We start from the raw sequence: 72,089 nt of genomic DNA, 5'->3' as shown, positions 1-72,089 counted from the left end.
ATTTTGTCCTATTCAATGTTACACATGAGCGTACAAAACATTTGACTTATAAAAAAAGGATTGCAAAACGCTGTTTCGGCAAATGTAACTTGAAAATGATAAGTAACTTGAAAATGATTAGGAACATAAATAGGTCTATGTAATGCATTGTATTATTTGTTATTAACAATTTGCCATCAAAACAAGTTTTGTATTGCGATCACTGATTACAAATATGTGCCGTGGTAACAAATTTATAAGGGTGGTCGCATCTATGTCGAGTTGCATGGGTTAAGGTTCACGTGGACCTAAACGGTAGGGCATAGCTACTAGACACAGTATGCACACCTGATATAAACTACGCAGTAAGAGTGTGTGTGTTTTTCTTAAAATTAGTCTTCATACACCAGTTTGATTCATTATTGATGATGGGGAAATGTAAAAAAAATCAAAATAATTTCAATTGAAATATCGTGTAGAATGTTTCACTCAACCCCATAATCACCATTAATGAAAAAAAAAACGTCAACGCAATTCAATATAGCAAACGGACACATTCTAGAACTTTTTTCAGGAGAGACATATCTGTCCCTATCTACTCCTTTATATCAGGAAAGTAACTAAAAACATATAAATATTAAAACTGTGATCACCGCCTTGGAATGGTCAATTCATAAATAATAAAATAGGTTACTGCAAAGTGGTTTTGGTATTATAATGTGGAGTAGAAGCTTTTTACTGTAGCTTCTATATGGTCTGCATTCGCCCTTGTGCTTCACAGGTACGCCCCTGAAACATTATGATATTTGCTAATAACAGACGTCAATTGTTACAGTTATAAACACGGTGGGAGTTCACATATTTGAAACGCTTTAGAAATTACTTATTGTGAGATGCTCAATCAAGTAAAAACTCGTTTTACGGTCCAAAACCTTTCCTATAGAAATACGGGATATGAAACAATTTATCCCTTGACATTCTTAACCTAAATAAAGGAAGCGCCAGGCTTTATGCTCTTAAAATGAAATACAATTACAACATGTATCTACATGTATACAGTGACCATTATTCACCTAACAATATTCTTTTCGAATCTCCTTAATATTTTTTAATATATCAATATTGTAATGTAACGAGCGTTACTATTCGTTAACTGGATCGAATCCGGGATATTATACATAAACGACATTATAACAAACAATGGAAATATCTCAGAAACTGTTATATTACAAAAACTAAAATCAAAACGAAACTGGTTAGCAGACACGAACCTCATTAAATTAGCTATACCTACACCATGGAAGAAATACTCAAATCAGATGAATCGATTAACTCAAACGTAAACATTAAAACTACATACCCTTACGGCAAAAACCTTGACTTGAAGACTTCACAATCTACAAAGCGCATATGAAACGTGAAAGACGAACACGTCAAGTTAATATGTCCAAACCAAAATTGATGTCATGCAACGAGCAAATCGATTGAAGGGCACAAACATTTAGGTCAATGACGACCTAACAAAAGCAAACGCAGAGATGCTTGCGTCCCTACGTCTCAAAGACCCGGTCCGTGTTAAAAGGGCTTGGTCGCATGAAGGCAAACTATTTGTGAAATAAAGGGGCAGTGAACGCAGTGAAAAAGTGCTTTTTGCCCAATATCAAAACTGGCTGAGCAAACCATGGCCAAAGTAAGAATCCACCACATATGCGAAGAAAGCCTTCTCTGGTGCAAACCTCCGATCGCCAGTCAAGAATTCATAATACCGATGTGTAACGTGTGACAACTTTGTATGTGGTTTCAAGTCATACCAGGTTTGCATGAACTCATAGATAAAAATACATATCTGTTAATTATTAACTACATTTTAATCTTGCATGTTGTTGTGTTAACGGAGACATATATGAAATATTTCCCACTACATGTACTCATAACTAAATTTAAAACACGCAAATCGGAGTTATTTGGCTCAACTTTTTATTTTAACGATCATTATCATTTAGTGTAGAATGCTAACTTTCTTGTACGTTTTCGGATGTGCCTATGTTATTTGCGCAAGCACCTAAATTACTGTGTAATTTTATGTTCCTATCTGTCAATGTACTTACGCACCCACCTTCCGGCTCCCCACCCCACCCCCCGGAGTACATCCATACCTACCTGCCAACATATCTTTAATTCATTATTTCATACGCACTTATGTAATCATCGACCTGGCAGGATATATAACCCCCCAATTTTGAGTACATCCATTCTACCTGCAAACTAAAACTAATACTGTGGCCTATTGCTCGCTAATATAAATCTGGTACTGATCTAATTGTATAAATATATTACCGTTAAGTAGATCAAATAAATTTGCGAACTAGAAGCAATTGTTATTAATTGATGCGTTTTCTCGCTAAGCGTACTGTTATTGTAACGTGAAACTCGTGCAAAACGTGCAAGAATAAACAGATTTTTAAATATAGGGATCAGTTATTGCGTGAAAAGCAAAATGCAAATGGAGTTCACGAATGCCAGATTAAGTTTTACGAGCTATACAAACGATTGTCATTATGCACTGTTAGTTTTCAGTGGTTTTTTATCTACAGTGTGTTCGTATGCTATATCGTTCGAAATATCATATTGTCAAATATATTACAACGGTGTCTATTTGTTTACTGATAAATATCATTCAATGGGCATGTGCAGGTATTTTAAACGTTTTTGGTGAGATATTCTGTCGCACTTTACAAATAGTTTATAGTACATGTATAATGTTATTTTATTGTTGCATTAAAGATGTGCATGCATTTTGAAATGTTTTTGGTGAGTTTTTCTGTCGCACTTTACAAATAGTTAATAGTACATGTATAATGTTATTTTATTGTTGCATTAAAGATAAATCTGCCACTGACCTTACTATATTAATATATAAAATGCCGTTACGAAGATTCAAATTTATTTACGAAGTGAACTAGAAACAATTTTAAATCATGCGTGGCTATCCTCACTTAGTATACTGTTATTGCCACACACAAAAACGCGTGCAAAACATGCACAAATAAAACAGACTGTGAATTAAGGGAGTAATTGTGTGTAAAATATTAAATACTAATCTAGTTCACGAGTACTGGGTCAATGTTATTGAGCTATACAAAACAGGTGTTTTTGTGTTTTGTTCGTCTTGATTTCAATTTTCATTCTTTTTTCAGCTATGTTTTTGTTTTTATATTTAGAATAATTATTCAACATGCATGTGCATGTATTATTGTTTTGGCAACTCTTTATGTCTCACTGTTTATATACCTTACAGTACATATCAACTGTTGTTATATTGCTCCATGGAATTTATAGTTTGACCCGAATGGGTCTTTGTTCAAATCTATCTCTCATAATTTATATGTTACTATTAATCCTTTTTGTACACATAATTTTTGTTGTTTTTTCTTTTTAATCTTTATATGGTTGCATAGAGAGAAAAATACGTTCTCACAAATGATATTGTCAAGCAAAATACAATGCATAGTTTATGAAACATTCATCACTGGAACTTGGATCATGAATTTTCGCATACAGTGTACTCATACGACCCATATCTCAATTACACTTAACATATTGTTTAGGATAAATAGCTCTTCTCTATTTTTTTAAAACGAAACCAACTAGACAAGCACACACAAATTATTACTCGCATCACCCTCCAACTTTTTAAAATGATTAAACTATGTACTTTGAATGTAAAAGGGCTAAACAATAAAGACAACCGAATAAAAATCTTCAAATGGTTAGACGAAAAAATATACTTTATGCCCACTACAAGAAAGTCACTCGACACATTCTTTAGCACAAACCTTAAAGAATGAATGGGACGGAGACATCTATCTTAGTGGACAACATACAAATAAACAAGGCATTGCTTTTTGATTAAAAACAATACAGGGATCACAGTCGATAACTTAAACGAAATAATAATTGGCAGACTAGCTAGTATAGATATCAAAATACACGAAACACAATAAACATTAATCAACGTCTACGGTCCTAACATATATGATTCCACATTTTACGAAACATTACAATCCTTCATAATTAATAACCGAGATAAAAGTTTTATAATCGGTGGTTATTTCAATACTGTCCTGAACCCATCAGTAGATAAAAAGAATGGAAACCTTTATACTCATCCTAAAAATAGAAACATTTTGAATAACATAATTGAAAACTACAATATGATAGACATCTGGCGTACAGTAAATCCAAACGAAAGCAAATTCACCTGGCACTCAAACACAAAACCAACAATATTTTGTATATTAGACTATTTTTTAATATCCAAGTCACTTTGCAACATTATTGACACATGTAGCATTAAACCAGGATTTATGACAGACCACTCTCTAGTTGAACTTAAACTGCACAAAATACAACCTGAAAGAGGCCCAGGATACTTTAAAATTAATAACAGCATCTTGTTAGACACACAATATCAAACACAAATATAACAGGAAATATTAAACACAGTTCAAAATAATAAAGATGCAAACCCAAACACCTTATGGGAAGTAATTAAAGGAAATATACGTAACACAACAATTAGATACACATCATGTTAACAAAAAGAAACACACAAACTTGAAACTGAACCCATCAAAACAATTGAAACACTTGAAAAACAATTAAATGAAACAAACACAAATGATACCACCGCCATTGAAAATAAAATCACATCAAACAAACAAGTATTAGAAGGAATCTATCATACACAGCTCAATGGAATAATACTACGAGCACGTGCACAACATGTTGAACACAATGAAAAAAATACAAAATACTTCGCAAACATTGAAAAACGTAGAAGTGAACAAAAAACTATACACTAATTAGTAGTTAATGGCAAAGATATAACAAACAGGACTCAAATACTAGAAGAACAACGTTTATTTTTCCAAACCCTCTATTAACGAAAACATGTTGAAAATAACAATCCTTTTAAAAATACACATCATGCTTTAAATCTAGATGAAAAATTATTATGTGACGGATTACTTAATAAATATGAATGTGGACTAGCACTAAAAGAAATGCAAAATAACAAAAGTCCAGGATCTGATGGCATCACAATTGAATTTTATAAAATATTCTGGGATGATATTAAAACACATTTAATTAATTCACTTTACCATTCATTTAACAACAAAAACTTAACTACGCTTCAAAAACAAGGTATAATATCACTTATTCCAAAACCTGGAAAAAAACTTAGAATCCTTATCAAACTGGCGCCCGATTAGTTTACTAAACAATGATTATAAAATTGCAACTAAAAGTATATCAAACAGAATAAAAAAATATTACCATCAATCATTTCAAAATCTCAATCTGGTTTCATAAAAGGACGTAACAATGGTGAAAACGTTCGTCTTATCCAAGAATGCATAAACTATTTCAACAATTCAAACAATCCTGGTCTTATATTCTTTGCAGACTTTGAAAAAGCATTCGATTCGATTGATCATTAATTTATGTTCTCTTGTTTAGAAAATATTAACTTTGGTGAAAGTCTCATTCAATGGGTCAAACTATTCTATACCGATATTAACAGTATAATCATTAACAATGGCTTCTTTTCAAACAGTTTTAACATCGAACGAGGGGTTTGACAAGGATGTCCACTCTCATCATCGCTATTTATTATTTGCATCGAGTATCTATCACATCACATCCAATCAAATAAACACATAAAAGGCATATCACTAGAACCTGATGAAGATACCAAACAGTCCCTATTTGCTGACGATACAACTTATTTCTTAAACGACAATTACGATTCTTTCCATAACCTAATAGAGTCACTAACCCTTTACGGAATGACATCGGGTCTAAAACTAAACAAAAGTAAATTTACTCTGCTACGAGTAGGTAAATTAAAACAAAGTAATGTCCTATATAAAAAAGAAATGAAATTTAATTGGACATCCGATGAAGCCACAACGTTAGGAATTACTTTCACAAATAATGAAAAGGATACAGTTCTTAAAATACTACCTAAATTACAGAATTTTAAAAACTGCTTAAATGGCATCATCGTAAACTTACACTGATCGGAAAACACACAGTATTGAAAACGTTTGCACTTCCTAAATTAATTTATGTATTAACAGTTCTCCCAAATCCACCAAATGATATTATTAACGATATAAAATCAGCAATATTTAATCTCATATGGGACGGTAAGCCTGATAAAATAAAACGAACTTAGTTAATTCAATCTGTAGAAAATGGAGGTATCCAATTAACGAACATTGACTCATTCTTGAATGCAATCAAATGCAGCTGGGTAAAAAGATACCTAGATAATACCAATACGAGTAAATAGAAATTATTCTACCAGAAAATTCTAAAAAAATAGGGTGACTCCTTACTCTTTGAATGTAACATCAGCAATACTATCTTATATGCAATTGCAAACGAAAACATATTTCTGTCTGATGTTCTATCAGCATGGAGTGATGTCACTCATAACCTAGAAACCAAAACCAACAGTAAAACAATTTTATGGAACAATAAACACATAACTTCAAACAATAAGACGTTTTTCTATAAAGATTGGTTTGAACGAAGCATTAAATATGTCGGCCAATTATATGACTACAGAATTAAGGATTTCTACTCTTTTGATGCTATATGCTACATATACGGAATACCTTTAAATAATGTTCTGAAGTACTACACACTTATCAAAAGCATACCCATACATATTAAATCTGATATCAATACAAATAATACACCATGTACTCAAACAACATTTGTAGAAAAAATACTTGGAAGAAAAATCAAAACAAATAAAATATTTTACACACTACAAATTAAAAACCCTACAGAAAACTCCAAAATCCAAAATAAATGGCAAGTCCTTTTCGGAGAACATGAGCTTAATTGGAAACACATATTTACCATGCCATATAAAGCAACTATTGAAAGCACACTGAGAAATTTTCAATATAAATACATCCATAGAATTATAGCTACAAATAAATATCTCTTTAAATGCAAATTATCTAACTCAAATCTGTGTGACTTCTGCGGTGAAAACATTGAAACTAACTATAGAACATCTTTTTTGGGAGTGCAAACACGTTCAGCCTATTTGGAATCAATTAGTATCTTTTCTTGAACAACAGCAACTAAACGTAAAGCTATCTTTCTTAAAATAAGTTTCGGAATTAACTCATTGAAATCAATAGACTGTAATAATCTTGTGAATTTTATTCTTATATTGATGAAATATTTTATCTTTAACATGAATTACAAAAAACAAGTACCAAATTTTAATTGTTTTGTCCATAGTCTTAAACTAAAAATCCAGATTGCGAAAGAAATAGCCCTCAGTAATTACACATTACAAATCTTTGAACAAAAATGGAATCTGATTAAATTCTCATAATGTTTTGTCCACTTATATACATTTCACTCTAACGTTAGTTTATCTTTCTAAAATATGTTTGTTTATTTTTTTATTTTATTTTTTCAATCTTACAAGATCATTTTGAATATACAGCAAAACACACAAGTCCAGTATGCTTTCTTCCGACTTTATACAACTCATCATTTTTCATAACTATTCTTCTGTTGTTCTTTTCTTTTCTCTCTAAAAAAATATATATATTAACATATCTTGTATAATATGTCTGAACTTTATTGCTTTGTACAATCACTATGTTGTATGATCATATACATGTTTACGTTGTATGTATTATGTTGAATAAAAAAAAGTTAATATGTCCAGCATCCTCCTGGACGGTCTACTAATATTGGAAATACATTACGTAAAAAAGTGATACTAAGCACCAGTTATTATCTAAGTTCATAGCCCTTCTAAAAGAACTGATGAATAATTAACGCATAATGCCTCATTAACCTATAGTGCTTATTTATATTTATCCCATTTTCACCGCGACATTGACGGTATAACACGTTGTGGAATATACTTACTTGTATTCAACACTGTGGAATATACCTGTCGCGTGCACGGACTACTTTTTAAATGACGTCATGCGATATGCGCTAAAATTTGGTCGATATTGTTTGGTTCATTGATCGAATTATAAGGTCACCCATTAGAAGAAAATGTGCATATTTTGCAGAAATATATATATATAACATATTCACCAAAAGAAATGTTGAAATAAAATATAAAATTACACGATTTTTGTTTTGTTATTTTTTTATTTAGCTCTATATTTACTTTACCGCTGAATGATTTTTCATAAGAAACACAGTCGACAAAACTTAAGCTTCAAAATTATACGACCTTCAACCTTTAAATCTAGTCATATGACATAATTTTTCGCCATCCGTATAATGAATCAGCTGATTGATGGCGTCATTAAATGACAAACTTATTGCGTCATTTTCCCCATTTTTTTGACGATTTATTATAAACGCGACTTACTTCACATGTTTTCTACATGTCGAGGGGTGAACGGAAGACTGTTGTAACTCATAATATATTAAGAAGGAGATACTGCAGTTTTCCGTTCAGCCCTCGATGTACTGTATGTCGACATATCTGAATTGTCAATTGATCACATTTTCCTTATTTCGTGTAATGTGCATTGTTTATAACCAAAGCATATACTTTTGACATTTAACTTAAATATTCAGAATGTACAACAAGCCATACACATATCGCACAGTTCATGAATAATCTGCTATGTTTGCTTTCCTATTTAATTCACGTTAGGCATAGAGCTGTGTAAAGTATAAGATGGTAAAAATAGCACCACACTGGAATTTGGAACGTCCCATTTTGTACACGGGTATTTTCTACTTATTTATCTGTTGTGTACTGGAATGTTTTCCATTCTTTGTGTATTTATATATTAAATTATTTTCTCGTACAATAAGGGCATTTACCATAGATATATAAAACATTGTGCAAGTTTAAACATAATTATGTTTGTATGCAGAAATCTGCAAATGCAACCGAGTTTACCAACGGCTATTATTAGATAAACTGCTCCGGTTCATTTGAACAGCAGTAATGTAGAGTACATGACGTAGCGTGTGACGAAGAAGAAAGTTTATCGCGTTCATAAACTCATTTGAATAAAGTGATAGAATGGCATAAGGGTCTTTATTTAACTATGCTAAAATAATTATTAAAGACCCTAGATGCAATATCGTCAATTATTTAGTTAAATGGATTATTAGATGGATTTTAAAGGATTATTAAAGGTAAGATACTAGTTCTTACGTGTTTTGATTTTTGTTTGTACTTTTGTCGTTCCCTGTTCTTGGGGAAATGATTTTAACATGGGCGCCATTGATGCATCGGATCACACACGGCATACCCATAACATTATATAAAAACACGTTATGCGCGTCCTTAAATTCGTCGTCCGAAGTCGGAAAACGTATTGCCCTGTATTTTGTCAAATAGTGTCAGTCGCTGCAATTGTCTGTTTACTCGTCAAAATTGTCAAGGTCTTCCATAGCTAAAGAAACTTCAGCGTACAGTTTATTTAGTATTGACAGACCTGTACAAAGTCGCGCCAGTCAAAAATCATAAAAAACGACATTTAAAGTTATGGTAGCCAGAACTAGGTCGTCGATGGTGTACATGTATGTTGACATCGACAGCATTTTGTCAGGAGCAATCGCCGCCATATTGGATTTTGATCATTTTCTTTCGAAAATAAAATGAATTAGATTCTATAGTAACGTTAAAGTAAAATCTTCTTTTCGCGGTCGTAAATGTGTTAAAATTCGCATACTGCGTAAAATTGAATGTAGGCATATGGTGATATTTTTACTTGTTTTACAGTTTGTGTGTGAATTTTTTAAAGACTATTTTGCGTACCAGAACAAATACATGTATATCACTACGCATGGTTACATTTGTCAGATTTTAAGCGCTTTTATGACTGAATTAAAATTATTGTTAAGGTTATTAGATCTATTTATGTTAAATGTCACGTTGAAAAAATCAAATGGGATAAATAGAATACTAGGATTAGCGTTGAATACAGAGAAGTTTATGTTGCTCGGCTCGAACACCGAAAGCGCTCGCCAAGGCTCGCGCTTCCGGCGTTCTAAGCCTCGCAACATAAACTTCTCTGTATTCAACGCTAACCTAGTATTCTCTATATATGTTTTTTAAATCCCAAAACAGGAACTTCGCCCTAACCGAAAGACACTATTCTTTTTCGCTTTTGCTTTGAATGCTGCCGTATTTCGGTTATATGATGTTTTGTCCAAATCTTTTAAATTGTAACATTGCATACATCGCTGTTCCCTATGCTACCACATAGGGCTTACGCAATGATGTAATGGTTTGATGTAACTGTACATTTTGACATATTTCTTACTTCTATATGCATCATTATTGCTTTACCATAGTGTTTTTTTCCTTGTCATTTTCACATACTTTCTGTTGCTTGTTTGTGTTTTTTGTTGCATTATTCCAAGACAATATGCGTTATAATGTGAAGCCACTTTAATACGATTATTTATATTGCTTTGCTATGTCAACGTGATCTTTAACCTTAAATACATAATCACTCTTCTCTGTTAATGTACTTATTTTAATAAGCATAATGTAAACCAACTGAAATTGATCTTGCAAAGAAAGTTATGTTTGTGTATGTAATGTGTATGAATATGTTCTTGTTTATTGTAAACCTTGTAAATAAAAGTGTAAAAAAAAGGTAACGAACGCTCCCCCCCCCCCCCCCCTAAATCGCCAAAGTAAAGTCAGTACATTTCATGTTTCACACTTAACTAGATCTGTATTAACCTATTTTAACTCATTTTCCTCTTTTTCGTACGCAACATTTCCCAATAATCACAGACAGTTGCTATATGTTTAAACTTTAGACTCTCTGTCGCCGGGTTTTTCAAGTCGAACTTTGCGATTCTGATGTATCCATCTTTTTGTTCATTGATTCAAACATGAGGCGTGACATGCTCGAGTTGTGGTTGTTTAAGCCTTGAAAATCACTAAAATCGTGGAGCTTACATTACAGAAGATAATTTATCATATATAAAAAATAAAGTATGTTTTGCAAATGTTTGTAATAATTTGGATTCCTAAATATCACTGTCTTCATCGTACAGAAAAAATAATAATTGTTTATATATTTATAGTATGCGTGTCGTTACGGTTTATATCTCTGTTGATATGTACTTGGATGAAATCATCTTTATTCAAATTACCGAATAAGTTCTGTATTTTGTTTCGATATGGGCTTACTGATCGGTAACTATATGTTAATCGCTTCTTCTTATTATGTTTCGTGTAAGGAATTATACGATTAGTATTGCTATTTAAGGGAGTTTTTGATTATTTATTTCTCATGCATAATGAGCCTCTCGGCTTTTGTCATCTTTTAAAAGTTTTGATCATGAACGTAAATGGATGTTTTGTTTACTTGTGTGTGTATGTGTGTGTGCGCGGCGGCGCGCGTGTGTGAATGCGTGCATGCGTTCCTGCTTAAGTGTGACACATTGGCACATATTTTCCTTTGCCAAATGTTATTTTTTTAAAGACCATATAATCTTAGTATCCAGATTTTATTTCGGTGTAAATTAAAATTGCGAACTAAAGTCTATCAAATGCGAGTCAAAGTACAAATCAAATCAATCCCTATGGTCAAAGTACAAATTTGGAATATCTCAGGAAAACTACCGGTAAGTCAAACCCAATGAAACTAGTTTTAATCAATTGCAAAATATCCTTAGTAAATATTACAAAACGATGAGGTTTATACATGCACACGCTATAATTCATACATGATGTTATGCAAATGAATATAGGAACATGCAAGTGCATTTTGTATAATTCCAGTGCATCTCCAGATTGTCGGACTCTGTATTTTGGGAATGTTTATGAGTATCTAAATTTATATGGAACGACCAAATATAATTTGAGTGTCCGAAAACTTAAGAGTAATTTCGGTTTTAAAAACAAGATGCGTTTGTGAAACACAATGTCCCCCTATATGACGTTTGACCTTGGAGAATGACCTTGACCTTGTGAAGGATGACCTTGACCTTGACCTTTCACCACTCAAATTGTGCAGCTCCACGAGATACACATGCATGCCACATATCAAGTTGCTATCTTCAATATTGCAAAAGTATTCACAAAATAAGCGATTTGGGCCACATATATTTGACCTATGACCTTGAAGGATGACCTTGACCTTGACCTTTCACCACTCAAAATGTGCAGCTCCATGAGATACACATGCATGCCAAATATCAAGTTTCTATCTTCAATATTGCAAAAGTATTTATAAAATAAGTGATTTGGGCCACATATATTTGACCTCTGACCTTGAAGGATGACCTTGACCTTGACCTTTCACCACTCAAAATGTGCAGCTCCATGAGATACACATGCATGCCAAATATCAAGTTGCTATCTTCAATATTGCAAAAGTATTCATAAAATGAGCGATTTTGGCCACATATATTTGACCTCTGACCTTGAAGGATGACCTTGACCTTTCACCACTCAAAATGTGCAGCTTCATGAGATACACATGCATGCCAAATATGAAGTTGCTATCTTCAATATAGCAAAAGTTATTGCAAAATGTTAAAGTTGGCCCAAACAGACCAACAGACCAACAGACAGACAGGGCAAAAACAATATGTCCCCCACTACTATAGTGGGGGACATAAAAACACAAAAAAAAAACATAAACGTTTCAAAATGGATTTGTACATTCCATAAATGAAATGTCTTGTTCAGACATCATTTAGAGTAATGCAGAAAACGAACCTCTAAGTAAGAAAACTCGTTTTGATGTGGATAATTGAGAATAGAATCGCGTTTATTTCGGATTACACAAAACTCGTTAATAGGATTACAACATCGCAACACAGTAAATAATTCGTTTCGCAAATGTCGACATAGTAGTTTTGCAGGTGGAAATGCTGATCAGTTATCAATACATGTGATAATTTTAATAGTTCGAAATGGACATGGTAGATTATAACGGGAAAATCCACTCAAATGACAAGACGGATAAAGCGTTTGGTCGGTAATTTGAAATGCTCCAGTGCATTAACAGCCCATGAGTATCTGGCTTACTATATAAGGAAGCTTAAAATTCACGTTCACTGTTCAATTTTGCTGAGTTTCACTTCTTTATATTGTTCATTACTGCATTGCTGAGTTTCACTTCTTTATATTGTTCTTCGTTCGTTCTACTGTTTCTTCTTGAGAAGGTAATATTTACTATTTGCAACATCAATTTTGTGCTATATTGCAACTATGTTGTGCTTAGGGTTCAATTTCAATGTTTGTATTAAAATGTTTAATATGAAAATCATGAATTTAAAGCAAAGTATTAAGATTCAATGTTTTGTATAAATGTCATTATAAAAAAACAACAACAACCAACTTGCAAATCGTTCCTCAACATATTTTGATTTGATGAACATTTACATGATTTACGGATGTCATGCTGCATAGCGCATGTACTCGTCCCTATGTGTATGTGGCTTTTCCATAGCATCGCTCGCTGCGCGATTTTATGCGGATACGAACAGCATACTGACGCCGTTTAGCAGCCGCCGATTTGCATGTTGTGGAATTATTAGTTCGATATAAATATATATTGACCTGCACGATGTTAACACATGTACTTGCAGATTTTTTAATAGAAACAAATTGAGTTATTTAGTTGAAAATCCACTGGTTTTAGTTTAATTGCTTACCAATTGCATTTACTTTGTTTGGTTTCTTGCTCAGGCACTGGCAGACAAGAACCACGGTATGCCACTAGCTAATTGGTTTATTGACCATTGTCCGAGCACTCATCTTAACATAAATACTTTGCAGTGTGGGTGCCGATCTTTAATATCTAATCTAATTATTTTAAAATATCTTTACATAAGACTAGACTGTTAGATAAACGCTAAAACCACAATATGCTCATCTTGTTTTGAGTTTTAAAGACAAAGATTCAACAAAGAGACGATTAAAAACACATTTATCGATTCACATAAAAACATTTGTTCGTCTCGATTTTTGCGGACACGGGCAGCTAAAACGCTGCAACGTCATCAGACCTGCTTTGTTTTCAAATGTCAGAGACTACAATACAATATAACACACTCTAAACAACTTAATTTATTAGTTTTATTTGTTATTTTATAAATCATATTTTTGTGAATTACGCATCGTATTTTATTTCACCCGTTATAACGGATACAAATAAAATAAAAATACGAATTCAACAGATAACTTCTAATTATCGAGAAACCGTAGTCTGGTCTAAAGAATCGCGGACCCTTTCGTATGCTGATTCAGTATGGCCGACTACTGATCAGGACTATATCAAGACAAACAGTTCTCAGGATGGTGAGCTTACACCTTGTAAAACCTCTACATTGACTGACTTGGAAGAACAGACTTCTGGAATCTAAGCAGTTTAGACCGAAAAAAACATTAAACACAAGCGATGCGGCAAAATTGGTTTTGAAGATTAGGCACCACGGGACTTCCGTGCTTAATCTGCCTGGAGAGAAGCCTGACTTATGTGTTATATTATGTATATACTTTTAGGATCAATCCAAACTGCACAGTTTTGCAGAATTGCAGCTTTTATGCCATGAATTATTGACATGAATATTACCCATTATTGTTATCCCCCGGCAAAGGCAGAGTGATATATAATAGGCGTTGTCCGTCTGTCACAAACAAAATGAACAAACACGTGAATTCCTGCAGCTGGTGTTGTTCAGCTCAGATGTGTGCTGACAACAATTGTTTCTATATTGAAGATTACACGATTTTGTTGTAAAACGTCAAGACATTACATGTCAAGTTAGAAATGTGTAGTTATGGTGATGAACTTGAAAATGCTATTTAATGTTCATAGATTAGACAACTAAAGATTGTGTGTTAATATATTTTTCTTCATGCACTGCTATATACATGATACATGTATACAATTGTAATATTATGACTAAATGTATAGGAAACAGCAATAAAATAATAAAGAAATAAAAAAATATGTGTTCATTGTTATGACTAGACACAATAGGATTGTAATAACCAGCGCAAGTACCAGAAAACAGAAGAAACTAAATAAAATGACACAATTTGTTAATTTAAAATTTCTGGAATAACTTGAACAAGAATTTTTGGACACATAAGCTTTTGGAAAATATTTTCTTAAATGCATACAGTTATAACAGCGATATAACAATTATAACAGTGATTTACTGTTTGTTCAGGATTTAACAATAGTAATAAGTTAACCCTTTGCATGCTGGGAAATTTGTTGTCTGCTAAAATGTTGTCTGCTGAATTTCTAAAATTAGCATTTTTTTAGATTTTTTTTCAAAGAATACTATCAGAATAGCAAACAGTTTGGATCCTGATGAGACGCCACATTCTGTTGTGTCTTATCTGGATCCAAACTGTTTGCGAGGCCTTCAAAATGTGGTTCCAGCACTGAAAGAGTTAAACAAGTTTATGACGCTCTTCATTTGAATGCTGACGAGAATCTCTGTTTGCCACTGTCTAAAAATGACATGGGTGATCGATTTAAACTTTTAATTGTCCTAAAAAACAAATATATACTTTACTTATTGTAATTTTTGGATGGCAAAACACGTTTTCGATTTCACTAATGCTATCATGCTCGATTTTTACTGCACCTTTTTCAATAGATTAAGGTAACATTTAACCCCATAAATTCTAGTTCTCTACTGAACATTCTCCCCACCTTTGATGGGTATAGCCTATTTCCATCAACTGACTAAATAGACAGTTCTAAAAAGTATCAATTAATAATGTACACTTCGAGAAGTATACTTAAATATTAAAGACTATTACATTTTGAATTCTCAATACCATTTAGTCTAAAATATGTCAATAACAATGCAAATTGTTACTGATTTGTGATACATGTTTAATTATTGCCAACAACAATTCAACAAATTTATACTTCAATTCCAAATAACCACAACATTATTGTTTTTAGAATTAAATTTAAAAATATCAATTACAAAGGAAATATAAATGGATGCATAATTACAATTCTTTTAATAACTTATCTCATCCATGGTTTTTATCATGAAACTGATAGTCATACTAATGACTTGCATACATATACCTGTTACTATACATATGAAACTGATAGTCATACTAATGACTTGCATACATATACCTGTTACTATACATATGAAACTGATAGTCATACTAATGACTTGCATACATATACCTGTTACCATACATATGAAACTGATAGTCATACTAATGACTTGCATACATATACCTGTTACCATACATATGAAACTGATAGTCATACTAATGACTTGCATACATATACCTGTTACTATACATATGAAACAGATAATCATACTAATGACTTGCATACATATACCTGTTACTATACATATGAAACTAAAATCATACTAATGACTTGCATACATATACCTGTTAATATACATATGAAACTGATAGTCATACTAATGACTTGCATACATATACCTGTTACTATACATATGAAACTGATAGTCATACTTATGACTTGCATACATATACCTGTTACCATACATATGAAACTGATAGTCATACTAATGACTTGCATACATATACCTGTTACTATACATATGAAACTGATAGTCATACTTATGACTTGCATACATATACCTGTTACCATACATATAAAACTGATAGTCATACTAATGACTTGCATACATATACCTGTTACTATACATATGAAACTGATAGTCATACTAATGACTTGCATACATATACCTGTTACTATACATATGAAACTGATAGTCATACTAATGACTTGCATACATATACCTGTTACTATACATATGAAACTGATAGTCATACTAATGACTTGCATACATATACCTGTTACTATACATATGAAACTGATAGTCATACTTATGACTTGCATACATATACCTGTTACCATACATATGAAACTGATAGTCATACTAATGACTTGCATACATATACCTGTTACCATACATATGAAACTGATAGTCATACTAATGACTTGCATACATATACCTGTTACCATACATATGAAACTGATAGTCATACTTATGACTTGCATACATATACCTGTTACTATACATATGAAACTGGTAGACATACTTATGACTTGCATACATATACCTGTTACCATACATATGAAACTGATAGTCATACTTATGACTTGCATATATATACCTGTTACTATACATATGAAACTGATAGTCATACTAATGACTTGCATACATATACCTGTTACTATACATATGAAACTGATAATCATACTAAATACTTGCATGCATATACCTGTTACTATACATATGAAACTGATAGTCATACTTATGACTTGCATACATATACCTGTTACCATACATATAAAACTGATAGTCATACTAAATACTTGCATGCATATACCTGTTACTATACATATGAAACTGATAGTCATACTTATGACTTGCATACATATACCTGTTACTATACATATGAAACTGATAGTCATACTAATGACTTGCATACATATACCTGTTACTATACATATGAAACTGATAGTCATACTAATGACTTGCATACATATACCTGTTACTATACATATGAAACTGATAGTCATACTTATGACTTGCATACATATACATGTTACTATACATATGAAACTGATAGTCATACTAATGACTTGCATACATATACCTGTTACTATACATATGAAACTGATAGTCATACTAATGACTTGCATACATATACCTGTTACCATACATATAAAACTGATAGTCATACTAAATACTTGCATGCATATACCTGTTACTATACATATGAAACTGATAGTCATACTTATGACTTGCATACATATACCTGTTACTATACATATGAAACTGATAGTCATACTTATGACTTGCATACATATACCTGTTACCATACATATGAAACTGATAGTCATACTAATGACTTGCATACATATACCTGTTACCATACATATAAAACTGATAGTCATACTAATGACTTGCATACATATACCTGTTACTATACATATGAAACTGATAGTCATACTAATGACTTGCATACATATACCTGTTACTATACATATGAAACTGATAGTCATACTAGTGACTTGCATACATATACCTGTTACCATACATATGAAACTGATAGTCATACTAATGACTTGCATACATATACCTGTTACTATACATATGAAACTGATAGTCATACTAATGACTTGCATACATATACCTGTTACTATACATATGAAACTGATAGTCATACTTATGACTTGCATACATATACCTGTTACCATACATATGAAACTGATAGTCATACTAATGACTTGCATACATATACCTGTTACTATACATATGAAACTGATAGTCATACTAGTGACTTGCATACATATACCTGTTACCATACATATGAAACTGATAGTCATACTAGTGACTTGCATACATATACCTGTTACTATACATATGAAACTGATAGTCATACTTATGACTTGCATACATATACCTGTTACCATACATATGAAACTGATAGTCATACTAATGACTTGCATACATATACCTGTTACTATACATATGAAACTGATAGTCATACTTATGACTTGCATACATATACCTGTTACCATACATATAAAACTGATAGTCATACTAAATACTTGCATGCATATACCTGTTACTATACATATGAAACTGATAGTCATACTAAATACTTGCATGCATATACCTGTTACTATACATATGAAACTGATAGTCATACTAATGACTTGCATACATATACCTGTTACCATACATATGAAACTGATAGTCATACTAATGACTTGCATACATATACCTGTTACTATACATATGAAACTGATAGTCATACTTATGACTTGCATACATATACCTGTTACTATACATATGAAACTGATAATCATACTAATGACTTGCATACATATACCTGTTACTATACATATGAAACTGAAAAGTCATACTAATGACTTGCATACATATTCCTGTTACTATACATATGAAACTGATAGTCATACTAATGACTTGCATACATATACCTGTTACTATACATATGAAACAGATAATCATACTAATGACTTGCATACATATACCTGTTACTATACATATGAAACTGATAAGTCATACTAATGACTTGCATACATATTCCTGTTACTATACATATGAAACTGATAGTCATACTTATGACTTGCATACATATACCTGTTACTATACATACCTTCTCAAATTTACTAGATAAGAGTACTCGATTCATTAAATCAATACATAGATATATACACAAACTTTACGTCCCTGTAAGTACATGGATATTTTGTATAATCAAGAATCTAATTTCAACTATTATTGTATATGACCATTTTACACTTTGACAACTGAATACAAATCAATTTTATCATCAATGATTTATAATATAAATAACAAGAAAAGAGGTCAAGTTACTTGAATTGCAAAGATATCAATTTACTTTTAATTGCAGACTACCTTCTCTATTAATCATTCTATAATCATTCAACTGTGTACAATTTTGAATATTGTTTTGCAACACAGACAACTTAAAAATGCATATCAATTACTCAATAAGTAATTATTCAAGAAAGATAACTCAACTATACAACATTGAAGTTGACATCCTATTTACCTTCCTTCATAAAAATGTTTAAACTAACTTAATTATATTTATTTACTTTGCATTATAATCATGGGCGTCCGCATATATGGGCACATGGGGTCAGCTAACCCCCCTGGAAAAATCTAAACTGTAAATTATGATTCCTGAATTGAACAATTTTGATCAGAATGACCCCTTGTTAGTTTCACACGAACAACAACTCCCATTTAACATTCAAACCAATCATGGATATGGTTATTGCAAAATTTACTTACTCTCAATAGATTGTAATAAACATGATTAATTTGTGCGAGGTGGAGGTGAAAATTTAAACAATTAACATTTATTCAGTTCCTGAATAGGAAGTGAAGGCGAAGTTGTCTCTGCTGAACATCATGATGGTTTTTTGTATGAACATATTCTTGTCTGTGTTCATGCGTTCCCTTTGAACGCTCATCATGAATAATCATGAGAGCCTGTCTGATCGGACATGGTGTATCTTAGCCATGTCTTGACTCTTGACTCAGCGCTAGTAATATGTTCATCGCCTCACGCACGGCTGGAAACATAACCATTTTTATTACCAAGTCAACACAAGCTGACTTATTCTGTTCAAGTGATTTCTTCTTGCTCATGACGTACGATGACATTGTGTCTTGTTCAAAATTATCGATTTGATAAAATTCGTTGATGGTTCGGACTGTATCTGTAATGTCTGATCGATCAAAATTTTTAATGTGGTTCCGATGCAGTTGATATAACATGAACGCAGGCATATAACATTCTGAAAATCGGTTTCCTAAAGACTGGATCAGTGAGTCCATGTACTGAATATAAATTGTGTCCATAATTTTCTCTTATTGAGCTGTCTAACGTGCTTGCGTAATGGGCTCTAAAATGGACGAAATTATTTGGCTATTAAGTATCACAAAATGACAAATGTCGCCGTTCTAGTTGCCGTCCATAGCTGATGTGCAGCCTGTCGTCCTTTCAAATTCTGTTTGTTTTGTGCTAAATATTCTTACTGACGGCGTATTTCGAAGCCTAGATTTGTATGCGTTTATACTTTGCAGTCTACCTTGTTTCGCTTAACAATGGCGTGTTCCGAACTAGCCATATTATCTTAGATCATTAACACCAAGATTTATACGGTGAGCCGAACAATGTACAAAAATGGCCAGAGGATAATGGGATTTAATACCGACTTGTACAACATGTTCCTTTTCCAGCAATAGTCAAGCATCGTATCCTTGGCCGAGTAGCTTGTTTACGTTAAGAACGTACTTTTTGCACTGTGATACGATTGTGCCTGCAATAGTTTCTGTGTCCACTACATCAAGTGCTGTTAATCCAGGCACTCTTCTCTTATGATGCTTTTCTCTTAATCGAAAAATCTCAGTCCAATAGACGGTTGCTCCGTTCCTGAGATATCTTTTTGAGTGAATTCTATATGAAAAGTCACTGGAATCAAAGTTGAGAGAAAATAGGTACATGTATAATCCATTCCAATACAGTTGATTCTTAACCCTTTGCATGCTGGGAAATTTGTAGTCTGCTAAAATGTTGTCTGCTGAATTTTTTAAATCATCATTTTCTTCACTTTTTTTCAAAGTCCACTATCACAATAGCAAACAGTTCGGATCCTGATGAGACGACACATTCTGTAGCGTCTCATCTGGATCCAAACTGTTTGCAAAAGCCTTCAAAATCCGGTTCCAGCACTGAAAGGGTTAATCCTGATTTGTAATCTTCCATATATACTTCATGATTCACCAATATCTGGCCTTATTCTCGGAATTTTCTACGCCTCTGGCGGCAAATGGGGCTGATCCCTCCTTGACCCCCCCTTGGAAAATTCATGCGGACGCCGATGATTATAATCCCTTTTTTTCTGAATTTTCACAACTACATCTTTTTTATAAATGGTTAAAAAAAACAAGTGCTTATTTTGAAATAAAGTCAAGTTATAGGTACATTATTGTGAAGTCAATTTTGTATTTGAACTATACAACAAGACGATTGCATATCTAGCTTCATGCAATATGGAAGGAACTAAAGATCTAGTTAAAATAGAGTTGTCTTATGCTATTTGTTTTACTTAAATACACAACCAATTTGAACACAACACATGTGCAGCGATCATGAATAATGAAAAGATAAATATATGTTCATACACATTAGAATAAAATGACATAAGCAACAAAGTACAGCAATTATTAACATACAAAATTTAATTTTATAGTTTTCTTGTTTCTTGTTACACACTGATCTTCAGAATGTTCCTGAGATGTTCTCATGAATTCTATACTGGCTTCATTAATGAAATTACTAAAAATTGTGATGGCATAATATAGGGAATTATTATGCCCTTAACACTACATATAATGCCAATCTTGAAAATGACAATTTTGAAAAAAAGAATTGTTAGAAAAAGAACCGCATTATCAACAGCACAGTGCACAAACGCTCTCAATGGCATTTTCAACCTGATATCTGGTAGTGATGCCATAATCTGAGTTGAGGGTGGGGTCTTTTGCCTTTTGAAGTAACTGCACTCATTTTCCCATTGTTGAATTATTTCTCATGCAACCTCGACCCAGTACCTTTTTGTTTTTCTCAAATGAAGACATTTGACTTGATATGACTTTGCTGCAAACAAAAATAAAAAAAATAATGTAGTTGTCGTAACACAACCTTTGCACACCCTTATGTGTTGTAATGAATGCCATTTTTTCTTATGAAATAAATCCATTATTTTCCGTAAAGCCTCCGGCTTTCACATGTATACTTAGCATATCGGGATGACGATATCGAGTGATCCGCATTTTAAATAACGCGCTTAAAAACACCACGTGACTCACCTACATACCCGGATATTCAACCAGATTTTACCATTCTTCGATTTGGCGTTCTGTCGAGTGGTTCGTTCTCTGGACAGGTAGGTAAATTCCTGTTGAAATTGATTGTATCTATCGTTTTTATTGTTTAATACTGCCTTACTAAGGACGTAGTCCTAGTATTTAATTTGTTTGGCAATAATTAGAGCAAAAATATCTGACGAGCTTTGCTCGCGGAAAACACTGTCCGAAATTTCGGATTTCGGATGTGATGATTTTTTATTGCCATTTGTTCCCAGAAGGACATTAAAGTATGTAGTAATTAATAAAACGAAAGGCAAGGCAGTTGTTTGCTCAAAGGTTTCTTATAATACATGTGTAATTTATTCAAAAAGTAAGTTAAAAGACTGACAGAAATATGTCGTCAGCTTCTATGAGCACGTGCATCGGAAAACACTGTCCGAAATTTCGGATTTTGGATGTGATGATTTTTTATTGTCATTTGTTCTCAGAAGGACATTATAGTTTATAGTTATTAATAAAACGAAAGGCAAGGCAGTTGTTTGCTAAAAGGTTGCTTATATATATGTGTAATTTATTCAAAAAGTAAGTTAAAAGACTGACAGAAATATGTCGTCAGCTTCTATGAGCACGTGCATCAATCCAATAATGAATTCCAATGTGTTTTCTTTTTCTAAATTGTCCAAGCAAGAAATTGACAATTTAAAATTGCTTTTGGGGTAAATTCCGATGACGTAGTCACGGAAAATGATGATATTACCCACTATTATGGGCATAATTTATACAATTGACCAAACATCCATTTGAAAATGGACCATTATGATAGTGACAATAATGTTCACTTATAGTAAAATAATATAATTATAATAAAAAGAATACTGGGCTGAGTTCTCAGCAGACGTGTTTGATGGTATTGACAATGATCCCTCCTCAGAGGTTTTTGGGGATTTGCCTAATTTTAAGGGCACTTGAAAAGGAAGTTGCCATTCCCCAATATTTGGCTAATTTGATTAACACCGTTTGTTCTGTTCAGTGTGACACTGATTCAATTGTTTTTTAAAATATAAATTACCAGATAATTGTTTGTATCTGGGTGCACCTTTGATTAACAATGAAATTTGGAAAGTCCTAGGAAAAAGGGCAAGGTCACAAAATCAGGACATGGTGGAGATTTAGAATTTAGCGCCGTGGCAACAGGGATTGTGCCTATTATTAAGTTGGCCAATATGGTAAGGACACAGATTGCTAATAGTCCTGAGGTTATTAATTTAGTCTCTTATATGACCATAATGTACTATATAATCTATCTCTTAGGCGCAGGTATATGATAAGACCAAATGTAAACAAAAAGTATTCAAATCTGTGTAATGTTAATACACCAGTTTCATCAATGCAGTTTGGTGATAATATTAGCAAAGAAATTCTAAACTGTGACAATTGTTTTGCTTTGTGAATGATATGAGAATGCGAGCGTTCTATGCAAGACCCTTAAGACGCTCTCTGGGTAGAAGTTTTTTCATCCTGCAACTTTCATTGGAAGTTTTGAACCTCCTAATGCCATTAGGTTCACCATACCCTCAAAGGGGTTCATACATAGGGGCAACTCGATCATGCGGTGCCTTTAGATAAGTAGACTATTCCCAATGCTACTGTTACTATGGCTGACCAGTCAATAAACTATTGGTATGCACTGAGGGAAAATTTAAGTATCACGTGCAAAAATGGGAGAAATTTTTACTAGACTCCTGGATTTTTCTGACTATTCCTGGCTAAACATTATTTCAAATGAAATTCCATTAAGTTTTGATCAAATATTATTTGTTAATGAGGAAGTAAATCTTTTACTTAAAAAAGGAGCGATTGTACAGTCAAGTGATGAAAACAATCAGTTTATTTCTAATATTTTTATAGTGCCTAAAGCAAATGAGAATTATAGACCAGTAATTAATTTGAAATATCTAATGAATTAATTGTTGATGAGCACTGTAAATAAGAAATGTTATAAATGTTTTTGGATCTCATTCAGAAGAATGATTATTTTAGAGTATAGATCTGCAGGATACATATACTTTAAGTACCTTGGAGTGAACATGATCAAAGAATTTATTTTCGGATTGAATGGAACTCTATAAGTTTGTTTGCCTGACGCCTAATTTAGCGCCAGCTCCAAAATTGTTAACATAAATTTACAGCCAATACATGCTTGGTTTAGATTTATGGAAATCATGTGTTTATATTATATTCTAGATGTTTCAATTAATATGCATCAAATTAAAGAGACCTGTTTACAAAATTCAAACCGGATTCTAGACATATTGAAATTTTTAGGATTAATTATAAATAATTAAATATCTGTATTACAGCCTTCGCAGATAATAGTGATTAGTAGTCATTTTGGTTTTGTCATTGATACCGTCTGGTTTATGGTGTTTTAACAGAGTGCATAGCACAGAAGATTGTGACTGATTATGAAACTGTATTGCATACAAGGCATGTGAGAGTACGAGAAATTGTTTCCTTCACAGGCAGATACCATGTAGTTAATGCATTTTTTGCTATTCTAGAGGCGCCTTTGTATTATAGAAGCTAAGAGCGCGATAAGTTTAGAGGTCATGGGGATATTAATGACTTTGATAAAGGTACATATTTGGAAATGGAAAGACTATAAGGCAAAAGGATATTTTGTTTCACTTAGCAACTGATGCCTCTATGGAAGGATGGGTTTGTTATGTTGCAGATATAGTGAACAATATGCATATGGTAGATGGAGTTAAGAATAGTGTATGTAACATTCTATTAATTATTTGGAGCTATTTCCATCTTTTATTCTTTGCAATCCTCATTTTCTTGTCACTGTGATATTCACATTAAGATACAAAGTGTTAATGTTACTTCTGTGTCTTATATTACAGATATGGGAGCAATGAATTAAGGTCCTATGGATTGCTTGGTATAAGGCATTTGGATTTGGTGTTTTAATATACACAAATATTTTTTATTTCAGCAATTCATATTCCAGGAAATACTAATATTTAAGCAGATTTTTATTCTAAAAAGTTTTCAAACTCCACATAGTGGATATTAAATCTGATATTTTTTCTAGAAGTTGAAGACACCTGTTTTAGTCAGATACAGACCTTTTTGCGTCTAGGCTTAATACATAGATACATTTGTTTAATGGTTCCCAGAACTAGGGTCTTATGGTGTTGATGTATTTTATATGTCTTGTAGTGGTATGTAGCCTTATATTTTCAACCATTTAATCTGATTGGCAAAATATGCAATATGATTATTTCTGATGAAGTATAACAGTCATTTTTAGTTTGTCCTGTTTGGAAAAGTTGATCACGGTATCAATTGGTATTGTCTAATATAATCATGGTATCCATTGGTATTGTCTAATATAATTTCTTTGCCAGTCAGGTTACTGAGACATCTGGACCTATTGTTTCATCCGCACAGCAGCATAGTGCATCCTCTCATTCATTCATTGAAGATGGTCGTGGTGACTATATCCTGCAATCATTGTCGAGTTGGGGAGTTTCACAAAGAACTGCAGAAATTGCCCTGTCAGCCTATATACCATGGACAAGGAATCAATATCGTTTGACCTGGAAAAAGTGGTATTTATGGTGTGGTTCAATGGCTTTACAGTCCCTTTCAAATGACTGAAGGTGTAGTGGTGTATGACCTCCATGAGGATTAGAAATCCTATTTAGTGTTAAATACTCATTATGCAATGCTATTACAATGGTTACATTTGGTGTTCCAATATATTTTTTATAACTAAATTTATGTAGGAATATTTAATATTTGGCCAGTTCTTCCTAGATATATATATTCACATGGAGTGTGAGTACTGTTCTCAAATTTTATGGTCTTTGTATCCATTAAATAAACTGACTATGAAAATGATGACACTTTAGGTGTCTGCTTTAATAGCATTATCCTGCGTCCCAGGGCTTAGACTTTAGTGTTACTTAACACACTTAGGCTATATGAAGACAAGTAATAATAATGTGTGTTTTGTGTTTCCTAATCATCTCATAATCACTAATAAGCATAATAATTATCTGTTAGTTTTAGAAAATTTCATTATGAGAAATTGTATGTTATGCATACCGTGTTGTTTTATGTAAAATGTACTGAAGCCTTTAGAAAGCCTTTAGAAATGTATATTTTTTGTTAGTGTTTTATGTAACCTATGAGACAGTTACCACTTGTACTGCGGATAGATGGCTAAGGAAAGTCTTACAACTTCTGGTATAGACATTATAATTTTTAAGGCTTGTGTGTTTACATCTGCAGCTACTTCTGCAGCATATAATAAAGGATGATCCTTCGTGGGCATTTTTCAAAACTCCAGACTGGAAATTTGATAAGAATTTTTATAACTGGAGTAGATAAATCAGTGTCAATTAATGACGCTGTGTTAGGTAGTTAATAATTATTATTTTAAACTAGTAATGAAATGTGTTGATGAAGATTGCATATCCAAAATGTTGTGTTGATTTGTTTTAACAGGGTTGAATCTCCTGTGAAAATGTCTGTAGTGTTACATCCATAAATGATTGATAATGATAGTTATGATGGAAGTCTTTAGTAAAAGATACTCACCGTTGTTATTGTTTGTGTTCGGTTTTGTTGCTAGATTTAAAGATGCTAAGTATACATGTGAAAGCCGGAGGCTTTACGGAAAATAATGATCCATCATCCAAGCTTTAGTGAAGGATGATGGGCATTATTTGAGTAAAGCCGGAGGCTGAGCATGTATACTCCCACCCTTCTTTATGAAATTATATTATGTATTCTGAGAATATAATTTAATATATGGCTTTTCGGTTGATTGAATTTTGATCAACCTTTTTCCCTTCCCTTTGTGCTTGTGTACGATTTTAAAGCAACAAAACAGTTTTAAAGAATGGTAAAATCTGGTTGAATATCCGGGTATGTAGGTGAGTCACGTGGTGTTTTTAAGCGCGTTATTTAAAATGCGGATCACTCGATATCGTCATCCCGATATGCTAAGTATACATGCTCAGCCTCCGGCTTTACTCAAATAATGCCCATCATCCTTCACTAAAGCTTGGATGATGGATCATTTTCTTTTATGAACAATTATTTTCTTTCAAAGTTTGTTGTTTTCGGAGAAAAATATAAAATAAGAAAATTCTTTAATTAGATGTGATAATCTTCAATATATAAAAATTGTTTACAGGTGTATGGCAAGCGGTTCGACGCATAATCCCAAGAAACTAGGTTTCTCATGAGAACCTAGGTTCTCAGAATGAGAACTAGGTTCTCAGAATGAGAACCTAAGTTCTCAGAATGAAAACCTAGGTTCTCATGAGAACTATGGTTCCCAAATGAAATCTTGGGCTCTCATGAAAACCTAGGTTATCAAAGAGAACGACGCGAAAAGCTGTCGAGAAACTAGGTTCTTCTGAAAACATTGGATATCAAACGAGAACTTAAGTTCTCAGAATGAAAACCTAAGTTCTCATGAAAACCTAGTTTCTCATGAGAACCTAAGTTCTATGTGTCTATGAGAACCTAGGTTCTCATGAGAAACCTAGTTTCTTGGGATTATACGTCAAACTGCTTGCCATACAGGTGTTATCAAACCAATAAGCAGATACGCTTTAAATCAGTCCAGACTTAAATTAGTTTGATAACACAACAGTTTGTTGTCAGGATTTATTAATCATCTCTTTTACCAAACTATAAGCGGATTAAACTTGATAAGCTTTATCAATTGCCTTTAATTGGTGCTGATTGTCTTGGTGGACGAATAAATGCAGGGAGCAAAATGTCTGGATGCCGTTTGTCCGGATACCAATATTAAAGTATACAATTCCAAAAATAATAACAAGAATTGTGACTAGAAAAGGTTTATTTTTAAGGCATTTGAATTCATTTTGTTTTAAATTTAAGCTTCAAATTTTAATTAATTAAATGTATTTATAAGCTGGACATATGTCTGTTCAAACATAAAACTGATGTTTGTTGCTACCATTCCTGTAGTATCATAAAATGATAGGACAGTAGGACAAACGACACCAGGACAATTGGCTTTGTGCGTCTTTTTGCATTCATGGAAAATTGGCACCTTGTTTATTTGTCTGGAAAATCAACACCCAATTAAATATTCAACCTGGACAATCAGCACCTGATTAATTTTTCAAATTATTTTTGTGTAGAAATATATAGGGGCAAGCAAAGTGCATGCCAGCTTTTATTTCGGTTTTTAAATTTATTTTGTATGCACCCATTTAAGAACCAAATATTTTTTTCTGACGACACATTAACCTATTAAAATTTAAAGCCTGAGGTAGCCCATGCAGAAATACCAGTAACTCTGTTTGACAAAATCAGAAATGAATTCCATTCAATTTTCATTACAAATAAAGCACATGTATGAATCCAGAAAATGTTCATGTACACAAAAATGACCTTCCAATTTCTAACAGCATACCCGTATTCTAAATTTTCTTTAAAAAAGACCATAATGTCAGTTTGTCATATGCTGAAGTTACCATTTTAACTCTTTCAGTGCTAGAACCTTATTTTGAAGACCTTTGCAAACAGTTTGGATCCAGATGAGACGCCACAGAATGTAGCGTCTCATCAGGATCCAAACTATTTGCTATTCTATTAGTATTCTTTGAAAAAAAATCAAAGATGCTAATTTTGGAAATTCAGCAGACAACATTTCAGCAGACGACAAATTTCCCAGCATGCAAAGGTGAAAAAGAAAGTCAACTAAAGATGTCAGCAGCAGACTCTTTAAACCAGCACTTAACTGCGCTATTTTTCACAAAAACGTTATCAGTAATTATTGCAATTAAATTAAGCTAACCAAACACATGCATTTCTTGGCGAAAAACCCCCATTAAATTTCATATCCTTTAAAGGCAGTACAATTTTGTTTATACAGAAAATTATATAAAAGCAAAAATAAAAAATGTATTGTAATTGAATACATATGGTTGCGTACGTACGGCATGAATGAATTAAGTGATTGTCCGGGGCTGCAAATTATGGTATGTGGGCAGATGAAAAAATAGCAAAAATTAGGAAAAAAAGGTTGGTAGGCAATTGTCTGGGAAGACAAATCATCAGGTGCCAATTGTCTTTATGGACAATAGAATCAGGTTCCAATTGTCCCGGCAGACAAAGAGTTTACTAGTCAAATTAATTATCTTTAATTTTTGTTTTCTTAGTCTCCTATTGTGTAACATTAGAAATATTAGCTAGCACCATTAGTAAAAGGGGGGTTATCCCACAAAGGGTCTAATACAAATGTTTTTTATAACTGATGATTACACTCAAATCTTAATAAATAATTATAACAATGCACATCATACAACCTCATAAGAAATAGCTCTTCTAAGAAATAGATCAATACATAAAATGATTAAAATTAGTATAAGCATAATTCGTATTCCGTAACAAGATAATATATTAAAAAAAACATTTGTATACAAAAACAGCCGTAATCAAATCATACATAAAGTATTTAAACATTATTAAATAAAATAATATTTCTGCTTTGTGGTTAGCAAAACAAATATAATGTTGTTGTTGTTTGTTTTGTTTTTTTTATCCCCACGCTTTTTGAAAAAAAGGTGGGGATATTGTGGTGATCTCCGCCGTCCGTCTGTCCGTCTGTCCGTCCGTCTGTCCGTCCGTCCTGGCCACTATCTCCTCCTACACTAAAAGCACTAGAACCTTGAAATTTACACACATGGTAGCTATGAGCATATGTGCGACCCTGCACTGTTTGGAATTTTGATCTGACCCCTGGGTCAAAAGTTATAGGGGTTGGGGTGGGGCCGCGTCAGAAATTATCACTCATTTTTTTAGGTTATTTTACATTTACTTCTTTATTTCTACACCGATTCACTTCAAATTGATACTGGACCTCACCTATGACAATACGGTCAATCTCAACCATGCATGGCCCCATTCCCAACCCTGGGGCGCCCCGCCCACATAGGCCACACCCACCAAAAATTTCCATTTACTATAATTTTTTCATTTCTACACGGATTCACTTCAAATTGATACTGAACTTTTGTTATGACATTAGGGTCAATCTCAACTATGCATGGCCCCAATCCCAACCCTGGGGCGCCCGCCCACATAGGCCACACCCACCAAAAAAATCCATTTACTATAAAAAAAAATTAGGTTATTTTACATTAACTTCTTCATTTCTACACTGATTCACTTCAAATTGATACTGAACCTCTCTTATGACAAAACGGTCAAACTCAACTATGCATGGCCCCGTTGCCAACCCTGGGGCGCCACGCCCACATAGACCACACCCGCCCAAAATTGCCTTTTACTATAATTTCTTCATTAATACACTGATTCACTTCAAATTGATACTGAACCTCTCTTATGACAATACGGTCAATCTCAACTATGCATGGCCCCATTACCAACCCTGGGGCACCCCGCCCACATAGGCCACACCCTCCCAAAATTGCCTTTTACTATAACTTCTTTATTTTTACACCCATTCACTTCTAATTGATACTGAACTTCTCTTATGACAATACAGTCAATCTCAACTATGCATGGCCCCATGATCAACCCTGGGGCGCCCTTGGGTCAAACATGCGGCGTGGGGATACGCGTCGGCCTCTGCCGCGCCATTTCTAGTTTATTTATACTTCAATTTTTGTGATTTATAAGTAATTGTAATTTCACATCATATTGCACTTTCACAATTTTACATTACCGTAATATTTATATTTTTGTGTTGTTAAATATATGGCAATTATCCAATCATATGTGATTAGTTTTTTTTCTATCCCTATTGGCAGCATTTTTCAACAATATCTATATTGGCTGCAAAGCTGCATACATTATATATATGTAACCGCTCAATTTTTTGGTATTGATATATTTGTACTCTATAATCATCATTACTTAATCAATAAACTTTTAAAAAGAGAAAATAGGCAAATGTTAATATTAGTCTACATTTAGTTGAAATACTGTCAATTGACTTATCCCGGAAAAGCACACGTTTAGAAAAACCCACTAATCACCACGGTACATTTTTAACAAAGCTGGTCCATTATATCAACCAATGATAGCTTACTTTGAATCATAACGGTTGATACGATGTGTGATTTTGAAAGGATTATAAATGGGTCAGCTTTATTTGTATCAGCAGATAAGTGGGTTTTTCAAAAAAGTATTTTTTTCCGGGATACATATATAGGAGCCAAATGGTATTAGTACAATCAGCAACATGCGTTTTAGTGCTTTCCCAGACAATTGGCACCTTGTGAATGTATTGACCAGGATAATCTGATTTTATCGTGCTAAAGGACAATCGGCACCGATTATGGACGATTGATAAAGTCTGTCAACACTTTGCTGGACTGATTAAGTCTCATCAGCTAATTGATTTGGTAAAAGAGATCATTAATAAAACACGTCAATTTACTGTTTAAATTGATAAAATTGATAAAGTCTGTCAACACTTTGCTGGACTGATTAAGTCTCATCAGCTAATTGATTTGGTAAAAGAGATCATTAATAAAACACGTCAATTTACTGTTTAAAAAAAATTGTTATGTGTAGGCTGATTAAGCTAATCTGCTTATTAGTTTGATAACACCTGTCAACAATTCATATATATCAAAGGTTATCGAAGATAAATATATACTATAAGGCATTTTCTAAACTTATGATTTTTGCCGAAAACAACAAACTTCGTAAGAAAAAAAGTTTTAATTGAAGGACAATGGATTTCTTTCATAAGAAACAAAAGATGTATTTGTCAGAAACACTATGCCTGCTTATGCCACGCTTTTATTATTTTTATTTTATGACCTTTGACCAGTTGAAAGATTCCCTTTACCTTTCACCACTCAAAATGTGCAGCTCCGTTGATGCACATGCATGCCAAATATTAAGTTGCTATCTTCAATATTTTTAAAGTTATGACCAAGGTTAAAGTTTTAGACAGAATGACTGACAGACAGGCAAAAAACAATATACACCCTCATCTTCAAAGAAAAGGGCATGGAAATGGAATACATCATGACACATAAAGAGTGTGCTACGGTTGTGTTACAACCTCCACATGATAATGTTTCGCAGCAAAGTCAAATCAAGTCAAATGTCTTCCTTTGCAAAAAAACACATTAAACATTTAATGTTTCAAACCCTTCAATCAAGTGTTGATTTCCTGGATGGACAATTAAATCAGGTGCAAATTGTCCTGGTTGACATATAACGAGTTGCCAGGAATGCAAAAAATACAGGAAGCCCTTTTTTCTGCATAAAAATAGTATATTCGAATAAGAATTTTGCATTCCAATATTCGGCTGATGTGGAATATTTGAATATGCACCCATCCCTTTTCTACCTTAGAAGATAATTATCATGAAAAAATATTGCCTTTACCAGATACCGCTTGCAGGCCTTTTTCTGTCCAATTGGGGGAAAACTACCTAGCAAAATTGGGAATTTTTAGAGTCGCAAAATCTTCCAAATTGGGAAGAATTTTCGTCGACAAAAGCATTATTTGGGCAGGGTTTTTTTCCAGCCATTTCGGATAAAAATCATATAAATTATCATTATATATTTTGTAGGTTGTTTAAAAGATAAAATTGAGATATAGAGTCTAATAATCATAAGTCATAAGACACTTCTTTATGGGGATTTTTTTTAAGAATTGAAGAAAAAATATGCATATTTGGCTTGGGGAATGGGTCCGACTATCGGACCTGTAAGATAGGCAGAAAAAGGCCTGGCTGGAGACATCTAAAACAAATTAAAAAGTATCACAAGTTTAATAATCTTTACATATAAATAACATTTCCATATTTGCTTGATTAGTATGGCAATAATTGTGTGGTAACATAAAACTTTCTTCCAATGCCAAGTAGTTAATGCAATGTGTTTGCAAACCTTAGTGTAACAGGAATATTAATGAGTTATAATGGTTAATATTTTCAGATTACAAATCAAGCGGTTACAGACAAATCAATGTGTATTATTTGTGTTGAGCGTCAATTTTTATGATACAATTTGCTTATAAAAACTCAAGTTATATTTCAGAAATGTTCCGATCAGAGCCCAATTTAGTTTTGCTGCCAGTGGGCAAAAAAATCATTTTTATGTATTCATTGACAAAAAAGTATTTAATGTAAAAAATAAAAAACAAATGAAAATCCAGATTCAAATCCAGCTCCTGACAAAAATACCATATACTGATGTATTATGTTGATTGACCAACACTTTCATACACAAGTTCTTTTCAAACGCCTGAACACATTTTTGTTATATACTGGAGTTATCAACAGAGTGACACACATTATTTTTTTTTCTTAAACTCCAAACTTGTTTTAACAAATACTAGTCTTCGTTGGGCTTTTTACATTCTTGTTTTTGGGTCACCAATAAGAAGAGACCCTTTCTATCTACATTCCTACACATTAACATGTACTTGGATGTAGAAGGGCAAAGAATTGTTCAGAAAAACATCTGCAACCTTATTTATAACTCTTTGATTTAATTGGCGATCGTTTTCAACAATTAAAACCAATGAACATCAACCCTGTATATCTTCAAGATATTTTTTCTTGTTTTACTGATAATTTGGCATCTTGTTTACATTATCAATAGAACCACCTTCCATATGAGGAATTTTTCTTAACTTCCAGAATATAAATATTCTTAACAGTATTTTATCTATTTCCAGATGTCACACATGGAAAGGTCACCCCTGGGAGAAGATGTAGCCATCATGCTCACAGAGCAAAAAGAGTAAGTCTGATACTACTCCATAAATAACAAGCATGTAGTGGGCAAAACAAAAGTTGTTTGATTACACATACATATAGTTCTCAAATAAATAGGTTGGCTATTTAACTTTTGAACAATACAAAAATGTGTGACCACTCAATTAAAAAATCTTCCAAATCAGACTTGTATTAAAAACATCTTCTTTACATTCAAAGTTTATTTTTCTATTATGGCCTACTGAAGAAGAAAAAGATACAAATCTGAACAAGGAATACAAAAACAATGTTGTGCACCAAAATTCAGATTTTTGGGATGAGTTGAAACACAAAACTTGTTATGCCTCTTTGTAAATCCCAAACAAGTCACCAGACCGAAAATAAATATCAGGCAAGTTGAATTGTGATACCGGTACTGCTGGTAGGAAGACGTACCTAGTACATCAATAGCAACCTTATAAATTATAAATGAGCCCTTGTAATAAAATAATCATTTTGGTGCTTTGCTTCCACTAAACTATACATTTTATTTAGTTTTTGTATGTTTGTAATGTGTAATCTGAGATTTTTGGCACAAAAGAAATTTAATGTCATTGTTACTCAATGATGTTAATGACGTTAAAATAGCCTTTTTAAGGCTAACAGTCAATAATGCTGTAATTGGGAATGTTTTCTTCAGCTCTCACTTCTAAAATATTTAGTACCACTTTGTATGTTTGTGCTTTGTAACCTTGAAATTTTTCCGCATTGTAACCAATATGAGGATAATGTGTCCTTTCATTTTCACCCTTTGCATGCTGGGTAATTTGTCATCTGCTAAAATGTTGTCAGCTGAATTTCTAAAATTAGCATTTTCTTTGATTTTTTTCAAAGAATACTATCAGATTATATAGAAAAGTTTGGATCACGATGAGACGCCACATTCTGTGGCGTTTCATCTGGATCCAAACTGTTTGCAAAAACCTTCAAAATCCGGTTCAAGCACTCAAAGGGCTAATATAAGAACTTCCCTAATTTTTTTCACATAAATGAACGGTGCGTTTCAAGCACAAATGTGCATTTTGCTGTGCAGCATTTTCCATCAGTTTAGTGACAGGATCATGGATTTACCAACCAAGGTAAGTAATTTTGGGCATTCTTCTTTTTTGTGGTTTTTCCTAAATGCCAATTCTGTAAGAGTATTTTGATTCCATTATCTAATGACAGTGAATGCATGGCAGTAGCACACCTTTGAGGAAGACTGCAATGTGTCCTTGAGTCTTAACCATGTCAAATTATGAAACTATCGGTCAAACATTTTTTGGCCCCTGGTTGAGTGGCACATAGCAGTTGAACTGTCCGTCAGTCTGTCCATCTGTCTGAAACCTTTAACATTGGCCATAGCTTTTGCAATATTGAAGATAGCAACTTGATATTTGGCATGCATGTGTATCTCCTGGAGCTGCACATTTTGAGTGGTGAAAAATCAAGGTCAAGATCAAAGCGGCGCAGTAGGGGGCATTGTGTTTCTCACAAACACATCTCTTGTTATCTCATCAACTAGTATAAATTCATACAATATTATATTTGACGACCATATAAAAACAAATAAACCAAAAATACAAAATGAAAAAACTGTCATCAAAAGCAGAGTTTATTTAAAGATCTTGAAATTTTTAAAAACAATTGTTGCTGACAAATTAAAATCCAATAATATCCATCTACCTGAGAAATCTTGTACCACCAACAGTTATCAGTGTACCTTAAACATCTGCCTTGAATGCTATTAGATATCATATAGCAAAATATTGTAATACAGTTTATGAAAATAGTAATATAAACTTATTTTGGTCAATAAAAAACTCCTTAGAAGTTATTGATAAAATTAAAATTAGAAAATATAAGGTGTCACAAGTAAGTACTTATGATTTTTCTACACTATATACAACGCTCCCTCACATTTGAATAAAATCGAAACTCATTTCACTGATTGAAAAAACATTTGCAAGAGAGAAGTGTTCTTTAATCTTGCTTTAAACTCTAAAATATCTTTTTTTACTAATCAGATATTGGATAAATACATCATCTGGACTTGTCTTGAATTTTGTGAAGCACTTACTTTTCTTCTGGAAAACTTGTCTGTTGAATTTAATGGTAAAATATTTCAACAAATTATTGGTGTTCCTATGGGTACTTTAATTGTGCCCTGCTTATTGCTGATCTATTTTTATACGCCCGTATAAAATACGGGACGTATTATGTGAAACCCCTTGGCGGCGGGCGGAAGGCATCACTTTGTCCGGACTCTAATTCAAATTGTATTCATCCGATCTTCACCAAACTTGGTCAGCAGTTGCATCTAGTTGATATCTAGGCCAAGTTCGAATATGGGTCATGCCGGGTCAAAAACTAGGTCATAGGGTCAATAAGTGCATTTTCAAAGGGGCCACTTTGTCCGGACTCTATTTCAAATTGTATTCATCCGATCTTCACCAAACTTGGTCAGCAGTTGCATCTAGTTGATATCTAGGCCAAGTTCGAATATGGGTCATGCCGGGTCAAAAACTAGGTCATAGGGTCAATAAGTGCATTTTCAAAGGGGCCACTTTGTCCGGACTCTATTTCAAATTGTATTCATCCGAACTTCACCAAACTTGGTCAGCAGTTGCATCTAGTTGATATATAGGCCAAGTTCGAATATGGGTCATGCCGGGTCAAAAACTAGGTCATAGGGTCAATTAGTGCATTTTCAACGGCGCCACTTTGTCCGGACTCTAATTCAAATTGTATTCATCCGATCTTCACCAAACTTGGTCAGTAGTTGCATCTAGTTGATATCTAGGTCAAGTTCGAATATGGGTCATGCCGGGTCAAAAACTAGGTCACAAGGTTACTTAGTGCATTTCAAGCATTTAGCATGGTGTCCGCTCTCTAATTGAAGTAGTTTGCATCTGATCATCACCTAATTTGGTCAGAAGTTGAGTCTAGATGATATGTAGATCAAATTCGAATATGGGTCATGCCGGGTCAAAAACGAGGTCACGATCGGACACATAATGAATTTCAAGCATTTAGCATGGTGCCCGCTCTCTAATTGAAGTAGTTTTCATTTGATCTTCACCAAATTTAGTCAGATGTTACATCTAAATGATATCTAGGTCAAGTTCAAATATGGGTCATGCCGGGTCAATAACTAGGTCTCGAGGTCACTTAGTGCATTTCAAGCATTAAGCATGGTGTCCAAAACCTCCGAACGGGCGTATCTTGTGACAGTTTGGCACTCTTGTTATATTGTTATGAAAGGGATTTTATGTAAGAATTATCAATAACTAAACAACTAGATTTGATTCAACGTTTTAACCTAACAAGTAGATACATTGATGACATACTGAACTTAGATAATCCATACTTTGAACAATATATTCACAATATCTATCCAAAAGAACTAGTCTTAAATAAATCGTGTCAATCAAATATAGATGCTGCATTTTTAGACTTACATCTAACTATTAATAATAATATGATAAAAACAAGTTTATTCGACAAACGGGACGACTTTAACTTTGAAATTGTGAATTTTCCTTTCCTAGATGGTAACATCCCTAAAGGTCCTTCCTATGGTATTTACATTTTGCAGTTGGTACGACACGCTAGAGCATGTTCTTGTGTTAAAGATTTTAATGATCGTAATTGTTTATTAACTAAGAAATTGTTAAAACAAGGTTTTTTGTATCATAACCTTTGGCGTAAATGCGCTAAATTTCACTCACAATATAGTGATTTAATTTCAAAATATAATGTTTCTTTAAAATGGCATTTAACTAATGGAATTTCACAACCATCATTTTATGGAGATGTTTTGAAGCGTGTTCACAAATGTAAATATCTTAAAGCATATGCTAGTAATACACTTTTTAATTTAATGAGCTCCTTTTTATCAAAGGGATAATTGATACTGATGTACTTAAACACACATGCTTGTTAGTGTTTGATTCACTATATCTTTCTTCTTAAAATTTGGGATAATTAACGTAATGACAATTTTATATGTTTGCTTCTATATTGTTTGATAAGCATAGCTGGTTTTATAAGTAAGTCTAGTATACAGTACAGTCGCTTTAATTATATTTAATTTTGTTGATAATTCGATTATTTAGTACAGTACAATAAAGCTTAATTTTGGTACTGGTGACGTCATCGTGTCTTCCCTCCTAAATACGACTCATCGCTACGAACAACCAACACTGTTTTAGCTACATGATAGGTACAATGTACTCCCGTTTATATCGGTCAACTTTATTCATAATTATTTTTTCTCTGATGGTAGTTTCTTGATCAATTTATTTTTAAGCTCCGTTTTATTTATTTTGAATTAGTCACATAAACAATCAAGTAGGTAATTTGGATCTTTTACGCCCAATATTGTTGCTTCTTCCTGTAGGTGCGCGATGATGATCTGAAATATTAACTATATGATGCTATATTCTGAAATCTTTTTTGTATAAAGAAGGGATGTAGTTGATGCGTGTTAGTAATTTCATTTCATCATGCCTCAAAAAGTTGTAACTCTGTTGCTCTGGTCTCCTTTCAACCATTGAGTAATAAAATAGTTATTAAATTGAATGCGTTTTAATTCCCTTTTATAACTGTTTATTTTGAGTTGCAATGCTATGAGGTTAAATTTTATTTACACTTATATGTTTCATGAATATTGCTGGGCCAAGTGTGAGGTTGAGCGCTCATTAACTGGTTTAAACCCCCAATGCTTAGCAATGACCGTTCCAAGGCAGTGACCCCAGCTTTATTCTACTATGTGTATATGTTGTTTCGTTTTGTGCCGTACTGTACCGTTTTGGCAATTGGTTCCTTGCCTTAAATAAAGGCCCACAGAGATGTGTATGATAGAACTGCAATACTCCTGCAGCTTCTGGAGTTTCACTTCTTTATATTGGGACAGACAGACAGAATGAAAGACAGACAGGCCAAAAACAATATACCCCCTCTTCTTCGAAGAAGGGGGCATGCAAATCTTATAATTGTGATAATTTTAAATACCTCCATTAGTACTTATATAAATTTAAACATCAATGTGTAATGTTTGATATGATCTGCATCTAAAGAATTTGACAATTAAACATTGAATGTAAGATCAAAATTCATTCAAAAGACTCTCTTACGCACCCATTTTCAAATTGGCTAACAGGTTAAGCTGACGTTCAAAATGTCCAATGAAAGAGTGAAACATAATAATGGTAGTTACGAACGTTGTCAAAATTAACTCATAATGTTCGGAAATCACAGGACCTGGTAACTGCCTGATACTGCCAAATAATGTTGTGAAAACTGCACGAGGATTGCAGCCTTTGAAAGCAAAAATAACCTGACAATCCTTTATTTCACCATCGGCCTTTAGAGACGTTGTTGTCAATGTCTGGTGAACGGACGTTCTTTCGCAGTGTCTGACAATAAATAACATATCAATCTGGTGAATGTTCATGTTTAGCCATGCTTTATAACAGTTTTTACAGCATCTATTTTAATAGTTTTGCTTGACACTTGCCTTTCCATTTCGACAAACAACATGCTGCTAATTTATATAGAACTCTTTTATGAATACTAGTAAAATACAAAATAAGGTGCCTTTTAAGGTTTTGAAACGGACCCTTTAAAACTGTGAATTCTAGTTCTGTCATGGCCATATTTCAATCAGTAAACCATCTAAGTAACTGTTTTCAAATATTGATGCAAATTGATGACCTTTTGGAAAGTGTTATCCTGAAAAATAGCTGCAATTGTTGAAAGTGGCATCAGTTTTGAGATGCTATTGTTTGACATTTTTCTATGAATGCGTAGCTGTAAACATAAAAATTGCTATTCTGTTACTTTCTTATTTCCAAAAGCATAAAACAGGTATGTAATAAATGAAATAACATTTTGACTTGTGTATTATTCAGGTACATGAGGCTGTTGAAAGCATGGTGAACACAGCTGGATATAGTGAGGCATTCTTAAAGAGAAGGCTACAGCATCCTGCCGCTGGTTGAGGACCAAGCAACCAAAGTCGATTTGTATGATTGGCCAGTTATATGAAGCCGCTAATAATACTGAAGACAATTGCTCTCATCAAGCAGTACTGATAGTTGCATATGAGCCATTGCACTCATCAAGCAGTACTGATAGTTCCATATGAGCCATTGCACTCATCAAGCAGTACTGATAGTTTCATATGAGCCATGGCACTCATCAAGCAGTACTTATAGTTCCATATGAGCCATTGCACTCATCAAGCAGTACTGATAGTTCCATATGAGCCATTGCACTCATCAAGCAGTACTGATAGTTCGATATGAGCCATTGCATCATCAAGCAGTACTTATAGTTCCATATGAGCCATTGCACTCATCAAGCAGTACTGATAGTTCCATGTGAGCCATTGCTCTCATCAAGCAGTACTTATAGTTCCATATGAGCCATTGCACTCATCAAGCAGTACTGATAGTTTTCATATGAGCCATTGCACGCATCAAGCAGTACTGATAGTTGCATATGAGCCATTGCACTCATCAAGCAGTACTGATAGTTCCATATGAACCATTGCACTCATCAAGCAGTACTGATAGTTGCATATGAGCCATTGCACTCATCAAGCAGTACTGATAGTTCCATATGAACCATTGCACTCATCAAGCAGTACTGATAGTTCCATATGAACCATTGCACTCATCAAGCAGTACTGATAGTTCCATATGAACCATTGCACTCATCAAGCAGTACTTATAGTTCCATATGAGCCATTGCTCTCATCAAGTATTACTGATAGTTCCATATGAACCATTGCACTCATCAAGCAGTACTGATAGTTCCATATGAACCATTGCACTCATCAAGCAGTACTGATAGTTGCATATGAGCCATTGCACTCATCAAGCAGTACTGATAGTTCCATATGAACCATTGCACTCATCAAGCAGTACTGATAGTTCCATATGAACCATTGCACTCATCAAGCAGTACTGATAGTTGCATATGAGCCATTGCACTCATCAAGCAGTACTGATAGTTCCATATGAGCCATTGCACTCATCAAGCAGTACTTATAGTTCCATATGAGCCATTGCACTCATCAAGTATTACTGATAGTTCCATATGAACCATTGCACTCATCAAGCAGTACTTATAGTTCCATGTGAGCGATTGCTCTCATCAAGCAGTACTGATAGTTCCATATGAACCATTGCACTCATCAAGCAGTACTTATAGTTCCATATGAGCCATTGCACTCATCAAACAGTACTGATAGTTCCATATGAACCATTGCACTCATCAAGCAGTACTTATAGTTCCATATGAGCCATTGCACTCATCAAGCAGTACTGATAGTTCCATGTGAGCCATTGCACTCATCAAGCAGTACTTATAGTTCCATATGAGCCATTGCACTCATCAAGCAGTACTTATAGTTCCATATGAGCCATTGCACTCATCAAGTATTACTGATAGTTCCATATGAGCCATTGCATCATCAAGCAGTACTTATAGTTCCATATGAGCCATTGCACTCATCAAGCAGTACTGATAGTTCCATGTGAGCCATTGCACTCATCAAGCAGTACTGATAGTTCCATATGAGCCATTGCACTCATCAAGTATTACTGATAGTTGCATATGAGCCATTGCACTCATCAAGCAGTACTGATAGTTGCATATGAGCCATTGCACTCATCAAGCAGTACTTATAGTTCCATATGAGCCATTGCACTCATCAAGCAGTACTTATAGTTCCATATGAGCCATTGCACTCATCAAGTATTACTGATAGTTCCATATGAGCCATTGCACTCATCAAGCAGTACTGATAGTTCCATATGAGCCATTGCACTCATCAAGCAGTACTGATAGTTCCATATGAACCATTGCACTCATCAAGCAGTACTGATAGTTCAATATGAGCCATTGCACTCATCAAGCAGTACTGATAGTCAATCCACATAAGCTGCTTGGATCAAAAGATTTATCACTTTGACAATACATGAATTAGTTATGATGCCAAACACATCCGTTAAGGGATTTCCTAACCAATTGAGTTTCCTGGTTTAGATGCAGCTAGAACAGTGCCCGTGCCTGTCCAAGCCAAGGGTTGAAAAATGCTAAGAAATTACTCATATTTATATTATAATTTGAATCATTATAATTACATACACCTCATGCTATGTGTGCTGACTTTTTATATGTAACATATTGCTGCATTCATGTCCTCATGTGTACAAAAACTTAGCATCACTTTGGATTACAAAAGTTAACAAAATGTGTGTGTTTTTTTTAATCTACGGTCACCTTAATACAAAGTGCTCAGGGTAGGCTTTTGTCGTCACGTGTGTGTGTCATTTTTATACAGAAGTTTGTTTTGCCCCTGCAATAGTACATAACTGGTGTCATTTTGCAATGATGTTTCCACATTTGATTTGGCTTATTTCCACTATATAATGATCAACAGCAATAATAAATGCACTTGGTTCTCTTAGATAGTATGTATACCTGGGAAATCTGTTTCTGTTACTGTATACATGTATAACTAAAGTTTGTTGTTTTTATGATTTATAGCTCATTTGTACAGAGCAACTGTGTAACTTGATAGCTTGATTAATTCACTTGATTAATTATTCCTTTTACAAATTCCTATTAATATTATTTTAGATAATATGTCTTAAAGAAAATGAAATCTATTTTTTAATTATTATTTGTGTAAATCAGTTACCATGACAATGTACATATTAGAGCTTTGATGCATCTTTGTTGTTTACATGTTAAGCATGTTGGATATGATTATATATGTGCTCTGTGCATTCCAATATTTGAACATTATGAAGACCAATCAGAATAAAAACCTGGAAAACTGAATTAAGGTTGTTATGTTGATGTAACTAATGTGAGTCGCGTTCTGAGAAAACTGGGCATAATGCTTCTGCGTAAAGTGTTGTCTCAGATTAGCCTGTGCAGTCCGCACAGGCTAATCAGATATGACACTTTCCGCCTCAACTGGATTTTCTCAAAGAGACATCATTTAAACAAAAAATTACATAAAATGGAAAATTGTCGTCCCTGATTAGCCTATGCGGACTGCACAAGCTAATCTGGGATGACAATTAACGCACAAGGATTATGCCCAGAGTTTTCTCAGAACATGACACATGTTGCCGGATGGTTAACGTGTGGTTCTATCATGGAGGAAAACTCGTTTGGCTGTAATATATTTATAAATTATAATATATATATCATTAATACATCAAAGAGTTGTAGACTCTTTGAATGTAAAGAATGGCATCATATAAATATAGCAATAATAATTACCAATACAAAAATACAAGTTATGCATGATCCGACTGTGATCCTTAAAATACAAGCAATACAAAATACAGTTTAAAGCAACAAACCATGATAGTGAAAAATACTAAAACAAAGTTACCTGTAATATATTTATTAATGATAATATATATCATTAATACATCAAAGAGATGTAGACTCTTTGAATATGAAGAATCAAATGACTTTAGCCATCATTCGATGCATGAGATCACCATTGAACAGTAACCATTGACAATTTTGGTCACATTAATAAATTGCATATTGTTAATTTTTCTCACAATTTTATGGATCTTATTTAATCATTTTCCCATTAAAGGGATCTTTTCACGCTTTGGTAAATTTACAAAATTGAAAAAAGTTGTTTCAGATTCGTAAGTTTTCGTTTTAGTTATGATATTTGTGAGGAAACAGTAATACTGAACATTAACCATGCTCTAATATAGCCATTATATGCATCTTTTGACGATTTTAAAACCTAAAAATTCTAAAGCGTTGCAACGCGAAACGATTGAATAATTTGGAGAGTTCTGTTTTTATCGTTAAATTTTGTGAAACTACGAAGATTGCTTATATAAGGTATAAAATACGTCAACCATGTGTACTAGGCGGAATAGCTCAGTAGGTTAAAGCGTTTTTACTTCAGGACTCAGGCAGGACTCCAGGGGTCACTGGTTCGAAACCTGCTTCGGGCAATGTTCTTTTCCTCTTTTTATTTTTTTTCTTGATTTTTTACTGGAGCTTTTACGATCCAATGTTTACATTTATCAATATAAAGCATTTAATGAATAAGTTAAAAAAATGACAAAATCTGTTTAATTAAAAAATTTATCATCCCTGCACAAGGTGATAAACAAAAGCTCACCATGAAAAAATTCTTAAAAAAACTCATAAATTCATTTACGAGTTTGTTTCTATGAATAACTTACATTTAGGCATATTATCGTTAAATCATTGGTTTAAGTATGCAGTTATAAATTCCCAGTTCAGATATTAATGTCTAAAATTTGCCAAATTTATTGTGGTTCAAATAAGTTTTCTAATGGTGTTTAAAAGAACCTAGGGTCCAAGATGTTGTCTTAGTGGTGATCAAACTATATTTGGTCAGATAGTCAGGACACAACATTTACTGTTCTTTTTGCAAACAATCCTTATTTAAGTGCAAAACTTACATCTCAATACCAAACAAATGTCTGTGCGTATGTTGGCTACTGACAATAACACGCCAAAAATTAAGAAATAATTTGTGTACATTATAGTTTGTTGTCAAATAACCCACGGCCGATAGTTTAGATGCGTAGGGATTTAATCACGAGAGCGAAACATTTGAACCACGCATCTAATTTTCCGGTCGTGAGTTATTTAACAACAAAGTATAAAGTACACAAATTATTTTGATTCTAACACGCTTTTACTAAAGATTTATACAATGTATATTATTTTCTGGTGTACTATATAAATGTGAAGTTCCGCCCATAAAAATAGCTTTCGGCTGTTCTGTAGATCAGATCCGCGACTTGTTTCAATGCATTTAAAAAACATAATCTTGTTTATATACATTTGGGATCTCTAATGATCTCTGATGTACAATACAATTACTTATGGGTTGTTTCAGAGAGTTGGAGAAGCTTGTACAAGCTACCAGGATGTTAAGCAGGTAGGTTACAGTCTATTAGTTGGTGTTTCATGTAGGTACAGTTAATTTCCTTATTTGACCAGCGTCATAAGAAAATGGATCGTAGGCCATACGCGGCCAGCGTAGATGCAGACCAGCCTGCACTTCTCGGCAATCTTGTCAGGAGCTTCCCAGTCATGCAGCTATTAAGTCATGAAAGGTTTTGCGGACATGGTGGCTCCTGACCAGACTGCATTGATGCGCAGGTTTGTCTGAAGATACACTAGCAGCATATAGCATAAAAACAATTTTTTCATGACAATAGTCATATCAGGGGACAAAAATATTTCTAAACTGCACTCGTCCTGCAGGACAAGTGCATTAAAATTTTCACTCGTCCTGCAAACACATGCACTTGTCCTTAAAATATGGGTGAAATGAAGATTGCAAAGGGCTGATATGACTAATAAAGTTTCTTGTATCACTGCTAAATTGCTGCTTACTCAGTTGTTCATGCCAGCTGATCACAAAATAAATGTTAAGCAGTGAAATAAATTACTTTATTTATGAGGAACACACAATAAATAATTGAAGACAATTTTGTGTTTGCCGTTTTTCTAATACTCGCGGTCATTTCCGTTTCGGACATTTGAACATCGCTACCGCCAACTTTAAAGAACGCTCGTATGTCAGACGAAATTCAGACTGCTTTGAAACCGTAGATTCTACTTCGCGTTTAAATAATTCTTTAAAAATCAATACTTACAGTGAATGCATAGGTTGGTTCCCTGTCACCATGGACGCGCAAAGTTTACACCAAAAAGCCAATATTTACTGGGGACACAGTCTCGCATAACAACGTGCACCTGCTGTATGAAATTTACAATTACAATTTCCGGTTCATTCACGATCTACTTTCGGAATAGATATGATTTAAGAAAATGATTTTATTTAATGAAAACAAGTCTTACTCGTCAGAAAATACATATTTTAACATCAGCTTTTTTCACTCGTCCTGTAGGACGAGAGCTTTAGGGAAATTCACTCGTCCTTTCGAGATTTTACTCGTCAATACGAGCGGACAAGTGGTATTTTTGTCCCCTGCATATGCATACTTATGTGTCATGCAAATGAATTTAATAATTCAAAATTCAATAAAAATGTTGTTTCAATGTCTGTTCAATTTTCTTTTCTCTTCTTTTATAGAATAAACCAAGCAAAAAAAATACCATTCATAAATGAGTGTTGACACATATTGCTCTAAAATATTTGTATTAATTAACCAAACTTACAAAAACACTTCAGCACTTTCTCTACTTAAAATTCCTATCACTCTTAACTTAAACTCCTAATCAGTATAACCCTAATAGAGTATTTGTACAAATAATTTGATACACTCACTGTACTTTGGAAAGTAAGCCTTTAAAATGACAATGCACCATTCACCCTACCATTAATTGATCATTACAATGATCACAAATAAGGAAAACTAACACAACATTTACTAAACTTTTCTGAGTTAAATAGACTGATCCTGGAAAAGCATGAGATTAGAAAAATTCCACTAATCACCCTGTACAAACAAAGCTTTTCCATAATATATCAACCAATGATAGTTTACTTTATATAATAACGTTATGATACAGTGTGTGATTTTTTAAGGATTATAAATGGGTCATGTTTATTTGTACCAGCAAATTAGTGGTTAGCGGGGGTACATATATTGATTGAACATTTTTTAAATCTATTTTGGGTCAGTTTTTTTTATTACACTATTTAACTAGTTTATCTAGTAAGATTCCCTTAGTACATGTAGTGGGAAATTATAAATAATCATTTGTAATTTTTACATGTATGTGATAATTACTCACTCATTTCCCATTTAACTATAATTTTGCATTATTTACTTTTAATTCCAATTTTAATTATATATTATTTTCATAGTGTTTTTTTTTAAATATTATTATTTCATGAAATTGAAGCTTAAGTGATTTTAGACGCATCTAACAGTTTATAGGTGTCTATTACAACTTTTGTTTATTTTTGGTGTTTTCACTTCATATACACTTATATTTGTTAATGCAGCATCAACATACTAAAACACTATCCCAGAAAGAGAAAAATAATGCGTTTGAATATCAACCGTACTATGTTGTGACAACTGACAAAAGGAATGATTCAATGTACGATGTGTATCTAAATTGAGTTTTAGCGCAGATTCGCTCAAACGACACTTAAAGACACAATTTTTTTAAGGATCATTTCAATTTCCTGCAACGATATCTTTCATACGACACTTGTACACTAACTCCGATCCTAATAAAAGAAAGCTTAGAGGACTGGGTTAGTCATGTAAATTATTGAACATAATATATATTTTTTATAAACAACTGGTAGCAAGATAAGTTGTAGATAATTGGTCAGTTACCACATTTTAACTAACTCTTCTGACCTGTTGACCTATCTATCTATCTATCTATCTATCTATCTATCTATCTATCTATCTATCTATCTATCTATCTATCTATCTATCTATCTATCTATCTATCTATCTATCTATCTATCTATCTATCTATCTATCTGCAACACCCTTTTTGCAGTATTATGTGCAGGTACACTTAGGTGAAGTAAATGTGAATGTGCCCTAAAATATTTTCACCATGTTTCATAATTATCTGATTAAAAATCTATTTCAAGTGCCAAAATTAAGAGGTTCTACAATCCATCAAACTTACCATTGGTTGTCAAACTAATATATCATCCAATATTAAATATATATGTACATGTTTCTGTATTGAAATAGTGTTTAATAGATAATAGATTATCACGCTTACAAATAACATTGTCAATAATATGTATACACAGTGAAACAAATTTAAGACTTTAAAAAAATACAATTGACACAATTAATCTGATAATGTTGCCACTTCAGCATGTTTACATTGCATGTTGAACAAAATACTTTTAATAACAAACCATACTCTTGTTTTCCTTTGAAATATATTTGCTGAATATTTCAAAAATATTTGCCACCAAGAAAATGAGTAGCAGGTTTTTGCAAACTATTTGTACAAATTATCTGCAAACATTTTGAAAACATTACTTTTCTCTAAGCAAACAAATAAACAAACAAATGCTGATTATTAAAGGACCACAAAGCTTTTGTGTTTCCAAACAACAAGAACTTATAATCTGAGGTGTGCTTTACAAGGCAACACCAAAATGTTTAACTAACCTTGCAAAGTGTTTGCAAAGGGGTAATGAATGTTAATAAATTGTCAATTTTAAATATTTGCGTAGATGTAGGGAAAAGGGAATTTGACAGTATGGTGCTATGAATAACTGGATTATTTAATTACTTCTTTACAGCTTTTACAAAATTTCAATTTTAGTACAATCATTTAGTTTTTTGTTTTATAATAAGTTCAGTTTTTTTCTGTAAAATTGTTTTTATCAAATGAAAATTCCAGAAACATTTTTTAAATAAAATTAAAACCGCATTGAAATGTCTAAACATTTAGGACAAAGTACTTATTGTAAGAAACGGACAACAACTAAAATTCTTGCAAATACAACAACAACACTGATAGTTTACATTAGGTATAAAAATGCTAAATTTTTATAAGTAATAAAGAACACATTCACTTTGAGGAATCATATTTTTTAGACTGGATCTGTGCTGTATTTGGATATTTGTTATGGAAACATGGTAAAAAATCATTGCTTTATACATATAGTTGCAGGGTCCTCTTCAAAGCGTGTGCAGTCCTTTTGATTATTTTTTTTACAAATGCCTGGACATGTTCTTTTTTAAAGTGTTTAAATAATGTATTTGCAGTGTATTAAAAAGTACTATCCTGTTACAGGACTGTGAACATCCGATTTATAAATCTGCTGAAAATCTTGAAAGGACTGGTTGTTGACTAATTACATTAGCTATCACTTAATATTACACTTCTTTTTAATGTGTGCATTAAAAACAAACGATTGACCATTTAAATGGTAATTAGTTGTGTTCTGACCAATTTTTATTGACAACTTTGTTTCAAAAATGCTCATATCTGCATGCTCTTTTTACAGTTTGTCAGTTTGTCTTATATGTAATATTCCCCGGCGAAATGTTGTTCATGATTTCATGAACACTTCAAGCCAATCAAGAACTGTTCATGAACGGTTCTGAAAAAGTTCCTTAGCTTGGTTCATGAACTTTTGGACATGAACTGTTCTTAAGACATGTTCATGAACTGTTTATGAATTATTGTTGAACATTTCAAAGTTCATGAACAGTTCTTCATCTAACCATAAATACTTAGTGATGAACATTTCATGCACAAGTATTTCTGATGACTTTTCTGAGACAGACTTTAAGGATCCATCATGAATAATTCATGAATTCCTTTGTGCTAGATGTTTCATACATATTTTTGAAAGTAATATTGTAATGTCTAGCATACAAATCTAGATTTGTGAAACCTGTGAAGTTAGTATGAATATGCATAGTACTTTCACCACTGTAAGTAAGAGTTCTTGACCTGTTCTAGAGAATTTTAAGAACATTTGTAAAAGAACTGTTCAAGAACTGCCTTCAGGAACACTTCAATAACTTTTTAAGGACCTTTCCTGTTCTTGAATTATTCTTAAACTATTCTTGAACACTTTAACAACTTTTTTGAACAACATGTTTCCTTCTGATGTTCTTAAACAGGTCTACACAATGTTTTTGAACGTATGATGGACTTTTTAAGAATCCAATATGTTCTTAAAAGGATCTGTCATTGTTTTTGGAAGACTTAAAAGACAAGTTTAAGAACGTTTTAAGGACATCTTATTTCAAGAACAGTTTAAGATGATATCAAGAACTCAATGTACATTGCATTGCTGTTTTTACAAAGAAAGAATATTGTGTGCACAGGAAGTTGAAACGGAAGGCACATGGTTTATGTTATATTTGAAAATGTAAGTCTTTAATAAATTACTGGCTGAACTGATCAGCCATTGGTTCCATTTCAAGTTCTTTGGCACTGTAAGTGTAACCATTTCAGGGAAACCATTGATTAGTAAATGATTCTTGAACTGAAAATGAGACTATTCATAATCTTTTCAATACATGAATTATTCATGAACATATAGTGCAAAGTTGTATTATGAAATTTAAAGAGTATTATCAAACCACTTGTATCTCAGTTATTAGTGTTATATTTAAATTATTGTTATATGTTGCTATCAATATGTTAAGTGCTAATACAAGACTTGTTTCTTCTTACCCTGACCTGTTTGTTGAGCTTTAGTAACACTTATGATAACCTTTGCATAAATTGACAAATTCTTGTTCATGAATAGTTCATGAACATTTCATGCCACCTCAGTTCATGAACTCTTGAAGAACTATGGTTCATGAACTATTCACTTACAGTTCGTGAACAGAAAATGAGCCATTGAAAAATAGAAGGAAAATGTTCATGAACTGTTCATGAACAGCAAAACCCTGAAGAATTTTTCAAGAATTGTGTTGTTCATGAACTGTTCAAGAACACTTCATGCCATTGATGTTCATGAATAGTTCATGAACACTTCATGCCATAATGGTTCAAGAATAGTTCATGAACACTTCATGCCACACGGGTTCAAGAATAGTTCATGAACACTTCATGCCATTAGGTTTCAATAATATTTCATGAACACTTCATGCCATTAGTGTTCATGAACAGTTCATGAACTAAAATTTCAATAATTTTTCACAGACGTGGCTCATTTTCTGTTCACGAACTATTCGTGAACAATTCATGAACTCAGTTCACGAACAGTTCATGAACTGTTCACGAATTATTCGTGAACTGCAGAACAACATTTCGCAGGGGTTGTGCTATTGAAAAGCGAAGAATCATCAACAGTTTTAACACTTAGAAAAACTTTGCACTAGACCAGCTAGAGCAACATTGATATCCAATCAAAACTTCATATTTCATATTGCTTTTGAATTGATACTGATTCTTTACAATAAAATCTATATGAATTTTGTATACCTGTGTCCATTTCTTTTAAATTGAGAGCGTCTTTTACTGCTTGAACATTCATTTTTCGAAATGTCTGTGTACACTTTCTGTCATTTGGCAAGTCTGACAAACTTTTATGAAATTGCATTGCATTGTTGTATAAGCATATATGTGTTGCGTTCTAAGAAAACTGGGCATAATGCATCTGCGTAACATGTTGTACCAGATTAGCCTGTGCAGTCTGCACAGGCTAATCAGGGACGACAATTTCTGCTTTTATGGAATTTTTCAATTAAATGATGTCCTTTTTTAACGATAATCCAGTTAAGACGGAAAGTGTTGTCCAGGATTACCCTGTGCGGACTGCAAAGGCTAATCTAGGACGACACTTTACGCACATGCATTATGCCCAGTTTTCTCAGAACACAACTCATATTTGCAAACTGTTGCAAATCTGTGGCTTAACTGTGGTTCTGGTTTCCTTTATGCAGAGTATATTTTGTGAAAATATGGGCTCCAAATGTTTGCAACTTAATGGAAATTAATTGGTATATTTGCATAGTGTTTGCATTGTTCTATCAGCAGGTATTTGCAATTTTGCAAATCTCATTCCATTTTTTTTTTCATGCAGAATATATTCAGCACATATATGCTGTTAATATTACGCAAATACCAGAAAACTACATTCAAAATTACCATTTTGTTTAACTCCAGCTGATCAAGTTTTACTCATTGAAACATGTCTGTCTACTTTAGAATCTTCATTGATGAGGGGAAGTTATGTAGCCAGCCACTCTGGGGGCAAATAGTTGAGGTATGTATTTGTGTTATTACATGAATTAGTGTATAAAGGCTTAAAGGGGCCTTTTCACAGATTTTGGCATTTTTTTAACTTATTCATTAAATGCTATATATTGATAAATGTAAACATTGGATCATAAAAGCTCCAGTAAAAAATCAAGAAAAAAATTAAAAAAAGGAAAAGAACATTGCCCGGAGCAGGTTTCGAACCAGTGACCCCTGGAGTCCTGCCAGAGTCCTGAAGTAAAAACGCTTTAGCCTACTGAGCTATTCCGCCAAGTACACATTCTTGACGTATTTTATACCTTATATAAGCAATCTTCGTAGTTTCACAAAATTTAACGACAAAACAGAACTCTCCAAATTATTCAATCGTTCGCGTTGCAATGCTTTTTAATTTTTAGGTTTTAAAATTGTCAAAAGATGCATATAATGGCTATATTAGAGCATGGTTAATGTTCAGTATTACTGTTTCCTCACAAATATCATAACTAAAACGAAAACTTACGAATCTGAAACAACTTTTTTCAATTTTGTCAATTTACCAAAGCGTGAAAAGATCCCTTTAATACAAAAAGCATTACCAAACCAATATTTCTCTATGTCAACATAGCATTCATGTACAGATTTTTTTTCCTTTTACTAAAAATTGTTTATTCCAAAATGTAGAATGTGCAAGTCAACCAACTTTTATTATTTCAAAAGGGGATATCATAAGCTTTGAAATCTAGTGAAAAAAGGAAATTAAGTCTTTGGTCATGTATATGCCTACCTCAGGTAACAAACATATCAAGTTATTTTTAAAGGACATATATCTGATTATTTCAAGAAAGAAACCTGAACCAAATACCTTGATGTACATGTTCACACACTTGTTAAGATCTATATATTTGTAGTGTCATCACTTCAGCATCATTATAGCTTCTGAATGAATGTCACATTAATCATATGGATGGACATAACTACAGACACATGTATATATATTGACCATGAAAGAAAATGAGTCTGGTCACATAGCTTACTTGCATTCTTTGTTTTAATTTAGCTATGCAGATCCGCAGCAGCAATCGAGTCCCGTGCTGTTGGCTCTGTGAATAGAAGAGGTAGGCACAAACTCACCTCCTAAAAAATGACCTTATCCGATTGGCTTAGAGTAGTCACATGCTCATGGTGTATTTTCCATACACCCTGAGTAATTTCTTTACAACCTGAGTAATTTCCATACTCCTATCAAAGTAAAAAAAATGGCATGCTTGTGTATCTCATGGAGCTGCACATTTTGAGTGGTGAAAGGTCAAGGTCATCCTTCAAGGTCAAATGTAACAAAATAATAATGAAAGAGAAGCATTAGGGGGCATTGTGTTTCTGATAAACACATCTCTTGTTGTTTTGTGTGGCACAATATATTCCATTTTAATTTCGCGCAACAATATCATTCTGTTCAAACGACACATAAACATAAAATTGGTGCATGTACATGTGTTAAATATATTTTACCACAAAAAATAAAAAAGAGCATTTTTTATTGTGTTAAATCTATGTTACCAGAGCACATCTAACATTGAAATTTTGGGCATTGCTATATAAGAACACGGATTATTTATGTTAACTTTATTTTACAAAATATATTACAAAATTTTCATTGATTTTGAGAGTTATAGGCCTTGACCTTGAAGGATAACCTTGACCTTTCACTACTCAAAATGTGCAGCTCCATTAGATACACATGCATTTCAAATATGAAGTTGCTATCTTCAATATTGCAAAGTTATGACCAAGGTTAAAGTTTTGACAGGTATTGGATTTAAGCAGGTGTAACAAATTAAGCAACAAACTTTGGATTAAACGAAAGTTTTTTTTCAGCATTGTTGTGATTTACCATATAAGCTCTGAGTATAAAAGATAACAACATTATATGGGAAAGGTGATTTAGAGTTTTATATATTCCAGTACTATTATACATTTCAATTTTTTCAGCTTTTGTAATACTATAATTACATTTTTCATTTATTCACCAGAAAATGGGATAGAATCCCGCAGGGACGACGTAAACTTCACCCCTGGACCATTAAGTAAGTTACAGTCACATGAACATGTCTTCACTTCTTTCATGTTATAACAGACTTGGAGAAGCAAAGGTCACACTAGCTTTTGTGGTTTAAAATTGACATTTTGTGTTGTGTTCTGAGAAAACTGGGCAAAATGCTTGTGCGTAAAGTGTTATCCCAGATTAGCCTGTGAAGTCCACACATGCAGGCTAATCAGGGACGACACTTTCCACCTATACTAGATTTTCGCTTAGAAGAGACATCATTTAAACCAAAAATTCCATAAAAGCAGAAATTGTCGTCCCTGATTAGCCTGTGCGGACTGCATATTTATTGAATTTTAGCATCAGGTCTGTTAAGTCTATATAGTTACTTTCATAGGGTGACAGCATTAAGTTTTAGTAAGACGGCCAGTGACTATCAAATAAAAAACTAAATACTAATTAGAAACTCAAGACTAGGTAAGTTAAACAATCCAGAAAGCAGTGTATAGTCTTGAAAATAATGACATCATCATACCAAGGCACGTTTATTGTTCACAATGTTTAATAGAATCCTCAAATATATCTTAATGTCCACAATTTATTGTTCCCCTTGAATAAAAAAATGGCCTTGTTAACACGTAAATTATTTTCAATATTAGTCTATAAATGCAAACAATTTTAAACTTTGATACAATATTTAAAAGCTAATACTGGTTATTAAATGCTTTGTGATAACATGTTGCAAATATAAAAAAATCATCTATTGAAACAGTTCTCAGGATGAACGAGAGTGGAGGTGGGGATGACATGATAGCACCTGGTAAGAAAACAGGATGTTTTTTTGCCAATTGTTTACATGAATTACTTTGGTATTTAAATCTGTACAATTATTACACTTCAAAGTTGTTGTTGACAAAAACAGGGATATGATCAAATGAAAAATAGAAAGAAAAATGCATCTGTTCAATTAAGCTGGAGCTGACCTACCAAATTATGTCCCTACCTTTGAACCATTGAATGAGATTGTTTAAAAAAGCGAGTTTGTTAGATGTAAAAAAAACAACGGTGAACCATTAATTTAATAAAAGCACTATTTTTTAGTGCAATTTTACCATCTTTAATATAGTAATATTGCAGATTTATTACCCCTTTGAAGGATTCATGAACACAGTCAGCAGATATATAGAGAATAACAGGTTACTGCCTGATCTTTTTGAAATATATCAGGCAAGACTTAGAATAATAACGGCCAAGCTTGCTGAACCATTATTTTATTCGTGCTGAGCCTGATATATTACAAAAAGATCAGGCAGTTACTGGTTTGTCTGTTTATCATACCTCTCTCTAATTTTAAAAGAAAAAATGAAATAAAATAAAAAGGACGCTGCATTTTTTGCGGGAATGAATGTGATCTTTAACAAATGATTTACAGGGGTTTTCGCTGCCATGTTTCTACCACGTTTCTAAGCCTCGCATGATTAACAAAATAGTCTATTTAACCTATTACTTCGCCCCTTTTCCATTAATTATTATCAAATATAACATTTTTTTATGATTTTGTTTTTATGTAAATTGTTTGAAAAACCCGAGTGTGATCTTAAAATAGCGATAGTATAGAGCTTAAGTTTATATGATTTTTGTTATATTATCAATATTCATCTGGTAAAATATATTACATCTTGGTATCGTATTGTTTATTTGTTAAATCTGATGTAATTTTACTAAAAATGATGATTGTATAGATCATACCGAGTAAAATGACTAACATCCAAACATTGACTGATTTAAAAACTTCCTTGTCATCAGCATTTACTTATTCATTTTTAATATTCACTGTTTGTGTTGCTTTCTGTGGTTTAAATGTCATACATCTTGTTAGCAAATTGTTTGTTTTAATGAATCTGATTCATTGCTACAATAAAATATTGCTTATTTATTAAGTCTTAGTAAAATAACACATCAACTGATATAAGAACTTCCTATCAAACATGATATAAAAAATATATCATACAGCGTTATATCTGGCAGATATCAATGTAGCGGTATGATGAATGATTTCATAAACTAAAAGATTGTGTACCAGTTCACAAACAGCCGGATTTAGAAACAGACTAATTAACCTAACTTGAATTCAATACTCTTGTGTATGAATCTTGGTTTCAGTTTAGGTTTCATTTTTCATCGAAGGCCATAGTGTTGACTTTTGCAACATATTAACATTTTGCTGTTGATGAATGACAAGCAATGTTGTTAAGGTTCCTGCACAGCAATGAAGACATTTGACATCTGTTTGGCAAAAAAAGAAGCACCGACATGAGTATTTATGTTTAAATTTACATGGGAAGAGTCTGTTCATTGGGAAATTAAAAAAGGGGTCATGTGTGCAGATTATCCAATCAGAATGCAGCGTTGATATGACAATGAAAGAAGTTGTAAATATTTACTAGTAACCTTATATATTCTTTCCCAAATAATGACAACAATTGACATGCAGCAATAATTTTACTTGCCATTTAAAAGCACAACAAAATCACAGGAATAACTGAGCAGGCAGTGTATGTGTACTGTGTTGGTTCTTAAAGTCAGAGCAACATTTCTCATCATATCATGCAGACTCATAAATAAAGTTATGACCAGGATTTAATTTTTTGATTTTCACAAACTCAGAAGATGATGAGGCTTCATCACCCCGGCCTTCCACACCGCAGGGACAGCCACTAAGACGCTCACAGCAGATTAGCCCGCAAGGGTAAGTATTGAGCAAAAAATAAACTTGACAGTCGTAAGAACAAGTAAGATTTAAAAGACAAAATTTTAGTCTGAGCCCCTTTTATTTAATTCACTAATGTTATATGTCACTAACATACTCCTTGCTTCTTATTTTGGATTGTTACTCATTAAGTTCAACCATTCATAAGTATCACAAAGAAATATTAAACTGTACCACATGTAAATAATAAAATCGGCGGATTCAACTTTTGAAACAATTTGATGAATCCTTAGCACTTCATATTCATGCTCACCCTGTTTTAAAATTTCATAATGTGAAAACTCCCCACCTTTTAAATGCCCTTTCTTAGCTTAAACTATAGACATTGTCTAATAAAACACCTTTCTACTGAGTTTAAGTTAGGATTGAATGTTTAAACACAACCAAACAGACATTTATGAAAAATATGTTCCTCAAATAAAGGACATGTTCAAGATTGTAAGGAAAAAGAAGACTTAAAATTAATTGAACATTATGTTGGTGATTATCAAGTAATTTCTTCAAAAATAACATCTAACTAACAATTGGGAAGAGGCTTTAATAGGACACGTAACAAAATGATATATTACAAGTCTTTCCTTTAATGTTGCAAGTTCTGAGAAAACTGGACATAATGCATGTGCTTAAAGTGGCGTCCCAGATTAGCCTGTGCAGTCCACACAGGCTAATCAGGGACAACACTTTCTGCCTAAATTGAATTTTTGCTAAGAAGAGACATCATTTAAACGAAAAATTCCATTAAAGCGGAAATTGTCGTCCCTGATTAGCCTGTGCGGACTGCACAGGCTAGTCTGGGATGACAATTTAGGCACAAGCATTTTGCCCAGTTTTCTCAGAATGAGACTCTTATGTTTTACTTTTGGCTTGGGTATTTCATTCATTTTAATTGATCCTTAATATTTTGGCAGAAATGTCAGATGTTTGTAAACTTTACATTCATTTTGAAAAAGTACAACATATGCTAGGAAAAAGTACATCTATTTGTGTGATAGTACTCATTTCTGCATGTCTTCTTATTGTAGGCAACCCGTGTACCTTGCGCTAGGTGAGATATTAAATTTTGATTTATATTATGAACACGAGATAAGCCTCGCATGATAAACAAAATATTCTATTTATTCTATTACTTCTTCCCTTTTTCCATTAATTATTATCAAATATAACATTTTATTTTATGATTTTGTTCTTCTGTAAATTTTTTGAACAACCCAAGTGTGATCTTAAAATAGCGATAGTATACTGAGCTTTAGTTTATATGATTTTTGTTATACTATCGATATTCATGTGGTAAAATATATTACATCTTGGTATCCAATTGTTTATTTTTTAGATCTGATGTAATTTTACTAAAAATGATGATTGTATAGATCATACTGAGTAAAATGACTAACATCCAAACATCGACTGATTAAAAAACTTCCTTGTCATCAGCATTTACTTATTCATTTTTAATATTTACTGTTTGTGTTGCTTTCTGTGGTTTGAATGTCATACATCTTGTTAGCAAATTGTTTGTTTTAATGAATCTGATTCATTGCTACAAAAAAATATTGCTTATTTATTAAGTCTTAGTAAAATAACACATCAACTGATAATTAAGAACTTTCTATCGAACATGATATAAAAAAATATATCATACAGCGTTATATCTGGCAGATATCAATGTAGCTGTATGATGAATGATTTCATAAACTAAAAGATTGTGTACCAGTTCACAAACAACCGGATTTAGAAACAGACTAATTAACCTAACTTGAATTCAATACTCTTGTGTATGAATCTTGGTTTCAGTTTAGGTTTCATTTATCATCGAAGCCCATAGTGTTGACTTTTGCATCAAACTTACATTTTGCTGTTGATGAATGACAAGCAATGTTGTTAAGGTTCCTGCACAGCAATGAAGGCATTTGACATCTGTTTTGCAAAAAAAGAAGCACGGACATGAGTAGTTATGTTTAATACATGGGAAGAGTCAGTTCATTGGGAAATGAAAAAAGGGATGATGTGTGCAGATTATCCAATCAGAATGCAGCATTGATATGACAATGAAAGAAGTTGTAAATATTTACTAGTAACCTTATATATTCTTTCCCAAATAATGACAACGATTGACATGCAGCAATAATTTTACTTGCCTTTTAAAAGCACAACAAAATCACAGGAATAACTGAGCAGGCAGTTTATGTGTACTGTGTTGGTTCTTAAAGTCAGAGCAACATTTCTCATCATATCATGCAGACTCATAAATAAAGTTATGACCAGGATTTAATTTTTTGATTTTCACAAACTCAGAAGATGATGAGGCTTCATCACCCCGGCCTTCCACACCGCAGGGACAGCCACTAAGACGCTCACAGCGGATTAGCCCGCAAGGGTAAGTATTGAGCAAAAAATAAACTTGACAGTCGTAAGAACAAGTAAGATTTAAAAGACAAAATTTTAGTCTGAGCCCCTTTTATTTAATTCACTAATGTTATATGTCACTAACATACTCCTTGCTTCTTATTTTGGATTGTTACTGATTAAGTTCAACCATTCATAAGTATCACAAAGAAATATTAAACTGTACCACATGTAAATAATAAAATCGGCGGATTCAACTTTTGAAACAATTTGATGAATCCTTAGCACTTTTCATATTCATGCTCACCCTGTTTTAAAATTTCATAATGTGAAAACTCCCCACCTTTAAAATGCCCTTTCTTAGCTTAAACTATGGACATTGTCTTATAAAACACCTTTCTACTGAGTTTAAGTTAGGATTGAATGTTTAAACACAACCAAACAGACATTTATGAAAAATATGTTCCTCAAATAAAGGACATGTTCAAGATTGTAAGGAAATAGAAGACTTAAAATTAATTGAACATTATGTTGGTGATTATCAAGTAATTTCTTCAAAAATAACATCTAACTAACAATTGGGAAGAGGCTTTAATAGGACACGTAACAAAATGATATATTACAAGTCTTTCCTTTAATGTTGCAAGTTCTGAGAAAACTGGACATAATGCATGTGCTTAAAGTGGCGTCCCAGATTAGCCTGTGCAGTCCACACAGGCTAATCAGGGACAACACTTTCTGCCTAAATTGAATTTTTGCTAAGAAGAGACATCATTTAAACGAAAAATTCCATTAAAGCGGAAATTGTCGTCCCTGATTAGCCTATGCGGACTGCACAGGCTAGTCTGGGATGACAATTTAGGCACAAGCATTTTGCCCAGTTTTCTCAGAATGAGACTCTTATGTTTCACTTTTGGCTTGGGTATTTCATTCATTTTAATTGATCCTTAATATTTTGGCAGAAATGTCAGATGTTTGTAAACTTTACATTCATTTTGAAAAAGTACAACATATGCTAGGAAATAGTACATCTATTTTGTGTGATAGTACTCATTTCTGCATGTCTTCTTATTGTAGGCAGCCTGTGTACAGAGGACAAGGTGAGATATTTAATTTTGATTTATAATATGAACACGAGATACAATATCTGAATCCCAGTAAGATTGTTCAAGAATGTAATATGTTTTTGTTTTTTTATATAGAATTCACAAGTGTCTGGTTTATGTTTGCAAGTTTTAACAAAATCATTGGCCTTCATCTAGCCAATAATTTGTATTAATATTTAATACTTAAACAATGTAATTTGGTTTTCCAACCATGCTTTGTTTTGATTTATTTAAATGTTCCATACTCCCAACCTCTCCATAGCATACACAATTCTTGAAAATTCGGTTGATATTAATCTTTAAGATTGTTTTTTTATTTTATTCAATCTTGTACTGATTTTTGCCTATGTTTTTTACAGACGGACCTGCACCCAAAAAAAAAAGAAATTCGAAAAGAAAAGCTAGAGATGAGGAATGTAATATTCACATTGTTTAGATTCATACAAAACCACGAAGTCAGTCAGCTAGATTATGAAAAAGTAATAGTCATGAATTATATTAAAACTTTTATTTGCATAATAAGCAGTTTCACAAGTAAATGAAAAAAGGGTTATGGGGGTTCAATATCCAATTAGATGCAGCATTTACATAAAACTTTAAAACTTGCCTAATTTCAAAATGAACACATGATACCTCAGACTGAAATGTTATTATATTATGCAAGTTTTTCCTTGTTGACCTGACCATCATTGCCTACGTATGTATGCCTTTTTGTCTGTCTGTCCCATAGCAAAAACAAATCTTAAACTAAAACAAGGTCTGTTTGTAAAACATGCATGCCCCCCATATGGGCTCTCCGTTGTAGTGACAGCCATTGTGTGAATATGTTTTTTGTCACTGTGACCTTGACCTTTGACCTAGTGACCTGAAAATCAATAGGGGTCATCTGCCAGTCATGATCAATGTACCTATGAAGTTTCATGATCCTAGCCATAAGCGTTCTTGAGTTATCATCCGGACACAATTTTACTATTTCGGTTCATCGTGACCTTGACCTTTGACCTAGTGACCTCAAAATCAATAGGGGTCAATAGGGGTCATCTGCGAGTCATGATCAATCTACCTGTCAAGTTTCATGATCCTAGGAATAAGCGTTCTTCAGTTATCATCCGGAAACCATTTTACTATTTCTGGTCATCGTGACCTTGACCTTTGACCTAGTGACCTGAAAATTAATAGGGGTCATCTGCGAGTCATGATCAATCTACCTATCAAGTTTCATGATCCTACGCCTAAGCGTTCTTGAGTTATCATCCGGAAACCATTTTACTATTTCAGTTCACTGTGACCTTGACCTTTGACCTAGTGACCTGAAAATCAATAGGGGTCATCTGCAAGTCATGATCAATCAACCTGTCAAGTTTCATGATCCTAGGCCTAAGCGTTCTTCAGCTATCATCCGGAAACCATTTTACTATTTCGGGTCACTGTGACCTTGACCTTTGACCTAGTGACCTGAAAATCAATAGGGGTCATCTGCAAGTCATGATCAATCCACCTATCAAGTTTCATGATCCTAGGCCCAAGCGTTCTTGAGTTATCATCCAGATACCATTTTACTATTTCGGGTCACCGTGATCTTGACCTTTGACCTAGTGACCTCAAAATCAATAGGGGTCATCTGCGAGTCATGATCAATGTACCTATGAAGTTTCATGATCCTAGGCCCAAGCGTTCTTGAGTTATCGTCTGACAACCACCTGGTGGACGGACCGACAGACCGACCGACAGACCGACAAGAGCAAAGCAATATACCCCCTCTTCTTCAAAGGGGGGCATAAAAAGTAAGCTAGAAGCTAAACTTCTTAAAAACTATGTACACATGGTAGGTTCATGTGTCTGCTTACTCTTGTGATTGTCAGACACACAAACATACCTTCCTCAAGACAAATGTGATTGTATGGCAAGCTTTGATATTCTGAGTGGTCTAAAAATGAATTTCAGGTATAAAGTATAAATAATTAAGTTTTTATCATTATTTAATTTTTCACAGGTGACGAACTGATGAACTCCCCGCCAGAGCAACCCATCACCAGTCAGGGCTCGCCAGTCAGGGCTAACCCCGCCAGCCTAACAACCCAGTCCCAGGACCGACGATTAGGCGACCGAAGGGAGGCCTTCAGATGGAAAGAGAGGGCCTATTTCTTGGAGCAGCTGGTATGTATATCAACAGTTTTAAAGTATTGATAAGAGATAACTAGTATGTATATCAACAGTTTTAAAGTATTGATAATGGGAAACTAGTATGTATATCAACAGTTTTAAAGTATTGATAATGGATAACTAGTATGTATATCAACAGTTTTAAAGTATTAATAATGGATAACTAGTATGTATATCAACAGTTTTAAAGTATTGATAAGAGGAAACTGTGTGGCAAGCGGTTTGCTGCATAATCCCAAGAAACTAGGTTCTCATGAGAACTATGGTTCCCAAATAAAATCTTGGGTTCTCATGAAAACCCAGGTTATCAGAGAGAACCTAAGTTCTATGTGTCTATGAGAACCTAGGTTCTCGTGAAAAACCTAGTTCCTCACAAGAACCTAGGTTCTCTAGCGTTCACCAACGTTTTCAAATGAGAACCTAGGTTCTCATGAGAAACATGGTTTCTTGGGATTTCAAAAACCTAGTTTCTCATGAGAACCTAGGTTCTCATGAAAACCTAGGTTGTCATGTGAACCAAGGTTGTCATGAGAAACCTGGTTTCTTGGGATCGCTTGCCATAATACTAGTATGTATATCAACAGTTTTAAAGCATTGATAAGAGGAAACTAGAATTTATATAAACAGTTTAAAAGCATTGATAAGAGGAAACTAAGTATGTATATCAACAGTTTTAAAGTGATAAGGCCAATAAAAAAAAGTTGTGTCCACTAGCGCTCCAAAACATAAGGTAAGGTAGGTCGGTTAGGCATTTTTTTTTAGTTATCAATTCAAAAAGGATGATTAATCTCCTTACAAAATATCTATCCTTTTTTCTGAATATGATGAAATCCAGCAAACATTAATGAAAACTAAACCTGTAATAAACCAATGGAAGACAGAACCGCAATTCATTTAAGAGAGGGATTATGTGCCATTACAAAAGCTGAGCATTGGCACTTTGGTCAGAGCTTACATTACATAGCTGGAATGATTTTTTGTTTAATTTTTTCAGCTAAATGCAACACTGCAGGAACTGGGGCAATGTGTGGCCCAATTAAGAGGGGGGATGGCGGAGGAGGTATGAAATACAGATGGTTAGGATGCAGCTTGATCTCTGTTACTGATAGGAGCATACCAATATTTACAACACAAATGTGGCGTGTTCTGAGACAACTAGGCAAAATGCTTGTGCGTAGTGTCATCTCCGATAAGCCTGTGCAGTCCCCACAGGCTAATCAGGGACGACACTTTCCGCCTAAACTGGATTTTCGCTAAGAAGAGACATCATTTAAACAAAATATTCCATAAAAGCGGAAATTGTCGTCCCGTGTGATTAGCCTGTGCAGATTGCACAGGCTTATCTGGGATGACAATTTACGCACAAGCATTTCGCCCAGTTTTCTCAGAACACGCCACAAATGCACTCACACACCCGCATGGTTTTGAACGACCATATGCTGATTCTTATGGTAAAATAAATTAAAAAATAAATTTTGAAATATGTAATTATAAAAACACGTTTAGAATGCATAGTCCCAGAGATTCCAAAAACAAACATAACAATTTGCTCTGCAGCCTATAGTATCATAATTGTATGATAGGTAAAACAACAAATATCTTTAACAAATATATTTGGGATATATCCTGATTTTTAAATAAAGGAAGAAAATTTGCTTTTCTAAGTTATTAAATAAAAACCAAAGGTTTAAGTATTGTTGTGTTCTTTTTTTCACTTAAAAGTCGCATATCCACCCCATGAAATATTTATCATGAAGTGAATGTATATATAACCACATAATAGTGTTCACAGATTCAAATTCTACTATATGTGATCCCATATGTTTCCTAACGTAGCTTATTATGAATTTATTACTTTATCATCGAAACCTTTGATATTTTATTAAGAAACAGTTTTCTTTCCACACTTTTAAATAACACTATTACATCTGCAAAAATTGGTCTTACGGTATATGCGGCCTGCACACTTGCACATTCTGGTCAAGGGCTACATTTTCTTTATAAAAATGCATGCAAAGTTTTGTGGTATCTCCTGAGTATCCTCCTCAGTATGCATATCCTCAGAAGACTGCACGGATGCACAGGCTGGACTGGAGCTTTGTTGGCTGCATATTGCATTAGTCCTATCTTTGCATGACACAGTTTTTTATTCTAATTGCGTCTTGTAATTGGAACATCGAACCACACTTATTTCCTATAGAAAATTGAAGTCACACTGTGTTATTTATAGCAAACTGGCAAATGTCGGTAGCCTATTTTGGCTTGCAGGAAAGATTTTCAGACAGACTGACCGCGTATGTCACACATGTGTGGCTAGATAATTAAATGATTTCCCTTCTATCACGGACATTGCTATTTTCGGTAGTTATGTCCCACAATGCAAAACAAATGGTATTTAAGGATAGGTTTGCATTCATGTTTTTCCCCAAAATTTGTGTATTTTATATCTTGAAAGTAATACTATGTTATCACTAAAAGGCGTTTAATAATAGTACATTCCGTCTTTGCCTGACAATTTACTGACCCTGAGCACTGACCCTGAATGTCTTGGGGATGAAATTTACTGTAATGCGAAATTGTAGCTCACAAATAATGCAGACGCAATTGAGCGTATAAGTATGCCTTAGCTACGGTAGGGCCCTTAACCCATGACTGCCTGCATGGATAACTCCAGTCAAATTTAGCAAACGACAAATGCTTAAAGCGTTTCTGTTCATACTTAACTCAGGTACTATGAAGCAGACCACAGCCTGTAATTATGTAAACAATAGGTTTAAGTAAATTAAGAGCTGGTGGGACATATTATGATATTGGCCAATCTAGTGTTTAACCCTTTGCATGCTGGGTAATTTGTCTTCTGCTAAAATGTCGTCTGCTGAATTTCTAAAATTAGCATTTTCTTCGATTTTTTCACAGAATACTATCAGAATAGCAAACAGTTTGGATCTTGATGAGACGCCACGTTCTGTGGCGTCTCATCTGGATCCAAACTGTTTGCACAGGCCTTCAAAATTCGGTTCCTGCAAATAAAAGGGTTAAATCAGCTTGTGCATGACATTGGTAAGTTTATGATTGATATCTGTACATATTGGCTGCTTTCAGGGCAAATGGTGCTTACTACTTCATTAAAAGTCTGTCAAGTGGGCAAAATTGTTTCTCAATAATTTAACCCTTTGCATGCTGGGAAATTTGTTGTCTGCTAAAATGTCGTCTGCTTAATTGCTAAAATTAGCATTTTCTTCGATTTTTTTTCAAATAATATCAGAATAGCAAATAGTTTGGATCCAAACTGTTTGCAAAGGTCTTCAAAATTCGGTTCCCGCACTGAAAGGGTTAAAGAAAACAGATAAAGTATCAGATACACATATCGCAACATGTACATGATTATGGGCTTGTAATTCTTTAGCCTTAAGGCAACTACAATTCTGAAGATGGTTGCCACTGCAGCGACCAATTGTGAAAATAAAGACATATTGTTGTTATTTTGTCTGAGTTATCTCTATAACATAAATAGAAGGATAAACAGTCAGTGACACATCTCGACCTGTGCTCTAAGACACACTCTTTGAAATTTGAATGGGTTGTGTTCATTTCAAACTTGCGATATTAAAAGCTATATCATAAGTTTGAAAACTGAGTTGCTTCTAAGATTATGCAATAGCGAACAAATTCAGTGCCTTCAGAGTCTAGACAGTAATTCTTACTTCCTAGTCAAATAATGAAGCCTTTTGCCAAATGATAAATGGGTCTGTTTTGACAGATTATTATGGAATGTTTTGATAAATGATTCATTTTATTTAGTTATATGACAAACTTTGCATGCAATAAAAATGTTTTTTCCTTTAAAGTAAAATTTCAAATAACTGTGCCACTAGACCCGCATTAAACTTGAAAACTGTCATTCTGGATTTTCTGCCACACCCTTCAATTCCTTTTGTTTTCAACAAGAGCGGATGCATGTGTTGTATATAAGATTAACATGAAAAATTATTCAAACTTTTGAAACTTTTCTTGCAAAATTACCAAATAAATATATATATATATATACTCACACTTTTCATTATTTTTCAGGAGGCCGCAGAGCACCTCCATAGCCTCTTGGAAAAGATGCAGTGCAAACTAGACATACCGGTAAGTACATTTGTAGCAACAATTGCAGCAATTATATTTAATTTCAGTAAGGAGGTTAAGCTACACATGGATTACAAGTTGATCAAGTTTCTTTGTTATTTTGTAAAAGTATCTTCTTTGTGATATAATAAATGTCTCAGAGCAAGAAAGTATTAATACTGAAACAGTTATTTAAAGGGAAAATGCTCCAAAAGCATTCCATTTGAACAGAGTTGAATAAAAAAAGTAATCACACCACATGCATGGTCATGAAATGTGTTTGATCTACATTTCATGATTTTTCTCATGTGTTTTGTCTAAATGTTTCATTTAATGTCAACACAAGATGTTATTTGCAGACTTAATAGTTGAAAGATAACTCAGGATGCTGATTAACCTTTTGCATGCTGGGAAATTTGTCGTCTGCTAAAATATCTTCTGCTGAATTTCTAAAATTAGCATTTTCTTCGAATTTTTTCAAAGAATACTATCAGAATAGCAAACAGTTTGGATCCTGATGAGACGCCACGTTCTGTGGCATCTCATCTGGATCCAAACTGTTTGCAAAGGCCTTCAAAATTCGGTTCCCGCACTGAAAGGGTTAAATACATGTATATCATTGTGTCTGTATAAACATTGCATACATGTTCATTTTCAGATGGATGTTTGATACTGCCCCTCATAATCTACTGCCACTGCTACAAGAGATACAAGAGATATCAACTGCTACACCCAACCACCAGAGCCAACATGCCAGTCATTAATAGCCTCCACACCACCATAGTTCATAAGTAATATATAAAAATTGAGAAACTGTTATATGTTATTTAGCCTCTACACTCAAATATTATGACAATGATAAATTTATTTTAAGTTGTATTTATGATTCAACCAGCGAATATCATGTAGTTTACATTTATTATCCCCCACCAAAGGCAGAGGGATATTGTTTGGCGTTGTCCGTCTGTCCGTCCTTCCCTCCGTCCGTCCGCACTTTTGTGTCTAGAGCCATATCTTCGAAGTGCTTTGGCGGATTCCATTGAAACTTGGTATGAGTATATATATGAATAAGAGGATGATGCATGCCAAATGGCATTGTACACCATCTGTTAATAACGAAGTTATGGCCCTTTGTATGTTGAAAACATGCTTTTTTCTGTGACAAAGCTATAGTTTGGCGGGAGATATCACAAATTCTTCGCATTTACTTGTTGTAAATATATTGTCTCTAAATTAGTTTCAAGGTTTTTACATGGTTAAGTATTTTACGCCGTTTTACACTCTTTATGACATGTATTTTTTTTTTAAATGCTGCTCACTTTCCAGCCATATAAGCAAGAAACCTACAAGTGTTTTATTCATATTAATATTCGCTTTAAATCGCGACTTTACTCACTGCATAATTTCTTAGCCGGATGACCTTATTACAACTCCACTTGGAAAATTTGCAGCGAGTAAAGTCAAGATATAAAGCAAATTTTAATATGAAATAAATGCTTATCACTTTCATACTGATATGGCAGGGAGGTGAGTGTCATTTAAAAATTAAACAAGAGAAATAAAGGATATAAATCTGCGAAAAATACCTGTGTTATCATGGACGTTGTCATCTTGACTATCACATGAGTACCCCCTTTGTCTTTCATGTTATTCTTCTTAAGTCAGAAGGTGGTCTGTTTTTTTTTCATTAGTTCAATACAAGGACACTGAATATTATAAATGTTTTGTTTCTCTTTCATTGGGAAATTATAATTGTCATATGATTTACTTCTTCATACAAATGTGTCCCATGATTTTCTTTAACTTTTTATTTGCACAAACATAAATTACAAGACTAAAATGTACAAGGTTTATATAATGTTCCTGATGATATGAAGCGGGGAAAAAATTACCAAAGTTATGCCCCTTTTTTCAAATAAAAATTTCAGTGACATGATTTATAACTACATGTAACAGAAATGGACATGCAATATTTGGGATATTATTCACTACCATAACAGCGTATTAAAGAAGACTGTGTAACAGCATTTCTGGTTTGAATAGAGATCTTGCTATGTTTTTCAATTTTTGGTTTTAAATAGCTATTCCTGGTTAATATGCTTGTGGATTTCTGGTTTTGAATAGCTATTCTTGGTAAATATGCAAGTGGATTTTTGGTTTTGAATATATATTCCTGGTTAATATGCTAGTGGATTACTGGTTTTAAAAAGCTATTCCTGGTTAATATGCTAGCGGATTTTTAGTTTTGAATAGCTATTCCTGGTTAATATGCCAGTGGATTTCTGGTTTTGAATATCTATTCCTGGTAAATATGCTAGTGGATTTCTGGTTTTAATAAGAGCATTACTTTGAAAAATTGGGAAAATATTTCTGTTTATTTCAGCATGTTTATACTTTCTGGAAAAGTAAATATACTTTTATGGGCAGTAATCATGGTTTAATTGAATAAAAAAACAATGAAAATATTTGTTGTGTGCATGGGAAATGGAAATTCATTACTAGACAACAATCTTATTACTCCTATGCAACTTATCTCAGAAAGGTATAATTAATTAACAATAAAGTAAAAGGTGTCCTATATTCATTTTCAGTCACCCTGTTGTTTTTTGTGTGTTTTTTTTAAACAAATAATAATACATGTGTTAAAATATTGAATGCTTATATTGGAATACTAAAACAAAAGTTTTTACGGACTTTAACACATTTATAATCCTAACTGTAATTGAGGAAGCAGTCATTCTAGGTCTTAAATTAATTCAATATGCACTATGGGAAAACTTGTGTAATGATCATGACAGACAACTGTTAGTAGCAGTACCGGTATGTGAAAACGTGTCTGTCATTGTTGATATTGACTTTGATTTCCAAGTGCAGAGATTAAAGGCATCCAACTGTTTGCATTTCCAAAATTTAATAATATATATAATTATCTTTTAAGTATTCCAGTAAATTTGGCATTAAATATTTAAAACATTAAATGTGGCTATTAATAAAAACTGAACATCAAAATATCTTCAGTACATGTTACAAATTATTATTTAATATCCTACACAGAAGCAATAAGCTGAACTTACTGTAAGCTATGGAATTTGGAAGTCTCTGGTCCCAGTGTGAGTTGAGTATTAGAAAGTCCAGCAGTCCAAGCTGGTCTGTAAGGCACCCTCGCTGTTAGCCCTTTGCATGCTGGGAAATTTATCTTCTGCTAATATGTCGTCTGCTGAATTTCTGAAATGAACAATTTCTTCAATTTTTTAAAGAATACTATCATTATAGCAAACAGTTTGGATCCTGATGAGACGCCACGTTCTGTGGCGTCTCATCTGGATCAAACGGTTTGCAAAGGCCTTCAAAATTTGGTTCCAGCACTGAAAGAGTTAGGCCGCATGCCCTGACAATCTTACAGCTCTTGAGATTTTCCATGCCTACAAATTTCAAAGGTATACATTTACTTTATTGAAAGAACATGATTTGAAAACAATTATTAAATAGGATTTTGTTCTTTTGAACTTAATCATCAATTTCATAGTAACCTCAACAAGAAATATCTTTAAAAAAGATATACGGCGTTGATTGTGGTTGGAGTTGGTGTGAAAGGTTAAGAGTTTAAAGAATGAAATCAAAGAAAGCATATGTCTTTTTCTGTGCAGTTCTTAGCTGCATTTCACGCAGTACGGGATATTTACGCGTAGTTTTCGCGATTTATTTTACACAATTACATACTGCTGATCATATATCTATAGATACAAAAAAAAAAGAAGAATGGAAGTATAAATTAAAACATGTTAGTCAACCAGCCACACAGGAAGTATCTGTACATATTTTAAATATTAATTTGCTCGTTCTTTGGACAAACCTATTTTGTGGTTTGTCAGCATTGCTTTTTGATTTGATTATTAACAGTATCGGGAATCATCTAGCTCATGCCAATACATTGGTCAATATGGTGGGATTACTCTTGTTGAATTAATCAAACATAATATTTATCATGGTTTTTGTTGAAAACACATTAAGAATCTTTTATTGAGGTACCATAATTATATCTGCGAATATCTTCTTTTAACATCTGGTCTAAATAAAATCCCAGTACACCTAGTTCATGCGGATACCCGTCTAATATTATATAACGATCCCTGTACTATCCGCGAAAACTCACCCTGATACCTTGCGGCTTGGAATGCAATGCTTGGGGTGAGGTTCTCTATGTCACGGCTCTTGAACGACGGCTTGTTTAAAACTTTAAACTTTTACATGTTTAATGTTCAATTTCGAAAACAATCAAATATAGTTGACCAAAACTAATATCAGGATATCGAAAAACGATACTTTATGCACTAAAAATATACTAGTACCCAGACAGCAATATGTTAATAATAAGTAAATATGAGAACATTGCCTTTAAGTAAAAAACACTCTAGCGCTGGACAATCCTCTGAATATAAAGGGGCAAACACAAACTGTATTGTGTCGAGAATTAAGTCTGAAACTGCTCTATTTTTAAAACTTATCATTAGAGATACAATTGTTTCATGCTGAATACGCAGTTAACATTGTTGCTAACGAACTGCAGTATCCCTTTTCATACCCAATACTTCCCAAAAAATGTAAGTCGATGTCATAACATATTAATATTAATGTGAAATCTGTTTGTAGATTGCACGTTTTCTTCTGCGAACAGTTCAGGCCCACCGATGGGAAATTTATATTCTAATAGATTGGTCGCTTACAAAGGTCAGGCTAAGGTGAAAACGCCGAAAAATACCAAGAATGTTTTTAGCGTAATTGCTTGTTCATCCTTAAGTTATTACTCTTTTAAAAAATAAAAAGTGGAAATTAGGCTCACACTCAAGACAATAAATCTAAGAGTAATTGCGCAATTATTATCGTAAATAAAAAGCCATGGTCATTGTCATTATAATCATCACCACTGTAATGTTATTTTGTCACTGATTCATAATTATTTAGTTGGGTTTATTATTTTATGTGTTAATTGATTTATCATTCCCACTGGTCTGCATGTTTTACTCATTTGTGGGCATGTGTGGGAGACAAAGCCTGTAACATATTTTTCTATATTTCATGAAGTCCCTTCATATTCTGTTGTAACCTGGTTAGTTAAGGGGCCAGGTGGTCAGTCTGGGTTAAAAAAAACAACATTTGTGGGCATGTCTGGGGAGACAAAGCATGTTTAACATTATTTTTATATATTTCATGAACAGCCGTCCTATTCTGTTGTAACCTTGGTTAGTAAAGGGTCCAGGTGGTCAGTCTGGTTAAGCACACTGTAGCATGTTACTGTTACATGCATGCACTGTTCCAAACTGTGAAATGGTGAATCTACAACCATTGCTACATGGTTATTATTTGAGGCATTGCATTATGGAAGTCATTAATGTGTAAAATTCTAGTTTTCTATTAAAACATATTTGGTACTGCAATCTGAGTCAGATATATTAACATCTTATATATTGTCTTTCTCAGAGTCTGTTGAAGTTTTTTCTTTCAGGTTGATTTTTTATGATAGTGTTATTTTAAGTCATCTGAGCTGTGACTTATAACACTACTTTCTCCTAACAGTAAAGAGACTACAACAACCAATC

At 33.3% G+C, this 72,089-nt stretch overlaps 2 protein-coding genes across 51 annotated transcripts; one reads left to right on the top strand and one right to left on the bottom strand.

The window, feature by feature from the left end:
• Positions 1-14,850: 14,850 nt before the first annotated feature.
• Positions 14,851-18,851, bottom strand: LOC127855832 (uncharacterized). Of its 50 annotated transcripts, none has more exons than XM_052391652.1 (8): positions 18,749-18,851; positions 18,425-18,586; positions 18,101-18,316; positions 17,885-18,046; positions 17,399-17,560; positions 16,643-17,074; positions 16,481-16,588; positions 14,851-16,319 (listed from the first exon to the last, which is right to left on the bottom strand). In XM_052391652.1, the coding sequence occupies exons 1-8, from the start codon at positions 18,846-18,848 to the stop codon at positions 16,033-16,035; spliced, it is 1,629 nt and encodes a 542-aa protein (XP_052247612.1). In that variant the 5' UTR covers positions 18,849-18,851; the 3' UTR covers positions 14,851-16,032. The 50 variants fall into 50 exon arrangements, 49 of the variants coding, with proteins under 49 accessions (XP_052247612.1, XP_052247628.1, XP_052247618.1 ...); XM_052391668.1 differs by lacking the exon at positions 17,399-17,560 and adding an exon at positions 17,777-17,830 and having other exon boundaries at positions 16,643-16,966; positions 17,939-18,046; XM_052391658.1 differs by having other exon boundaries at positions 17,399-17,452; positions 17,939-18,046.
• A 14,957-nt stretch (positions 18,852-33,808) lies between these two features.
• LOC127855844 (uncharacterized) lies at positions 33,809-67,790 on the top strand. The gene is made up of 15 exons (XM_052391730.1): positions 33,809-34,245; positions 45,175-45,216; positions 51,924-51,981; positions 53,014-53,071; positions 53,987-54,040; positions 54,773-54,820; positions 56,668-56,749; positions 57,793-57,815; positions 59,063-59,144; positions 60,191-60,213; positions 60,579-60,635; positions 62,213-62,376; positions 63,377-63,442; positions 66,454-66,513; positions 67,151-67,790. Exons 1-15 carry the CDS (start codon positions 34,181-34,183, stop codon positions 67,160-67,162), a joined length of 894 nt encoding a protein of 297 aa, XP_052247690.1. The 5' UTR covers positions 33,809-34,180; the 3' UTR covers positions 67,163-67,790.
• Positions 67,791-72,089: the final 4,299 nt, after the last annotated feature.

Source organism: Dreissena polymorpha, chromosome 13 (genome assembly GCF_020536995.1).
Source record: "Dreissena polymorpha isolate Duluth1 chromosome 13, UMN_Dpol_1.0, whole genome shotgun sequence".
Classification (NCBI taxonomy): domain Eukaryota; kingdom Metazoa; phylum Mollusca; class Bivalvia; order Myida; family Dreissenidae; genus Dreissena; species Dreissena polymorpha.
Note: the sequence above shows the minus strand (reverse complement) of the source record. Positions and strands in the feature narration are given on the sequence as shown.

Bases quoted from the DNA above. Each gene is read 5' to 3' on its own strand.
- LOC127855832 (XM_052391652.1), bottom strand. From the start codon at position 18,848: ATGCAAGTCATAAGTATGACTATCAGTTTCATATGTATAGTAACAGGT. The intron at 18,587-18,748 runs GTATATGTATGC...GTATGGTAACAG, and splicing joins TTTCATATGTATGGTAACAG to GTATATGTATGCAAGTCATA. The intron at 16,320-16,480 runs GTATATGTATGC...GTATAGTAACAG, and splicing joins TTTCATATGTATAGTAACAG to GTATATGTATGCAAGTCATT.
- LOC127855844 (XM_052391730.1), top strand. From the start codon at position 34,181: ATGTCACACATGGAAAGGTCACCCCTGGGAGAAGATGTAGCCATCATG. The intron at 59,145-60,190 runs GTAAGTATTGAG...TTCTTATTGTAG, and splicing joins CAGCGGATTAGCCCGCAAGG to GCAGCCTGTGTACAGAGGAC. The intron at 60,214-60,578 runs GTGAGATATTTA...TGTTTTTTACAG, and splicing joins GCCTGTGTACAGAGGACAAG to ACGGACCTGCACCCAAAAAA.